Source organism: Epinephelus moara, chromosome 11 (genome assembly GCF_006386435.1).
Source record: "Epinephelus moara isolate mb chromosome 11, YSFRI_EMoa_1.0, whole genome shotgun sequence".
Lineage (NCBI taxonomy): Eukaryota > Metazoa > Chordata > Actinopteri > Perciformes > Serranidae > Epinephelus > Epinephelus moara.
In genome coordinates, this window is record NC_065516.1 from 29,432,395 (window position 1) to 29,496,342 (window position 63,948).

At 43.3% G+C, this 63,948-nt stretch overlaps 1 protein-coding gene across 4 annotated transcripts; it reads left to right on the plus strand.

Moving 5' to 3' along the window:
- Positions 1 to 4,781: 4,781 nt before the first annotated feature.
- pfkpa (phosphofructokinase, platelet a) lies at positions 4,782 to 29,865 on the plus strand. 4 transcript variants are annotated; one of them, XM_050056592.1, is made up of 22 exons: positions 4,782 to 5,035; positions 8,410 to 8,483; positions 9,164 to 9,241; positions 9,523 to 9,712; positions 11,414 to 11,579; positions 11,990 to 12,034; positions 12,148 to 12,256; positions 12,490 to 12,585; positions 13,856 to 13,948; positions 16,327 to 16,452; positions 17,202 to 17,266; positions 17,555 to 17,624; positions 18,533 to 18,679; positions 20,048 to 20,118; positions 21,221 to 21,308; positions 22,093 to 22,245; positions 25,216 to 25,380; positions 25,501 to 25,562; positions 25,930 to 26,041; positions 27,713 to 27,812; positions 28,753 to 28,858; positions 29,006 to 29,865. In XM_050056592.1, the coding sequence occupies exons 1-22, from the start codon at positions 4,942 to 4,944 to the stop codon at positions 29,160 to 29,162; spliced, it is 2,367 nt and encodes a 788-aa protein (XP_049912549.1). In that variant the 5' UTR covers positions 4,782 to 4,941; the 3' UTR covers positions 29,163 to 29,865. The 4 variants fall into 4 exon arrangements, with proteins under 4 accessions (XP_049912549.1, XP_049912548.1, XP_049912547.1 ...); XM_050056591.1 differs by lacking the exon at positions 12,490 to 12,585 and adding an exon at positions 12,990 to 13,085; XM_050056590.1 differs by lacking the exon at positions 22,093 to 22,245 and adding an exon at positions 23,354 to 23,506 and having other exon boundaries at positions 4,783 to 5,035.
- Positions 29,866 to 63,948: the final 34,083 nt, after the last annotated feature.

Below are 63,948 nucleotides of genomic sequence, written 5' to 3' on the forward strand. Positions count from 1 at the left end.
TGTTGTTGCTTCAGAGATGGTCTTCTGCAGACCTTGGTTGCAACCAGTGGTTATTTGACTTCCTGTTGCCTTTCTATCATCTTGAACCAGTCTGGCCATTCTCCTCTGACCTCTGGAATCAACAAGGCATTTTGGCTCATTGGATATTACATCCTCTGTAAACCCTAGAGATGGTTGTGGTGAAAGTCCCAGTAAATACTCAGACGAGCCTGTGTGGCACCAACAACCATGCCACGTTCAAAGTCACTTAAATCACCTTTCTTCTTCTGATGCTCAGTTTGAACTTCAGCAGGTCGCCTTGACCATGTCTACCATGTCTGAGTGTATATTCCATGGCTTTTTGGTTGAAAGGTGGGTATACTTTAAACAGCCAGATTGCCACCAGAAAAAGAGCTTGGTATACCCTGTATACCTGTGTATACCCTCCACTACACCACTATCGCCTGTGTGTCCATAAGAGTAAGACTTCCTCTAGACTTTCAAAATGAATGATAAAGTCAGATATATTTCACTGTCTCTGGCCCTCTGTCTAACAGAGTCATGCTGGACAGACTGTTCCCAGTTCATCAGATAAAGAACAGGAGCCAAAATTATATAGATGAAAGAGTTTGAAACTACGTGACTTTCAAATTATGATTATACCCCAGCTCTACTGAATTTCCCTTTTCAGAGTTTCCATCTGAGGACAAAGTGAATGATTTTACGTCTAAAGTAAGTGATAACAGTAATCTACTTATGAATTTGTGTGTCCGTATGAATTTCAAACACCTTGACAGTTACTGAAACTTTTTTGGGCGTGTCATCTGAGTTAATGTACATTGACTATTGTGTATGTAGTGAGTGTTACTGATACAAATCAAACCTGAAGTGAAACCTGTTTGAAACAGGTATGATGATGATGACTCACTTTTAAAAGGGAAATACAGAATGAGCTCTCACATCCGTTTATACATAATTATATGTTGCTTGAATAAAAATATCTTGGGTGAGGTAAAAGTTCTAGAACATATTTTTTCTGTTCATATTTTATGAAAATTCACAATTGGTTTGTTCTTGTAATTTGTTCTTCACGCCACTGGATGGCGACAGTGAGACAAAATCTAAATTTAATAGTGGTGTCCAAGTTTAGTGCATGTTTCATGTTGGTCAGGAGGGATTTGGGGCAAATTGTATATAATAAGGCAATAGGGCCAAATCTGAGACCAAAGCAGATCATGTCATGCACAAGAGGAATCAGCGGTTGGCTCTCTGTACAACTTGGGTTCTGGGAAAAATGAGGACATAATCAGTGGATGGGTTTCAGGCCGACATGTAATGAGACCACTTTCTCATCAGTGACAGTAAAGGCTGAGTTGTTTCAGTGATGCAGTTCCACGATGTTGAATCATGACACAAAAAGTTGATTTTAATTTCAGAAGAGTGTCAGGCTGTGTTTTTAAACATCAAATATGGGGCAGACTGGGATAAGGTGAGTGAAGAGGATAACTTTTCTGATGTTCTTGAGTAAACTGTGCAAGAATACAACAAAGGAAGACAGAAAACATCACACTGCCATGCTTTTGTTTATACGGGATTGTGAGGAAAGTTACCCCTCTACCTCACTTCTCTTTTGGAATGCAAATCCATCTCTCATCACACATTCATTTTCTGTACACCCTGGACAGGTCACCAGACTATCACAGGGCTGACACATAGAGACAGACAACCATTCACACTCACATTCACACCTATGGACCATTTAGAGTCACCAGTTAACCTGCATGTCTTTGGACTGTGGGAGGAAGCTGGAGTACCTGGAGGAAACCCACGCTGACACGGGGAGAACATGCAAACTCTGCACAGAAGGGCTCCCCTACCCTGGGGTTGGAACCCACTCATCCAGATTCAAAGCAGGAACCCTCTCACTCTGAGGCAACAATTCTAACCACTGCACCATTGTCTCACCCCATCATACATGCTTACAAGGATTTTTATCTCTTGAAACTCCCCAGATCAGGACTGAGTTCAATAAATTAGCTTTTAGTCTTTTGCACCAAAATAATGGAACAAGTTACACAAGGTATTTAAATTAGACAGGTGTGTGTGTCATTGTTTTGCAGTGTTCCTGCTTTGGTTAATTGACAGACATGATAATTTTTATTGTTTTTATTATTGTTGTTATGTATCTGTCATTTACGGCAGACTTTGCTCGTTATATACATTTTTTGTCTGTTTTATTTTATTGATGTTAAGAACTTTTGATAGACAACACTGCTAGTTACTTGTTTTCATGGACTTTTTTTGTCATTTTATTGCAATGCTACTCTCATATATTTTTATCCTTGTGACCTAGGGGTAGGCAAGCTGCAGCCACATGTGGCTCTTGGGACACTCTCCAGTGTCTTAAAATATAATGGAAATAAAAAACTAAACAGCAAAAAAATAACAAAAATTTAACAAAAAAAATTAACAAAAATCAAAAGTAGGTCTGTGTCACTGTTATGTGTGATGAATAACTGTTTTTGTATTATTTCAGTTTCATCATTCAGTTTTCATCATTGTTACAAACTGTAAACATTTGTACCTTACACACCAAATAAAAAAATGTTTTAAAAATTTTGTCAACTAAAATGTGTTTCATATGTCTACAGCCTGCCACTGTGAAGGAGGAGGAGGTTCAGGAGGTGGTCTACTATCATGGACATCGATCAGAACGCATTAGCCACTGAAACTTTCCTTTTGCACACAAAGATTTATTTCTGAACTCAAACTGCAATTAAACATACAAGGGGAGCAAACACATGGGTTGTGAATCAGCGCTGCTGCACCATGTGAGGATGAAAACAGAATGAGTGCAGTGGTGGTCAGGGTTTAAATAGAGGTGAGCAGGTGAACTCAGTCAGGTTAATGAGTGAACAAAGAGTAAAAGGAACCAATCAGTGCCGAGGAAAGGGGAGGACAGGAAGTGAATTAAGTGAGGGAAAGTGTCAAAATGCCGAAATAAAGAACATGGCAGTCTTTACTACAGCCACCTTTTATTCTAAATTAATGAATAAAGGTGAAGTCAGAGTGTTGCTGTAAAAAAGAGCTTATAGTGCTCAGTCAGTTTTCCCTGAATAAACAATGGTTTGATGATGATGACACAGTTGAAACAGGTGAATGCAGATATGCAAAATAATTTAGAATTCAGAATTTATTTCGGTCTTCAAATAGAAATAAGAACATCATGTATTAATCTACAAATTCATGTAAATTAAGTCACAACCTCTCACAGAAAATGGCAGATACTTAAAAAGTACAGTGCAAAACATTACAGTAAAGTCATTTAACATAACTTAGACACTTGCAGTCTGAAAAAGAAGGCTGATGCTCCAGCTTGTAACACCTACACTTTTAACAACATATCATTTGAAGCAATCAACACCAAAACAGGCAAACAGAGACAAAATACAACACACCTTACACACTTTAAGCTCCTGTACCCTGGTCTTCTACGTCAGTATTACAGTCTGATCATCCAGTTTCATATTTGGCCAATACATTAATAATGTTCTACATGTTTTCAGTTCCTCACTACAACTATTCCATAAACTCTCTCCTTTAAATGAAACACAATGTAGTTTGGTGTTGGTCATCACTAGTGGTTTATTGAACATAAAAACACCTCTCAAAATATGTTGACTCTGTCTCATTTGAAACAACTTTTGGATACTGTCAGGTAATAATTGTTATTTCTTCTCTGTACATAATTTGAGCTGTTTTAAAGTCGACCAAATCTTCAAATTTAAGAGTTTTTAGTTTAATAAATAATGAGTTTGTTGGTTGTCTGTGTGAGGTTGTGTTCACAATTCTTATGGCTCGCTTTTGAAATATGAAAATTGTATTTGTTTCATATGTATTTCTCTACAGTCTCTCATGATACGCAATGTACAGCAGAATAAATGAACAGTATGAGGTGTATAATGAGGCTTAATTTGGAGGATCTTTTCAGTTGACTCTGAAAGTTTTCAACAACACTATATGAAGTTCAGTAAAACAGCAGTAAATAGTAAATAAATAGTATAAAAATATGTTTTTTATTTATTTATATAACATTTATCTAACCAGGAGGCAGCAGATCACACATTTAAATGCAACAAATACAACATATAATACAAAAATCCACAATAAAACAACAACTATTCAAACACAGTGGCCTCTCATGAAAAACAAGCACATGTCTCTGTCACCACATTCTTTATGATGCCCTTAAATTCATTGATAGATACGTGTTTTTAATTTTAGATCTTTGTGGAGGTTGTTCCATGTCCAAGGTGCAGAGTAGGAAGATGCAGTTTGCAGGAGGTTTATTAATATGCCCGGTGTCACTGGTGTAATTATAACAGCCATAATAATGATACTAATGTGGATATTTTATTTAATTTGATGCCACTTGTCTGCCACATTGCAGCACTGTCAGTGAAAGATGTCACACATAGGCCACCACATTGTGACAGTGTTCCTGTGTCAAACTGTTCCGTGCTGTGTTCTGCTTCCAGTAGACTAATTTCTGTCTAATTAACAATGATTTTGCAAAAAATAAAATAATAAAATAGCTAGTTATGTGGGTTTAACCTCAGTAACATCTCTGAGAACTGTGATCCACAAGGCATCCTCATACTGTCTGCCCCGCCCACATACCATTCACGCTTCACCTCATTGGTTCAAAATCCAAGGAAGACCTCTTAAATCGAGATCTGATTGGCTCATTCGAACGTCAATCACTCTAACCCGGTCGGTCTATGCAAATCAGCGAATAGATGCGGAACAGGAGGAAGGAGAAAGAGAGCATAGCGGACATAAATAGGTAGAGGAGGCGGACGAGAGTTGCCCTTCATCGTTTTAGCTCAATTTTAAAACTGTTGCGAGCCCGCTGTGTCATTTTATCGACTTGGACCGGGATATACACGGACGGAGGGGAAAATGGCGCAGCCGGACAGCAAGAAGATCTTCTTTGAGAACCTGTCGGGAGCGGGGAAAGCCATCGCGGTGCTGACAAGCGGAGGAGATGCTCAAGGTAAAGTGTGGAGTGACACTTTAAATGTGTCAGTGTGAGCGGGCCCATAGAGGGCGGAAATACACCTCTTCTACCGTGAGATGCACGTGAAGTGTCGTGTAATTGTGACAGCGTCCAGAGCATTGCGCAGCAGCTAATTGCATAACAGTTGATTAGTGAAGTAATGTCAACGACCATTCATTCAGGAAGCCCGCCGGTTAGCATGCTAACATGTCTCATCTTGCTAGCCGGCTAACAGCAGCATCCTCTGGCACCGGTTTCTTGGCATGTCCGTCGCTACACACGGTGACAGCACTTTAAAGAGCTGCCAAGCTCGAGATGTGTCGTCTTTAAATATTCACATTCAGTTTATTAGCGCTGTGTAACACACAGGCTCATGTTACCATTTAATTAACCCGGTTTAATTAACTTGGACGCAGCAGTGACCGCTATAGAGGAGCAGGCCACTGCACTGCGGCTTGAAGAAGGGCCTAACTTAACGTTAGTGGTCGACGTGACAAGCAGGAACACGCATAGAGACTGTAAAGGCATCCCTAACATGTGTCCTGTAAGAGAGGACATGATGCTGTGGTTAAGCAGCAGTCACGCTGAGGGCCAGCGGTGGATGCCTGTATCCTGCGTACGTGATGAGCTGCGCATACGTCTCTCCCACTCAGGCTTACATCATAGAGGAAACACCAGCTCAGCCTCTCTTCATCCAACAGAAACATCGTGTGCATTCACACAGTAATGAAATGAGTTATGTAATGAGTAATACAGTGCTATAAGTTAAGCATAAAGCAGTAAGTTATTGTATTCAGAATGACTGCTGCAACACAATGATGATGAACAATTACATCAGAATTTACAACACTGTCACATGTGACACTTCGATTATGGCACATGCTTTTGGTTAAGGACTTCCTCTATACATCTGATCAGTCATACCATGATTATGCAATTAAATGAACTAAATTTAACACTGACTTTTACATATCTGATGCAGCAAAACACAATTTAATAGTGTTGTGAGGATACTGGACTTTCTAACTTTGATAAAACACCTTGAGAAATATCTATTTGACAGCATTTTTGATACCGCAGAGAAAACTGACATTGAAAGCATATAATTTTATTTTATTTTATTTTAATCAAAAGATAAATGTAAACCACATGTAGCCCAGTCTATAGGGACCTGGGTTGGGAACCAGAGGGTTGCCGGCTCAAGTTCCCATCCGCACTAAATTTGGAGTGTCGATTGGTAACTGGAGAGGTGCCCCTTCACCTCCTGAGCAAGGCACCGAACCCCTGTCCATGGGCAGCCCCGCTCACTCTGACATCTCCACATTTAATTCATGTATAAGTACCGTTTGTGCATGTGTGTGTATTTCGGGCCTGTGTGTGTATGACAACAGAGTGAAAAATTGATTGATTGATTTGATTTTTTTTTTATGGTTGGTAGCAGATAACAGCAGAATGATTATAGTTTATATTAGTAAGAGCGAGCGCAGGTAACTTACTGGTGTACTGATACTGCAGAAAACAAGTACGTTTCTAATATTCACAATTTCTGCAGTGATAAATTGATATTTTAAACACTACAGTTTAACCAAAGACATCAAAATATGTATATTAGATGCAGATGGTGAGGTGGAAGCCTGATTGTAGACATTTTTGAATATTTTTTGGTGCACATTTTTGTCTTTTGTACATTTTTAGTATGGATCCCACGCATGCACACAAGTATATGTGTCTGAAAAACTATGTAAAGTCTGCCTGTGATGCCTTCTAATGGTCCATTTTTACAGCAGACATTTTGACTTGTAATAACAGGAATATCCATTGAAGTGTCTAGGTGAGCCATGACGGTTAGCCTGCATGCACAATAGACAAACCAAAGCACCTAAATGGAATTCAGCCATAAATAAGTTTATTATTTACACCTGTGCTTTCCCTGCTGTGACATGTCCAAAGGTCTTCTTTAAAAAGGGTGTCTCAGAGGTCACTCTGTTTTGTTTAGCTTGCACTCTTCACTTTCTGCCCTTCCCTTCCCTTCTAACAGGAAGCACCACTGCAGTTCTCTAAATGCGACTGAAATCGCCAGCCAAGTTATCTACATTATAGCTCTCCTCGGCTCAGGGGAAATGAAGCCTCTTTGGCTTTAGAATTAGAGTTCGCTGTTGGCACACACATGAACGTATACACAACGGAAAAAAAACACACGGAGCTGGCCCCAGAGCACAGCAAAGAGGCAGCGGCATGCATGACAGGAACTGAATGTCAGTGTCAGAGAGCATTGTGTTGCCTTGGCTTGGTCTTTTCACTCAGTTTGCACAAGAAAGCTTCAGTTATGCAGAATGAGGGAGACACACGTGATGACTTTCAGCTCTGATAAACACCTCACAGCATGATAAGAAATATGAATGATATGTTTCTTCAATAATATTTACATTTTATATTTGTCTGGTCTCACTTTCTTTGTCTGTTTCTTCCGTCCTCTTTCACTGTGATTAAACCAGGCTGTACATTTGAAATAGTTATGAAATGAGACAGGAAGTTAAGGGCAGTTACAGTGGACAGTACAATGACTAGTTGGTCCCCTGCTTCTAATGGTTATGAGTGCTTTTTTGGGTCTGTGAGTGTAGGAATGTGAGAAAAAAACACACATCTCTGAAGGGTTTTTACTTCTCACTATAATTCACCAAATACTTTCCACTGCTCCTCACTTCCACTGCTGTCGTCTCCACTGCCCCACCAGCCTAACCCTTTGTGTTGCTTGGTAACAGCACTGCCATTAGATCTGCAGTGTTCACCAGTTTGTGCACAGAAAGGAAACCCAGTCCTTTCTTCTGTTGTTTATATCTCCCCCAGTCAGCCAAGTCTCTGACTGCCCACTGTGGGTAAAGTGTTACCCATTATTCCCACTGTATGTGTTGAAGCTAACTTGGCTTTGGCAGTCGAGTCACACAGCAGTACCTTAATGGTTACTGAGTACACTTGGACTAACCACAAAATAACTGCGAGGCTGTAGGAGGGGCTGGGAAACCTTCTGACCAAAAATGGCAGTGTGCTGGAGTGAAGGGGAAAAAGAGCCAAGCAACAGATAGGAGTATAAACATAGAAACCCTGCAATTACACACACACTTACACACATTGTCTCACACTTAAAGAAAGGGGATTTAAGTTTTACTGCTGCAGTTGTGGCAGAGATAAAATTAATATCCACACAGCAACTGTGGAACAGCCATGCAAATCAGGATTTTACAGTGGTTTGATCCAGCTGTATCACATGTTTCCCCTCTTTAAAGTTCATTTATCTACCCTGTTCATCACTGCAGTGTTGCACAAACTTTGTTTTATTGTTAAAATCACTTTTTTGTGTTGTTTTTCCTCAGGGATGAATGCTGCTGTGCGTGCCGTGGTTCGAATGGGGTTATATGTGGGAGCAAAAGTTTATTTCATACACGAGGTGAGCTCCTGGTTTGTGATTTTTGCCACTGTTCGTAGCTTATTTTATGCTTTATTAGAAACGGACCCAAAGTAGGAAAACATAATTTATTTTCTGCATAAAGCAGAAGGTTAATGTGTAATTATTAAACAATTTTTTGCTATCTAGCACATGCACTCTAGATATCGGAAGCAATAGCGAGTATTCAAAATCAATTTCATGAAGGGATGGCTGCACTATACCGCTGCATATCGACAGCAGTAGGATCTCAGTCTACATCAAGGAACACAGGGATGTTTATTATCACATAGCAGATGTTAGAGGAGCTTTGGCGAGGGCCCGTGCTCTGCTTGCTCAGCCTGTGATCCCTGTACATCTGTGCATGTCATGGACCTCTCCGCTCAGTGTGTCGTTACGTAACTGACTTGAGGCTTTAACAAATGCCTGGTATGAAACTCCCCTCCCACTCAGGTACCACTGTACTCTGTGTGTTCTCCCATATGCTCCTAGAGAACACTGTGTGTGGTCAGACAAACTTTAAACCAACCAAATTAAATTAAATTTATACTCCTCTCTGTTATGGCATTATTTAATTCTGAGTGATAATGATCTACAGATGGTCCACATCACTCCAACTGTCAGCAAAATGTTTGGAAATCTCTGGTATGTATGTATCAAGAAACGTCTTCTCTTTTTCTCAGGGATATCAGGGCATGGTGGACGGTGGAGAGAACATAGAGGAAGCCACATGGGAAAGTGTCTCCAGCATGCTACAAGTGGTGAGTAATTATTGAAGGCAGCATTCCACATATCTAACGCATTAGGGCACTCAAGACGGACATGCAGGTCATGTGGCTACAAGATAAGGTTGTTCTGTGGTTAGAGAGGTTGTCTCCGAACATCCCAGCAGCCACGGTGTGTGTGTTTATCAGCAGTGTTTACTCTTGTCACGTCCTCAAACAAGACGCTGAACACAATGCTGTACTAAGTACACAGAACCGAGATGTAAAAAAAGGAAGCTGAGTGACTGAGGTGACTGGTTCACACCTATCGTCATCAGGGTGGGACTGTTATCGGCAGTGCCCGCTGTAAAGAGTTTCGCACCCATGAGGGACGCCTGAAGGCAGCTCACAACCTGGTGCAGCAAGGCATCACCAACCTGTGCGTGATCGGTGGAGATGGCAGTCTGACGGGAGCTAACCTGTTCAGGGAGGAGTGGAGCGGGCTGCTGACGGAGCTGGTGGAGCAAGGTACTGAGAAAAGACTCAGTAAAAACTTCCTCTTTTACCCTCATGCTGTTTTTTAATGTAGGATGTGTTCCCTGTTCTGAAAGGCCTGCAGTAACTGCATGTGGTTTTGTTCCAAACCACATTGTTCCCTTACAGATTTATTTTCCATACAGACTCACTGTAACCCTTCACAGTATTGGCAGATATTTCTGTTTGCAGGCTGGATATTTTGCACACCCCACATCCTCCCTTACTCTCCACTAGAACATTCTGTATTAGCTCTCCACTACTGTTTTTCTTCATTCTCATTCTGTCTGCTTTTTATATGAACTCCTGCCTCTTCTGTCAGTAAATTTAGGATGGCTTAAGTCGAGATGAGCCCAGATGTGACGTCTTTTTCACACTCTTTCAGATGAGCCGATGTTCCCCATTAACTTTTATTATTGAGTTGATGAATACAACCTTTTGTAAAGTCAGGATATGTATCTGATATTGCCAGATTAAATATATACAAATTTAGTCACCTTAAAATCTTGACAGGACACAAAAACATGCTTACCACGAAACTTCAATTAAAAGCCTGGTCCCTTTACTAGCCTGGTGCGGCTACACATTTTAACAAATTAACGCCGGTCTCAATTAGACAGTCACACAAAATCACAAACTTGCGATCACAACGTCATCGGTCGCTAATGGCATTGCAGTATGGAGAAACGCTCTGTATTGACATAAGAATTTGCATTGTTTAAATGCATACAATATGTGTTGAATGTATTAAAATGTTATGTTTAGGGACGTCAGTCACGTAGTTGATAGTGCCGGCACCCCATGTACAGAGGCATTGCCTCGCTGCAGCGGCTGCGGATTCAAATCCGGGTCACAGCCCTTTGCTGCATGTCAGTCCCCACTCTCTCTCTCTGTCTCCTCATTTCACTCTCTGTCCTGTCATAAAAGGCAAAAAGCCCACAAAAATAATCTTAAATTTTTTTTTTAAAAATGTTATGTTACAGAAGATGTAGCTTACATTTTTTTTTACAGTCACATTGTCTGGTTTGAGAGCTACAATATTCACTCAGGATTTTTTGCAACATTATTGGAGTCCATGTTTTGAAACTAATTAAATAAAACTAAAGAAGAGAACTATAAAAAACATGTTCTTCGGATGTATAAAACAGGTTGTTGGCTACCTCAAATTATGTGTCCATTCCTCAATTACCCTGTAGATTATTCATATTCCTGTAGTCCATAAGGGTCCTCAGATCAAAAAGGGTTTTTCATAAAGATATTTGAAGTTGTGATAACTGTTTTAACAGGACAAAGTGGTGTGCCAGGTATCTTAGCCCTCTGTGATGCGCTGTCTGTCGGAGCTAGATCAAATGAATTTAATATATTATGAGCAACAGTTTTGTGTGAAAGGAATTAAAGGCCTGTCCCAAATAAAGGCCTGTTGATTTCAGTGATTTTAAGTAAATAATAGCCGGGGCTATTAATTGAAGTTTTACAGTAAGTCAAATAGTCACTTTATTGTGAAGGGGTTGGTATTGTAAATCAGTGATGAAGAACTGTTCAGGATTTTCTCTTACCTCAGCAGTTTCCAATGCTGCTCACGCTGTCATATTTTGACAACAAGCTGTGGGAGGACCCTGCCCGAAATTACTGTAGGGATACATTTGAAAACACAGAGCAGGCACTGGTTCAACCTTAACTTCCTGATCCTTTCAGGTTCGATCGAAGCCAATGCCGTTCAGAAGTATTCAGCCCTTCACATCGTGGGGATGGTCGGCTCCATTGATAACGACTTCTGCGGCACCGACATGACAATCGGCACCGACTCTGCTCTGCACAGAATCATCGAGGTGGTGGACGCAATTATGACAACCGCACAGAGGTGAGGGGGAGATAGAGCAGCTGTATTTGTTTATGTATTTATTGCTGTTATAGTTTCTGAGGACAAGAGCAGAAGCACATCCTAAACTGGCAAATAAAAGTCATGCAAAGTTCATTTGAAGTCCTAACTAGGATATTTTGTAAATACTGCTTGAAAATGCCGTGGTTGTTTAACAAATTTACACTCAATGGAGCGCTCTAAGCAGAATATCAGTGTATATAAAGTAGAAATAAAACATAGGCTCCACTGCTTGCATATCAGGCAATTGCATATCAAACATATCACCATGTTTAGGCTCCATTCAGCTCCATTCAGCATCATCTTTCAAATGTCTGTCCTTGAATATGTCAGTGTTGTGCTGTATTAATCAAACGCACTGCTAAGCCGAATTTTCTGTTCTGATCTTTCAGTCACCAGAGAACGTTTGTGTTAGAAGTCATGGGCAGACACTGTGGGTAAGAATGCTTATGGTGAACGTAATATCAAAACTAAAATCATCATTCCTAAGATAGAGACCATATCAACTCTGTTTATATACACAGTGTTCTGTCTGTGTGTTTTATCCCAGCTACCTGGCCTTGGTGAGCGCCCTGGCTTGTGGAGCAGACTGGGTGTTGATCCCTGAGATGCCCCCAGAGGACGGCTGGGAGGAGAAAATGTGTCAAAAACTGTCTGCGGTAACACAATCCTTTTTGTTCCCCACAGTAAACCCAGTGAACCGCAGAGTACCAGTGTTGATGCAGTGTAATGCCTCTGAGTCGTCTTGTTTTACATGATTCTGCACAACCTTTCAGTTTTCTGCCAAGGAGAGAATCCTGATTCTTTTTTTAATCAGAGAAGGAAAGTGTTTTGTCTGTCTTTGCCTGTGTTTTTCTCTGCTGTGGACACATGACATTGTTCTATGATTCAGACCCGTTCCAGGGGCACAAGGCTGAACATAATCATAGTTGCAGAGGGAGCCATTGACAGGCATGGGAAGCCTATAACCTCTGGTTTAGTCAAGGATGTGAGTACCTGAGTGTAAAGAAGGGGAAGCCAGAAGCAAGGAGACCCGACTGATGGAACACAAAAAGCCTAAACGTTCTGCAGTACGATTCTTTCACAGTTTGTTTGCCATGATAGTTAACATCAGATCTAACAGGATGCTAATGTAAGTGAGGAGAAAAAGCTCCATCTTGCTCCTGATTTGAAACCACAATGCTGCATGGTGAGACCACAATGATGCAGTGATGACAGGCAATAAGGTTGGCAGGATATTGCTGAGTGCAAACACAAGCTCCAGTGACGTCTGTCGTCTTCTCGGCTCCCCGGCTGCTCGCATCGTCTGGTCCCCGTGCTTCTGAAAGCCCATGTCACAGCCGCAGTCTCAGTTTTTCTGTCATGTTGTTTCTCCACCAACCCTCCTTGTAGAACCGGGCAGTGATGAAAAGGCTGAATATCATAATTGTAGCCGAAGGGGCGATTGATCATAACAACAAGCCCATTACCACTGAGTATGTCAAGAATGTAAGTACAGAGCTCTGTGTTGAAGTGTGGCAAGTGCCCGCTTGGACTGCCTCCTGTATGACCTCTACTCCTGTACTGCTGCCCTGGTGTGGCTTTGATTCTGTTGCTGTGTTTCTGGAGCACTCTATCAGACACATTCTCTAGTTTGGTAAGATGGCTTTCACGATACTACTATGGCTGTAAAACACTGAGTAGATACCCTCACTAAACCTCACACCCAAACATTCGTGAAGTCCAACTTTCTAACTACCTCAAACATAGTTGTCTTGGGTATTTTTTTTAATTTACTATGGGTATGATTTGACACTGTAAATACGTCATAGAGATTATCACTGTATGCTGCGACCTTGCACTAACTGTTCTTCATCTGAAGGGAAACATTTTGTTTTTCTTCACTCCAAGTTTCTCCATTTGATGTGTGACTTCCCGCTTGGGATCTTCTGTGATGTTCAGTATCAGCTAAGAGCTCCCCGCTAACATGACTGAAAAATTAGAATGGCTTGCTTGTGCTTTGCCGTTTCCCCTTCTCTTCAGCTTTTCTACTGTTTGTGTTTCGGTGTGTGATGTGCCTGTTTATGTCATGTATGTACGTTTGGATCCATTTGGACAGAGTTTTGCACTTAGATGTTGTACTAATATGCATGAGATAAATTGGCACCATTTCACATTGAGGATACATCAGATACATTTTCAATAACATTTCCTATTAGAGTAATACCAGAGTATAATGCTTCGGTACTTGCTAAGACCTGTGCATTGTATCCTCCTAGCTTGTTGTCAAGTGCTTGGGTTTCGACACACGAGTGACAATCCTGGGGCACGTGCAGCGAGGAGGGACGCCTTCTGCTTTTGACCGCATCCTGGTAGGTTCACTACTTTTTGATGATTCAGTTATTCATGTTAGTCCTTTGTCAAGCAAAATACCAAATATGTGCTGGTTCTAGCTGGTCAGATATCAGGATTTGGTGCTTTTCTTTATCACATATGACAGCGAAGTGAATTTTTTTGTGATTTGGACTTATGATGGACTAAAACATGCTATTTAAATAGATCATCGCAGGCTGTGGAAATTGTAGTCGGGCATGTATGACTATTTTGTGATATGTTTTAGACAAGTCAGTTAATTAAGAAAATAATTAGATGCAGCCCTAATAGAAAATTGATTTAATTGATTTTAGAATAGCAAATACATGTGCCCGCATAGCGTTTTTCTCTGGCAGAAAAGCACTGGCAGGGTGCAGAGGAACACTGCATCCTAATGCTGGGGGCGTTTTTGTTTCTTTCAAAGGACTTTTTATTACTTATCAATAATGGACAAAAGAGTTATTGTACGAAGGGTTTTCAAAAAATTCCAAGCAGGGGCGACGCACTTTGTATTTTCTTTAGATCCGTACAAGACATGATGTCCCTAAGCACGGCTTTTTTAAAGAAGCGCTGTCACGTGGGTTTTGTTTCTTTGACAATATCTTGACAGCAACATTAGCTAGGTGCTTACGTAACGCTACGTTAACAGAAGGTTGACGACACTGCTAACAAGCTTACAACCAGGGTGTCCATGGGGTCTTAAAAAGTATTAAAAGTTGATAAATCAAATGTCGGAAAATTAAGGCCCTTAAAAAGCATTAAAAAGCGATTTTATGAAGTATTAAATTTTCTTGGCATTCAAGCTTTGACAAAAAGTATCCATGAATATATAATTTGTTTTCCTCCTCGCGACTATTACAAACAACGATGTGTAGGTAGGCACACTTGGACTGCCACTCGGGGCCGTGCACGTACCTGTGCGACATCACGCGACGGCGCACGGTCTTAAAAAAGTCTTAAAAAGGTATTGAAATTAACGTTAGGATTCCTGCATATACCCTGACAACACACACAGTGATAAAAGCACAACTGTCACCAGAAATATTCAGTGTCCAGCCGATCTTCACAAATAAGCTTTTCTGTATTTGTTGGGATAGTTTCTGACTGACATAACCTATTAAAGGAACATTTAATTGAAGCTGTTTTTCAACCACACTCATGCCATAGGACCAAAAAAAACACACCTCAAAGATTTTCAGATGGGTTTAATAGCGAAAATGAGCTGTATCACTTCTGGAAATAAGGACCTCCGGACGGCACTCTGTCAGAAGACTCCACTCGCAAATATCATGGGACTGAGCTCGAAATGCGAAGCGCTGTCAATCACAAAAGGGGTTCAGCCTTTCAGACAATTCCTCCAATCATCATGCATACACCGAGCGTCCTCTCCCGCCTACCGCTCCATTAGGTCCCAGGGATTTTGTCGCATTTATCCAATGACCGTCTCGCTTTGCTGCATGAAAAAAACCTGCTCAGCGCTGTCTCATAGGAATGCTTGGAGGCTCCGCGTCCACCGTGCTGACACGAGAATGTATGACAGGGAGGTCGCATTTGAAAACTGGTGATAAAAAGCTGATGTTTGAACATCATAGACATGATGTGAAATGTATCCTAGCACACGTTTAATGCAATTTTGACCATTTCTTCTGTGAAATTTTAGGGGAAGTTCAGCCTCCCTTGTTGTCTCAGAGCAATCGCCCCCGCATACAGTTAGGAATGACAGTAAAGAAGTGTCAGTGACGACACCAGCGCCCTTCTGTAAAGTTCAGAGATTTCCAAGTAGAAGTGCTCGCAGCTGCTGCACAGTGAAATCAAAGCACTCTGATAAAAAGATGATGGGGAACCCTCTTTTCTCCATACAGCTGCATCTTTTCATTGAGAACAACTGAAAAAGGTGGCGCTCAAATGTGATTTATCTGACTACAGTTCACATGCTTGACCTTTTACAAGCTGCAGCATTTATAGAAGAAATTCTCCAAGTGTTCACACTTTAAACCTGTTGTACACCGTGTGCTCTGTTTGAGGTATTTTGGTCAGAATAGTCCAGTTGTCCAGAGCACTTCCTGTTTAATCCTGTGTGTGTCTGAGGAGAAATGGCCTTAGGTTTTAGGTTAAGCACATTAACAGATTTATGGCTGAGCACATGAAGCACAGCATCACAAACAGTGAGTGACAAATCTCTTCATGTTTACCAAAAACCAATTAAAGAATGAAGCAGAGTAAAGAAATGATGAGAATTTTTCTCCAGTTTTGTGTCACAATCCTTAGATTTGGGGAAGAATGTGTTGGTGAAGAGAAACATGTGTACAGGAGAAACAAAGAATGTTTTGATATTGAGGATGATGCAGTTTTAATCTGTGTGTGTTTGCTCACACAGGCCAGTCGTATGGGCGTGGAGGCTGTTCTTGCCCTTCTGGAAACCACAGCGAACACGCCAGCCTGTGTTGTCTCTCTGTGCGGTAACCAGTCAGTGCGCCTGCCTCTGATGGAGTGCGTACAGATGGTAAGAACTGGACTGGGCTGGAAACAGGCCAAGACTGCCGCACATTTAACACACACACGAAAACACGTCTTTACAAACGTATGGAAGGTGCAGAGAAAGAAACTGCAAACTCTGGAAAATGACTCTGCTGGACTCGGAGCGGCAGAGTCAAGGGGGACGAGTTGGAGGAGTATTAAACAAGGATGACAAACAGCACAGCCCATTGGGCCTGAAGTGGCGCTAATGTTCACAAGAGAGTCGTATTGTTTGAGAGGCAGTTGTGTGTGGTTAATGATTATCTGAGGCATTTGGCCGGGTTGGCGACGACTGCCTGCTGGATGATGATGTAATGGCAACCCATCTCCATAGAAACACACAAAGAGGCTTTATTGTTGTACTCGCATGCCGTGTTTGAGTTTTGACAGAACTCAAGGGAAAATCTTGCCGCAGTTTTCTTCTATTTTCAGATTTTATGAAGTGGTTCAAGGAATACAATTGTGTTACAGGTCGAAACAAGGTCACACATTACAACACTTTGTTCTCTGTTGGAACAGATGATGACATCTCTGTATTGTTCTGTCTCTTTAAACTAGAAAGGCAGTCCTACAGTACATGCAGCACTTGTTACGCTCATAATAGAAACTTCAAAGACCTTACTTTAAATGCCTACAGATATTTAATCTCAGCTGGTATGAATTCAACTAAGTGCCTCTGCTTTTACACAAACAGGAAGTGTTTGAACAGTGAAAATACTCCTCTCTCTTCCTCAGACTCAAGAGGTGCAGAGGGCCATGGACGGGAAACGGTTTGAGGAGGCTGTGAGGCTTCGTGGCAGGTATGACTGACGGCCTGCCGGGATTTTTTTGGGGGATTTACAGTTTGATGTTGCTTACTGTAGACAGGTGTAGTAGAGAAAGTTGATGATGTTGCTATTAAGAACACCACCTGTCTATTGTTTGTACACAAGATACAGTCTGTGAGCAGTTAGAAATAATAATGATGCAGACAATTCAAATTACAACCCTCAGTTTTGACCCCATATTGTTCATTTTCATTGATGTGGTGCTGAAAATGTCTCACGCTGTTGTTCTAACAATATTGCATGTGCCATGTTTTACTGCAGGAGTTTTGAAAACAACCTGAGGACATACAAACTGTTGGCTCATCGTAAACCAGAATCCGAACTGCCAATTGTGAGTCACCTCACGACATCTTGACATTTCCCCTGGGACATTTGACGGTGACAGTGTTGTCAGCTCTGTTTGCTCACACACCCAGAGACACACACACGAAGCAGGGGTTGTTTTCACACATACAGTAGCAGTCCACAACCTGCCTGGAGTGCAGGAGGTTTTTAGAGAGCTCAGTTGGCCTCACCAAGCCACTGAGATGTTTAATTTTTTATCACACTGTCCCAAGGATGTGCCTACAAATAATGACTCAGCTACTGCAGTCGTGGTGCACTGTGCTGCTATTTTTAGAGGTAATTCCTGGCAAAACAAGGCTCATATATTGAGTCTGTAAATGTGTGGTTTTGCCCAGCAGAGCAGTGTGAGCATTCTCTGAAAGCAGGTGCATTAAAATATGCGAGTCACGCTGGCATCCATGAGACATAGTGTCAGTTGTGTCCAACTGTTAAGTGCAAAATAAGGTGACCTGTGATTATGGCTTCCACAGAATAATAAACTGTTTTTACCTGCCTGCTGTGTAGCCTATAGTTGTAGCGATGTGCTTCAAACGGAGCCCAGGTGGTTCAGTGAGATCAGATGACACCTGGCTCCCCGCTAAGGGATGACTTGTTCAACCCTGCCAGGAGCTGTGGCAGCCTGCTGCTGTGGCTCCAAAGGAGGCAGCTCAGACTGAAGATCAGTGAAGTGTAGTGGCAGCATGGTGGACTCCATGCTGTGGAGCTCGCCTCGGGGTTTGGCTCCCCGCACATCCGTGATAATGACCACTGTAGGCGCAGCGTGTCGCTGAGAGCAGAGCAGCAAGCATTTATTGATTCACTCTGCAGAGCTCGATCAACTGTCCTTCAACAGCTGCAACACGGACCCTTTATTAAACGTGATGATTAAATAAGTCGTGTGTTTTCTGCCCTCAGAGCAACTTCAATGTGGCGGTGTTGAATGTCGGCGCCCCCGCTGCGGGCATGAATGCTGCCGTCCGTTCTGCTGTAAGAGTGGGTATCTCTGAGGGGCACAAGATGTTTGCTGTTAGTGATGGGTTTGAGGGATTCTACAAAGGACAGGTGGGTACTATGTCACTCTACTGTTGCATGTATTCACCACTTTACAGTGTCACTCCTTTAAATTGAAAATCTTGCGGGAACGTTGTCACATTAAGGAGACTTAATGTTATAAATGTAATCATCAAATAATCTACACTAATAGTTCAGTGAAATACAGTGTGCACTACTTTCATTTTTTAACCAATAACCCAGAGAATTGTTCGCAATCACTGTTAGGTCCATGTCTGAAGTATAATCGGGGAGACCCAGGGGATTATCTGCTCAGATTAATGTAAACCAATTTCCCACGCTGTCTCTCCCTCCTCGGCCCTGCTCAACCAACGTTGATGCAGTAGCACAATAAACTGATGGAGGGCAACACAATGTACAGAGCTTCAGAGTTACCAGTCTGACAGTAGATATCTGAGTCTCCAAGTGGAACCTGTTCAGTGTGAGAATGGGCTGTAATTTGAGACACTGCACTGGTAGAACTGGTTTCACACTCCTCTCCTCTCTCCTCCCATGACCTTTTGTCCAAGTGAAAGTCTCGAGTTCTCTCAGTCCATTGTTTGCTCTTTTAAAGAACAGCACTTAACAAATGATGTGATCATTTATCCTCATCAAAAAGTCTCCAAAATCACTGGTTAGTTAAACATCAAGTGTGTGCGCCCTGGTCTGTTAAACTCACACTGTGCCAGCTGACCCTAAGAAGATTAGACCAGCGGGAGTAATGGATTTCTGTACTTCAGTGCTCTGGGACTCTCTGCTACACACCTCCGCATTTTCACTGCTCCAGTTCCTCTGTTATATCTAAGATTTTGTGAGTGTACAGAAAATTATCTCTCTTTTTAATGATCTTGGCACTGTGACCCAGTGGCGCTCCCAAATGGTGGTCAGGGGTGGCCATGGCCACCCTGATGCATAACCATTTTTAAATGGGATACCTTGAAAATTGGACAAATATTGACTGTTCGGTTATTGGTCTGTGCACATCAGATAATTAGTTGCATTAACTGTAAAGTAAGAAAACAAAGTAAAACAGTATGTGATTCCTTTACTCTCCATAGTGACAGTTTTCTTCTGGCCTATATACTTAAATAGAATTCCTGAAATTCACTTACGCCTTATGGTTTTGGTGTGCCGCGCCAAGATTTCCAGTGGCCTCCTGTGAAAGATTTCTGGTGGCACCTCTGCTGAGACTTTACGAGCATGTGTCTGATAATACAGAATTGTTGTGAACACAGGAAGTTCTGGGTGTGGTTAGGTTTTTGGTAAATAGACCAACAAGAATATAGAGCAGAGGATTCATACATTTGAATGCTGAAAGGAGGATGTACTATAATCGTGATGGAGTAAAATTGCATGTGTTGCTGTTGTTTTTCCCTTCAGATTAAGGAGATTAAATGGGCTGATGTTGGAGGATGGACAGGACAGGGTGGCTCTCTGTTGGGAACCAAAAGGTAAAGTCTTGATCTGTTATCTTTAACTGAGCAGCAACTGTTTGACATTAAAACTGTCCAGTCCATAACATTTAAATTATTAGTTAAAAGTCATAGTACTAAGTGGAGAAATATTGTAGACTCTGGATTATGAAAACAGCTGGGAAGTTACAGATTTCAGCTTTAAAGGTAAACTATGCAGGCGTTTCCAAAAAACAATGTAAAGAGTCATTCAGAAGTAATCCCTCTGAATCATCACTTATGACCCACTCTCAGTGTGTGGCAGTGTGTTTATCCACACACTCTGCTCTCTGCCTGTATTTTCATAATATTTTGCTGTGGTCAGGACGTTCCTGGCCTGCTGCGCCTTTTTATTGTTGCCAAGCAACCACCCCACCTTCTAACATTCCTGTGTAGTCATTGTACTGTTTATTTATTTTAGTTGTTTGACAGTAATCAGTATCTAGTTCCTAAAATGAGCAGGCAGAGGGTAATGTCTGTAGCTCTGGTTGAGGGTGGAAGGCTGTCAGCAGATGGACGTTTCCAGGCATATTTTAGGATGACTCAGGGGCAGTTTGACAACCTGCTGTCTATTGTCGGGCCGTATAGCTCTGGGTATCCAGCAACCGCTACCACCAGTTTCTCCTCCAATGACTGCCAGCTGTTTCTTCAACTTGAGGCATTCAGAGTGCTTCAGCAAAAACGCCAGGCACCTTAAGCACAGAAACGCGAGGCACGTCATAAAAGCTTCATTCTCATTAAAGTCAATTACAAAAACGCGCCCCCAGCTGCTAAAACACATCCTGTGTAATCAGGGCCTCAAAAGGGATCAACGCGGTGCCTGACCATAAGCAGTACGCAGCCAAGAGGAAGCTTCAAAAATTGCAGTCACACTGATGAAAGAAAAGAAATATAAGGAGGTGAAATGCCTGCATCTCTTATCTGTTTCCTTGGTGATACTGTTTACACACAGCAGCTGACAATTCCTGCATTGTGTACCCTTAAAGACCAAATTCACAGCTCAGTACTTTGAATCTGTATAAATGTTTTTCCACCAACTGAAACTGTTCATATTTCATGGATAGATAAATTTAACAACAGTTTTGTTTTCCCTTTTCTCCAGAACGCTTCCTGCAAAGCATGTTGAGAAAATTGCTGAGCAGATGAGAAAGCACAACATTAACGCGCTGCTAATTGTCGGTGGATTCGAGGTATGTTTCAAACTATTTTCTTGTCTAATTTATGCTTTTCATAAGCTTTTTAAAACTCATGACAGTAGTGCTATGTTTCATATTTGGCACCATTTTATGAATGATCATTGACTTTAAAAAGACAAAGTAACTATTGAAGCATTATAATGATATTGTCAGATGTCCATATATACAGTATATGATAGTGAACACTGTGATGTTGATCCTTCCCATTAGTCTTATCCCATTACATGTCAGCACACCACCATATGGTTCCTTACATAATCATGCACATAATCATGCTTCAAAGTCATTTCTCTGTCAAAACCCAGAACAGCAGGAACTGTAGCGTTAAGTTGATTTTCTGTACTTTGAATATATCATTATAGAGAGAGTAGGATTCTTAATTTGCTGCCTTATTGAGATGAAAAGTGAAGCAGCACTGTAACCTGAATATAAATAACATGATGATTTGGTTTTGATTAGAAACAGAGAGCACCTGCTTCTTTCCAGCCATTTCACGCACTCCCGTTTAGACGCTCAGCAGCTTTATATTCCTGTGATAAATGCAAGTAAATGAGTCTTATGTGTGTGTATGAATGTGTGAGAGAGAGATGATGTGTTGTATGTGGAGTGGTACCTGTCTGTTTCGCTGCTGTCCGTTGTGATAGACCTGGCTCCTCCCCTTGGCACCCCTTCACTTTTGTCTTACCCTTCCTTTGTGGCAAGTAGCACCTCCCAACCAAACCAACCTACCAAAGCTCCACCCCTGCCAACACTAAAGCCCCTTGGCTCTGCCCTGCAGGCCTTCCTGTCACTGCTGGAATTGTTAACGGCGCGCGGGAAATATGACGAGTTCTGTGTGCCCATGGTCATGGTCCCAGCCACTGTCTCCAACAATGTGCCGGGCTCAGACCTCAGCATTGGCGCTGACACGGCTCTGAACGCCATCACTACTGTAAGTGATGGAGGCTGGCAACCAGAATAGTTGATGTCAGCAACACACGGACAGATATAAAGCACACACGTAAGCAGACACACTCAGACTTGCTTATGCTCACGCAGCCAGCAAATCAAGAAGGGAGAAACCGCTCACTCGCTCATTTTACCAGTCACACCACATATTTTCCAGCCTGTCATTTGGGGGAAATTTGGTGAACGTGGCATCTGTTAGCCACATCTGGAATCAAACTTTCAGCCAGACAGACGAATTGAGTCCCGTCTGTACTGTGAAGCATGACTGGTAAATGTAACGGCACATTACAGAGTAGCGTCCCTCCCTTCCGCATCAGGTGAGTATGTGGTCGACAACATGGAGGCATGCTGCGAGGTGCACGAGTGTCGTGACCGCCATGTTTGCTCTGCCTGCCTTTCTCTCTGTCTGTGTGTTTGTGTCCTCCCACATCATTAACAACAAGATGAGTGGTTAACAGCGTGCAGGTTTGATGTTGATGCTCACACATGCAGCTATAAACTAACACTGTAGCACAGCTAACATGCACTGCATCGTGTGTATCTGCTCGAATCGATGACAAAGCTTCCACACTAACTTGATTCAGTGAGTGAACATAAAGAAGCAGCGCAAATGTAAACAAATTAACATCTCTGAGCCTGAATCTTTGCCACCATCTTCATCCTTCATCCTCCTCTGTGTACGCAGACTCGATTGGTGCTTGTCTTGCCTGCATATAACCTTCCGCAGCAGAAATGGCCGCCCTGAGCTGCTGAGGCTCACAAACGCACAGATCTGTCCCATCTTTTCCTTTCACATCTTTCCTGTTTCTTCCCTCTGTTCCATCATCTTCCTTCTCCATCTCGTGGCTCTCCGCTGCCACTCCTTCAGTGTCTTCTCCTCCTTCCATACTCCTTATTTCCCCTCCTTCACTCTCCTCTCCATGTCTCCACTCACACTTCGGTCCTCTCGTCCTTTCTGCCAAAGGGAAGCCATTGCCGCTATCACACGGAATGAGCCGGAATGGCAGGATACGCTCTTGCACACTGAGAGAGACTCACCCCTCTCTCTCAGCGGCTGTCCTCTAACGTGTTGTCATATACTGCCGCTTCAGGCCTTTGAGAGTCTGCTGCAGCTGTATGAGGCGCGTGCTGCCTATGAAGAGTTTTGCATCCCGATGTGTATGCTGCCTGCAACCATAAGTAACAATGTGCCGGGCACAGATCTAAGTATCGGGGCAGACACGGCCCTCAATGCCATCGTGGAGGTAAGACTGTCGGACTGCCGCTAGCACAGCTTTAACCGCATTGTTTGAGATGCTTAATGCACAGAGGATGAAATTGACACATGATATCAAGTATCAGTGGAGTTAACGGTCCAGTGCTCATACTCAACAAACTGGCTGCAGGAGCAGATGTGCGGTAAAGTGTTGCATGAGTAGATGCTGCAGCTCTAAAGACTTCCCAACTCAAATCTTACCCTAACTGTAGCTCTAACATTAACCTGTAGGATTAACTTGAACCTTAACACTGAATATCTGTTAAATTTTAAAGGGGCAATCCACCAATTGTTAACATTGACTGCAGATATGAGGTTTTAGAGGCAGGGGTTTTTCGGGTGTTTTCATACTTGGTCCTTTTCAGCCCTCCAAACAGACTCAAAGTGGTGACTCAGCATTTTTGTGCATATGTGAACACTCCAAGAGGACTCAGACCCCTCTGAAGCAAACCGAACTCAGACCACCTTGTAGGGTTTGCTTCAAATCCATGGTGCAGTTCACTTTGCTCTTTGCCGTTGTATTGAGCCCTCTAGATCACATTCTGTTGCACTGGGACGCTTGAAAAACATAGACGAAACCACGTCTATCTGTAATGCTTGCAAGGACGCAGGACGAAGAGTAGTTTGGTCCATGGACGACACTGCACGTCTCCAGATGTGGAATGTAGAGTACATCAAACAGCAACAGGTTTTCTTTCCTCCAACTTGAAGTTCATCTGAAAGCGAGGGGCTTCAAAACCAAAACTATGTCAATATATATTATATGTGGTGTGAACAGGAAGAGAACTGAGGCCCCACCAGAGCTGACGTTGACCAGAAAGAGAACTGAGTCCTTCCTTAAATGAGCACACAATGAGAACACTAAAAGAACTGAGTCTCTTTTCTGTTGGTCCACTTTTTGGTTCACTTTTTGGACTGAGTTCGGTTTGTTTAAAAAGGACTAGATGTGAAAACACTCTTAGAAGGCAAGTTGCAAGTTACATGATTGGAAACGTAGGATTCAGGGTTTTGGAACGTGACCCAAACTAGGGACTACAAGTCAGAATATCCCGGCCTGTGTGGCTTTGATTCTGACCAATCTTTCTTGAATCTGTCTATCGTGAGTCCCCCAGTTTAATGCTAAATCACTGGAATGCCCCTTTAACACAGCTGTAGCATCTGAGACTCTGTGCACTCTCTACTCACATCACAGTCACCTGATATCAAACTGACTATCAGCACTGGACTTTCAGAACAAAGATCAAGCAGAGGAGACTTTCCCCTCTCTAAATAATTCTAACCAAGTGTGTAACATTTGAATTGTAAAAGATATCTGAAGTTTACCATACGATGTGCTCTCTCATCTTCTCACCCTGATGCAGGCCTCCAGTCTAACTGTTGAAAGCAGCATTTTAGCCTGAATCTGCCTGAATTGTTTAAATGTAAATAAGCTGGCTCTTGTGCAAAATGAGAAATAAGCATGCTGGCCTTGAAGTGTGTGATGCTGTTGTTTTCTATGTGGAATGTATTTACTGTTACTTTAACAGCACATGTCTTCTAATCGACACACTTCTAACCTTGCTGGTTTGGTTCTCAGACATTTTGATATATTAAACACGACATTTAACTGGAGGTATCTCACATACATGTTTAATAATGCTTAGCTTGTAATCATCGCCTAATGTATACTGACATTGTGAGCTTCTATGCATGTGTCAGACTTGTGACCGCATTAAGCAGTCGGCAAGTGGAACCAAGAGGCGCGTGTTCATCATTGAGACCATGGGAGGCTACTGCGGCTACCTGGCCAGTGTAGGAGGCCTGGCTGCTGGAGCTGATGCTGCGTACATCTACGAGGAGCCGTTTGACATCAGAGACCTGCAGGTAACATATATTAGAATGTGTCTCCTCTCTGATTCCTCAACTCTATGTCTCAGTATTCACTCTCACTTTGGTGCATTCAGCGCCATCTGCTGGTCACTAACTTTCAATTTGTTCCTGCAGGCCAATGTCGAGCATTTGACAGAGAAAATGAAGACCAGCATTCAAAGAGGACTGGTCCTCAGGTAATGCTGCTTTAATTACACCAGTCACACAGCACTATTTTAAGGCTACATCCTTTGGTGATTATGTAATGGGGAAAACAAGCACACATTCAGACACATAGCTGGTGTGCTGCTGCAGTGTTTGTGAAGGAGCGTATATGATCCAGTATTTCCAGCCCTCACTGTTTGATTTTAAGCTGCTTGTGTAGTCAACAGGTCAATGCTGATGTCATGAGTTTGACAGCTGACATTTTGCAGTGTTCTCATGTTGATGTGACTATAACATGGACTCATCTGAGTTTACATGTACCTACTGGTCCTAAAGTGCACGTCTGTTGCAGTAACAGTTCCCTTCCTCACTCAGTTTTCTTTTACTGTGTGTGTATAGGAATGAGAACTGTAATGAAAACTACACCACAGACTTCATCTACCAGCTGTACTCTGAAGAAGGGAAGGGCGTGTTTGACTCCAGGAAGAATGTGCTGGGACACATGCAGCAGGTAGGCACAGCCACACTGCTTCCCACTTCACACTGACTAAATGGGAGTGATCCAGTCTGAAGCAGTGTCAGGGGTAACAGTTAATCCAGGCTAAGGAAGATTTATAAACAATTTTCTATATTTGTATCATGAATATGCATATCCCCATTTTACACGGACGGGCTTTGTTGTATTTCGGCTTTGTGTGTCTTGAGATTAGTGCAGATAAAACGGGATCAAACAAAACTTTGATGAACCCCAAGGGATAATTGGGTTGTGCCAGCAGCAAGTGAAGGGATACAGAAGAAATGAAAGTAGAATTGGATTAAACAGCACAAATAACAACTTGAACAAATACATGCATTTAAATGTTATTAAAAAAAGTTTGGTGGGTGTGCTGGTGCTCGGGGTTTGAATCTGGTCTGAGCCTTTTGATGCAGATTCATCTTTCTGTCACCATTTATTTATCATGATATATACTTTGACAATGCTGCGAGTTTGGAAAGCGTCCTGATAATATCTGACACCTGAAGAAACCAAATGATTTTCTAGCTTCCCATGGCGCTTGTCATAAAGCTGGGGCAGAGCAGTTTGAGAAAAATATTTCCTGTCTGGGAGCTTGTACCTGCAGTCTAGCACTTCAGTTAATTTCTTGAACCTGTCTTTGGCTAGAAAGTATAACACTGTATCAGTTATATCTCTGCTTGCTTCTCATACGAGGTTACGGTGGCAAAAGAGGACACTGTTGATTGCAGTTCGGGTGCAGCCCCGCGAGCACTGCCCACAGCAGCATAAGTGCTCGGCTTTTGATCCCGTGTTGGTGGAGCAGTTTTGGCCCAGATTTTCATGCTCTCAGTATAGTCGCTGGGATGTCACCTTGTTAGGTGATGGAAAAGGTTTGTTGTGTGTCCCTTCCTGGTTGGCACCAACCGATGACATATTTTGCAGCTCGTCTTTGTCCGTGCGTCGTCACCTTTCAAGCAGCCAAACTACTTCCAAATTGTTGACGTTGTGTGACCTTTTTTATCCACAATTTCGTCAGTTTCGTTCTTCAGCTTCACGGCTGCTTTGCTCCTCACTTCCACTCATTTCCCCCTCTTTTTGTTACATCCACGCTACTTTAAATTCCTCCTCACCTCGGCTCACTCGCCTCAGCACAAACTTTGCAGTGAAAAAAGGTGTCGTCAAAAGTGTAGCTGTTAGCTCTGTCAGCACTGTTGGAGTTGTTTAGTGTTAGCATCATTAGCTGCTAGCTGCTGGCTCCTCCACCTTGTTGAGGAACGTGTCTAGACAACATGTCCCCTCTGAATTGTGCATAGAGTCCCTTGAAGACATAAAGTCTTAAAGAAATGAGTCAGGCCACAGCAAAACTAAATACACAGCACACAGGGGAGACATGCCAAACATGTGGGGCAGCTGTGGCTCATCCACTAATCACAAGATACGTGGTCTGTTACCGGCTCCTCCCATCTGCATGTTGACGTCTTCTTGGGCAAGACCCTGAACCCCAAAATGCTTCCAGTGGCCATCAGTGTGTGAGTGCGTGTGAGTGCAGCATGTAGTGTAAAAGCGCTTTGAGTGGTCGGAAGATTAGAAAGGCACTATACAAATTCAGGTCCATTCACCACCCTCATAATTTTTGTGTTTGAAACAAAATGCTATAAAATGCACCATTCTGATTCCTTTGAAAAGGGTGGCGCACCGTCTCCGTTCGACCGTAACTTTGGGACCAAGATCTCTGCCAAGGCGATGCAGTGGGTCACCAAAAAGCTGGTGGAGACGTTCAGACACGGTAAGGTTAATGTTCCACTTCTGTACGAGTGAAATGACCTGTGGTAGTCGATCCTCCCTCCCTACAGAAGCGTGAGCGTTGTGAAGCAGACCCTTACCCGGATCTGTCATGGAGTCACTGTCACTTGATGTATTTTTATCCTCTCAGAGGAAATTATTTATTGATCATTTACATCCGTCAGCGTAACTATTTAATGAGAAATTGACTTGAATGTACTGAGGGACGGATAACACTAACAGCTGTGAGTGATATGTTGAAACACAGTACATGTATATAACGGTTACAGTTAAAGTTAAAACTCTTTGTTTTTTATCTCTATTTTCTTTACACATGGATGACATAAGATGAAGGTAAATCTCTTTTTGTTGCTGGCTCCATGACCATCTCCATCTTTATATTTAGCTCCATGTCCCTGTCTTGTCTTTTCCATTATTCTGCCATATTTGAGACCCATCCATACAGTCTAGGCACCTGTAGAGCACAGCTAGGACTGGTTAGCGCTGCTACCAGTCTGTGTGTGTGCCGTAGTCTCCCCTCTGTTATATAGCAGTAGTCACCATGCTGCACAATTGCCAGTTCTGTAGTCATTGTGAAATTGTAAGAATGGAATCTATGACCATGGGCTGTATGAATAATGGGCACATTTTCCTGCTTGCCCCACATTTTCTTGTCTGTCTACGATGCTTTATGTGGCCTCAGTTGCTTTTTGTGTTTAGATTTTAAGTTCCACCGCACCGTAGTCCTCCTGTCGATCCACACAGGACTGTTCTAGTTAGTGTTTTCTTGAGGTTAGCCACGAGCTAGATGAAATGTCATCATCACTGTATACACCCTCTCACACCCACTGTCAAATGTCAAAGCCATGCCGCCTTTTTGTTTGCAACCAGCTAAAGTACGTTCCTGTGTTTCCACCTCTGACTGCTGTGGTGCTTCCCTGCAGGCCGAGTGTTCGCTAACACCGAGGACTCCTGCTGTCTGCTGGGGATGCGTCGCAGGGCTCTGGTCTTCCAGCCCGTCGTACAGCTCAAGGACGAGACTGACTTTGTGTACGTATCACACTACTCACAATTTAAAGCCACTCTTGTGTCACATATGGTCCAGATGGGAAATGATCTTTTCACTGCTCCCCGTTCATCAGAAGGTATTTTATAAACATTCACAGAACCACAGTGCTGATATTTGTCTGTCTGCAGTCACAGGATTCCTAAGGAGCAGTGGTGGCTGAAGCTGCGTCCTCTGATGAAGATCCTGGCCAAGTACAAGACAAGCTACGACGTGTCAGACTCCGGACAGCTGGAACATGTAGTACGCAACCGGCCTAAAGAGTCGGACGCTTCAGTAGCCATGTGAGGACCAGTGCATACGCTGGCCTGCGAAGTCCAGTCTGTGTGCGAGACTGAAGGTCTGCGAGACGTCAGTGCCGTGTGTCGTAAAAGAGCTCCAGTAACAACGTCAACAACCGTCTCTGTTTGGCCTCACTGTGTTCATTTCCTGTCTGTGTCACTTCCTTCGATGTCACTCCTCTCTCTGTTTAGTCTTGACGAACCCATGAACTGTAACCCAGCCTCTGCAGTGCTCCTGATATCAAACACACACATGCTCTCGCACATCCACGCAGCTGTCCTGCCATGCATCTGTGTGTCCGTGTTGCCCTGGATGTTTAGTGTCACCGCTTTTTTAAAAATTGCACTTTCTCTGATCCCAGAGCTGCACGAGGACAGAATAGACACTGTATCTGCTGTACAAAAAAAAAAAAACAGAAGTTAGTGTGTGTATCAGCGTAGAGCCAGTGTAAGATGAAGCATATTTATGTGAGACTGTTGCAATACAGTTCTACTGCTGCAAGTCAAGGGAACTGCGAGCTGTGCTTTACACTGAAACTAATATTTATCTTTTTAACATTTTATTATTTTTGCTCGTAAACGTAAATTAAATATTAACTGTAGGCACTGCTGTACTGAGTAGATGTCTGTCATATTGCACCAACAAGTTAGACGTGTACGAGACTACTGTTTCCCACAGAATAAAGATCCGACTTGAGAAGTGTAACCCATCGATTAGTGTCCCTTGATTTATTTATTCAACCTGTTTAACCACTTGGTTTATATTTAGTCTTTATCACATTGTTCCATCTCTTTACTAAAGCTTTATCTCTGAGTAAAATGTGTTTTTAAGGCTGCACCACTGCATCTAATGGAAATATTTCAGAGTTCCTGTGCATCTAATGATTTAAATTTCCCCCAAATTCAGCCTGTGATATTTGGTATCTGTGGAAACTTTTGGATTTTTTCTAGACTTTGAATACATTTCCAAAGGGTTTGGGTGTCATCAAAGCTTGGACAACAAAAATAGGTTTGCAATAATAAACCAGAAGAGTGACTAAACCAGCCTATGAAGCACAGGCCCAGAGGCGTCAAGGCGAGCCACTGGACCAGAGCCTTTGTTTAAAATGATTGTTAACATTTCTAGTTTGAAAGTCAGACAACTAAAGAGACACAAGAGGAAGACACTGGTGATTTAATGACTCTTAACGTCTTTGGGAGTCTGACTGTTAATTTAGGAGTTGTGGGAGGCCTTGAGAAGTGTCCAGCAGGTGTCCAGCAGGGCTGTGTATTGGTACTTCACACCTTTTAAAAAGTACCAAGTACTATCAAGCCCAGCAAGCAATAGTTGTGATTTAAATGTATTGGCTATATTTAGCTCCGATTTAGTCTAGTCTAGCTACATGTAACCCAAATCTAGCCGATTTAATTTTGAAATTGATTAAATGTAATTTTCGCCATTGCAGATGGCATGCGGTATGATATTCAATCACGTATGGAGAGTCAACAGTAATTACAATATGTTTATCTCCATTTTTTGGACATGGTCTCTACATAGCCGTATAATTGATGACGTCTACACTTTGGCTATGGTTAGACGTCTACCACATTTTCACTGACAGCCCAAATTCAGCCATGATTTAGCCTAGACGTCAGGTCTTCATGTAGACGGCTATTAGACGTTTTTTAAACCAAAAAATGCTTGCTGGGAGACTTCTTTATGTGCCAGGGATCTGATCCCAGACCATCCCACCTCCTCGCTGGATCAGCCAACTTTCTGTTGCTGCCGTCTCGGGAGCTGCTCACCTTCAGTTAATAATCAGTTCCATTGTCTGCCCGATTAGCACGAGCTAACACAACAGCATTGGCTAACACTCAACACCGAGCTTTTAAACACTCCTAACAAACTCACACCAACACTGAAATGGCTCAACTGGCATTAAACCTATTAATAACCTTAAGGTAATGCCAGGTGTGTGATGCTAATAAGTAGCTGTCACTGTGTGTTTGCGGGCGGACTCTCACCGACTGTCCCCTGCGTGGAGCTCACACTCCCTCAGCAGCAACCACAACCCATACAGTCTGTGGTGTGGTAAAGTTAATCATGGTGTATCGAGAGGGCTGGCAGTTCAGCGTGCTGAGATGCCACCAAAATGTCAAAAAAGATTGCCATACTACACGCCACTCCATTCACGTGATGGGTGCCGAATGAAGTACTCTGTTGATATTGGTCTAACTTTAAGGGTACTGGTATTGTTCCTGGTATTATAATTATATATAAACAATACCCAGCCCCAGTGCCCAGGGGGCAATCGTCTCATACCCTGCCCTTGTTTGTGGGTTTTTGAGAAAAGAGCTCCTTGATGATGGTCTGCTGGCATTCAGTTTAGTAACACTATAAACCGGGTAAAGAAATATATAAATACATGATTTTATTTCAGTCAGGGGTCACAACGGCTGGAGCCTATCCCAGCTGACAGTGGGCGAGAGGCAGGGTTCACCCTGGACAGGTCACCAGACTATCACAGGGCTGACACATAGAGACAGACAACCATTCACACTCACATTCACACCTACGGGCAATTTAGAGTCACCAGTTAACCTGCATGTCTTTGGACTGTGGGAGGAAGCTGGAGCACCTGGAGGAAACCCACACTGACACGGGGAGAACATGCAGACCACACAGAAGGGCTCCCCCACCCTGGGTTCAAACCCTCTTGCTGTGAGGAGACAAAGCTAACCACTGCACCACTATGCTGTTTAACATAAGATCTCAGATCCTGGAGGGACTAAAACACAGAAGAAAAAATAATTTCCAATATGTTTATCCTCTTTAATAAATCCAAAGATGTCAGGGCTGAAGCGCAGAATCTTTTAATCTTTTGATTATGAAAAGTCTCAGCAGCATCTCCACCTTAAGACAGACCTGATCAATATTTAAAGACATAGTTCTAGCAGACTCCCACTCTCTGCACTGGTGTTCTCATGTTCCACCTAACAGCCACCAGGTGGCGGCAGAGCACCACCACATCCATGAGTGCCCGGGTTCAGCGGGTGCATTATGACACGGATTCCCTCCATCAGTTGCTGTCCACTTCTGCTCTTCACAATTCCACTATATGGTGGCTTATTACTAAAGCAGATTAAGTGTGTGAGGCCTTGTGTGAATGTGCATGTGTCTGTAGCCATAATTAGGAATTAATCTTATCATTTGAAAGAAAATTTCAATTTCCCATGGGTGTATTAATTGTGTATACATGTAATTGGGCGGCTTTTTCCTGCCTAAATGGACCCTTTTTTTCTGTTTTAACTGCGAGTAATTACATGCATATATGGCCGGGCTGAGGCCATCGCTTAGCGACAGCGCAGCGATGTGAAATGTAATTTGAAGAAAAAGCTACCTGAATCACCTTTACTCCCCACAGACCCTCCCAGAATAATTATCATCCTTAAGTTAAAGCAGTGCGGTTAATTCAGCCTCACACCCACGCCTCTGCACAAAAAGATGCCTCCCATCACTATAATTTCCTCGGACCTCGACGGGCACATGGTTCACCGTGGAGGCATTTTCATGTTGCTGGCTACTTCTCTCTGAGCATGAAATTAGTAAATCCAATAATTTGGGTTGATTTAAGAATGCAAGGGGGGACTGCGGGGTCATATGCCCATAGGTAATCAATACTAATTACCATTTCATTTCTTCCCCCACTTATTTTTCCTCTAGAATCGCATGCGAATCTGATCTCATTGGACTGATTAAAGGTTGCAAATGAAGGGTCCTCACTCCCTGATTCTCATCAAAGGCCAAACACACGCTCAGTAACTTTGTCTTCATTTAATTCCACATTGTCTTCAGACAAGGCCCCAATTATAAGCTCGCAGTGAATCTCCAAAATAGCCGGCGCACATTGACCTTTTTAGATTAAAAGCACATTCTCTTTCTCTCATGGAGTCCATACAGTCCAATTTCCTCTCTAATGAACCACAGTGGTTGGGATTCCTAGCGCTGTAATAACTAGTGAAGAGCAGTGACGCTAAAATGAGATTACTATAAAAAGGTATTGTGATAACAATAGCAAAGAGAGCCAGTAAATCCCGGCCCGACTGAGACTGCAAAAGCAATATATTTTATTTTCTTTCAAATGAATCACATATATGACACTCAGAATGAATATTTATGAATAAATAAATCCATGCAAAAATAAACGAGCACATAATACATTCCAGGAGAGAGTGCGCGGGATGAAAAAGCACAGAACAGCAGAAGTTATAGATTTTAGATATGAATCTGCTGCAGTCCCTCCTGGCTGCACTGGAAACATATACTGTGCAGGAGCTGCTTCCCAAATAAACAAGAGCGAATCACATGACTTGTTTCCAGACTTTGGATAAGGGATTTGATCCACCTCGCACGCACGAGAGAAGCTCGGGCTTAAAACAAGCCCACTGAGTCGCACTCCAATTTAGACTTCCCACAATCCAGCAGGCGAGTGGCAAAATGCTCGTACGAGAATCTCCCTTTGACAATTAAGACACCCATGGAGGCATGGAAAGCTCTCGATTCCATTAGCCTCTGTGCTGTTGCACTCTATCTGTCCACTGAGCCTTAACTTACTTATTAGTACAAGTTTGCCGTATTTTGTTAGGGAAGCGATTAGTGAAATCTACATGAAAAGGCAATTTCCCCTCTTCTTCTCTCTGCCTTCACTCTCACACTTCATTGAGATCAGACAGATCTAAAGAATGGCATTTGCGCACTAATGAAATTCGCTTTGCATCATCTCGGATGTTATTCTTCGACTTGCGTCTTTATTTACTCGTTTTCTGCGTGACGGAGTGGTCAGCGTTGGCTAAAAATGACATCGGCGCTGGTGTGCCCCCCCTCCCCTATTTAAGCAAAGGCTGGGAGCATGGGCTGGCAGTCAGCTCAGAGACTGCAGCTCCACTTTGATGTATTGGAGTTAATATCTGCCTGACATTTCTCAGGACAGATTTTCATCACTGGATTCATCTGTACTTTTGGGGCTATGTGATAAATGAGTCAGGACATTCATTTTCCTCCTCTCGTCTCTCGCCTCTGTGCAGAAAAGATGTGTGTGTGCATGTGTAAATATGTATCCACTGTTGAGATGCAGGGGTGTGAATCTTTTCATGAGGTGTGTGTGTTCTTTTGTGTTTCCATGCTCAGCCCCAGTGTGCCCGAGCAAGCGGGAGTCTGCAGCGAGCGTACTTGTGACACGAAATAGACGGCGGCATTAATGGAACTGACATTAATTTGACAGAGCGCTCACTAACATGCGAAGTCACTCGCAGTTCATAATAATAATATTAACTCTGCATTAACATGCAAGGCTGTCTGTTGCACCAGATGCCGAGCGTTCTCTGCGAGCGGGTGCTGCAGCCTGTCTTTCTGGGCCACGAGTGTGCATCGTGGCGAGAGTATGCACAACAAGAAAAGCCTCATTCTTGCTGTCTGTACATCACGGCGGTGCTGAAACCCCTCCGGAGACGCGGCAGCATTCTCGACATAGCTAAAGGCGAGCAGACGGTGTAGAGGTTATAGTTTCCGGAGCAGGTTGAGACATAAAAACCTGTACGTCACTGCACGGTGGGTATAGCTTTTTCAACTTGATGAATTGCTTGCATGCCCTTGAGCAGAGCAGCACACAAACACACACACACACACATAACAGGTGTAGCCAGTGGAAAAGCTGAAGGCTATTTAGTCCCAGCCATTAACACTAATCAAAAACCACTTTACCTGATAAGAACTGCAGTGGCTGTCTACCAACCACAGTCACCCACATCCCTCTTTGCTAATATTGACCGGGCTTAAACAAGGTGCCACTAGTAGGGACCATGAAGGTGATGAAGAGATTCGGGTGAAAGTGCTAATTCGTAGCAAAGCAAAAGAGGGACCGCTCAATCGCTGACCTGGATGATTAGTCTATGACAGATGCCGCAGATTGTGCCCCGAACAGGTGAGAACGCAATTACAGAACACATATAGAGAACATGCTCCGACATGGACGGACACACAAATGTTACTGCGAGACACAGTGAGACCAAACATGTAGTGTTAGGACAGAAAATAACATGCAGGGTCACACACATACACACACACAGGCCTATATACAGTATGGATTGGGCATTGACCAAACCTCATGAAAGATGCAGTTATGCAGATTGAGTCAGCGTGAGTGAATGCAGGCCATAGGGGGCTGGTGTGGAGCAGCCCAAAGCTTCCCCCTCAGCTCGACGGTCAGCTCTTCCAGGCGACAGAAACCTTCTGGTGTCACATCGAATCACCAAAATACAATAGTGCATAGTGTTCAGTTCGTAAGCGAGAATTTTGAGGACTTTTTTTTTTTGAAACAGACTTTTTTTTTTCTCCACGATGAGAAGGAGACAAAAGTGAAAAGAAGAATGACTAAAGGAGAGGAGCTGAAGTAGAAAATAAAAAGTTGAAAGCTGCCATAATTATCATATGATGACTTGCGTGTGAAAGGACACTCGTAATGATGAACTCAGAGAATTATCACCTGACTGGAGACAAAAGACTGAGCTAAAAGAAGAGTGAAAATTGGACTTACATCTGCCTTGATGCCAAGAAACCTTCTAACCATGGCTCACCATAACAAATTAATTCTGATTAATTAATCACATAAGAAAATGGAATTTATCGTACCATTGGAGTACTTCAAGCATGAAACATCACCTCAACGCAAAGCACTTAGCAGCCTGAAGCCTACCTTTGACCGACTAACTCCCTTAAAGAATGGATTACAATGGACCAGTCATTTTGTACTCAATTTCAAATGCCTGTTATTTTAGCTTAACATCAGCTGGAGTTTGACGAAGATGCTTCTTCTAGACTAAAATGTTCGTTGTTTTCTTCAACCTGCGCAAGATTAAAGCCGACTAAAAATAAGAGGGGTGAGGTTTACTGGATATGGGCTTGATTTCAGGACTGAATCTCGACAAAATAAAAACTAATAGCACGAGATGGTGATTTAGAAATTACCCCTCCATGCGTTTCGTCCAGCGCACTCACATAGGATAAGTGAGGTCTCAAGTTTACTTAGATTTACTGGCATCATCACCCATCATTCAAAACCCCACTCTACAAGCTCAACTCTCAAACATACATGGACTTTTACCCAGGAGACTGCTGTTTGTGTCCCACATGAAACCAAAAGTCAGTGCTATTAACATTCCCTAAACCTGACTGGGACTGCTTGACAACTTGACAACTTTAACCACGTGTTAAGGGGTTAAGGGTGCGTCTTATAGAGACCCAAAGGATGCCTTTGACATTGGTATCATTCACCAAAGGCATGAGAAAGCATCGGTAATGGGATGAGAACGTGTTGGATGTTGGTTTAACAGACAGAGCTGATTCGGCCACACACTGGCTCTGTTTAGACCTGCTATTAAAATGTGTTTGGGTGATCTGATCTCAAGTAGACAGAGCTAAATACAAGGGTAAACCACCACAAAGATGCACTATGATCCGATCTCTCAAACCACTTGCCGAGGTGGTCTGGGACGCATTTGACCACGTCTTTTGTAGCATAAACACGAAAGCCTCCTGATGCATCCCCAACAAGGACCACGTCATTGGTGCAGAACATAGTGGTTGTTTTGGTGACCCATTTCATGTTGAGTTGGGTGAAGTGTTGTGTGACCATCCAAGACGTGTTTAATTCTGCTAGCGTTGATACCTGACGAGCAAGCATGCTACAGAGCAGCTAGCAAAAGTGCGGACGTAAAAATCATGCGCGAGGCAGTAACGAAATCTGAACACAAGTGATCAGCTGGAGACACATGATAGGAACAGGTGTGAACAGGGATGTGTCTTAGCCGTCCATTCGTGATCGGATTGCCCAAAGCGCCTGTTAATTCCAGGTCTAAACAGGGCCATTGTCACATTTCATCCATCTTGAGATTTCACTCTCACTCTGATGGATATGAGCTCGCTCTTTCTGCGAACAGGTCTTTCATTTGTAATTGTAATTCATAATTCTCGACCAGGAAAGAGGCAAAAAGGAGGTGCAGAGAAAACCAAAAACTAAACATGGCCCCACATGGGACTAATATTTTCTCATGACCTCTGTTTTTGGTGAAAAATGAAAGGTAATTTGTGTTGGAATTTTTACTAATTAAAAATTACAGACACAGCAAATTCGCATGGGATCAAGGTCACAGACGCCCTCCACAATTACTGCAAATTACTAGAGGCCCCCAGGTAATACTAGTCTCGTCGGACAGGGCTATATGCAGTATATCTCACAGTCAGCAACATCTTGGAGAGGCAACTCAGAGACCATCTTTCTACTGCTGTGTTTTATTTCTTAAAGCGGTTCTTGTTTTATCCTTCGACTTGTGTTGGCTTCACCTCCTACACAACCTGCTCAACCAGCCCGTTTGTGTCTGCCATGTGTTTGATGTTTCCACTCTTCTACACAGTCTTTACCGGCGAATACTGTAATATTCCATGCAGCGGGATGGACAGCAGTGTAACAGCACCCACATGAGCTCAAGTCTGGAGTCTGAGGGTCACTGGAGCACGGATCTCGAGCAGAAACCAGGGAAGAAGATCATGTTGCAGAAAAAGACAGAAGAAACACTGCAGTGTCCTACTGCAGATTTCCATCGCTTCATACATGCATAATTCAATTTAATATTTTCCCATTTTATGGCCCTAAATATTCATGAATGATAAGAGCTCAGGGCGAACTTGTTCAGAACTTGGTGAATCTGTGAAAAACTTGCTTCCTGCGACGTGTGTTTTGGCCGGAGTTGTTTTCGTCGCCCCTTTGCTTCAACAAGATCTATATCGCAACATCGCCGTACCCCCGCATATTGTGCCATTACACCATCACCGGTAAATGAAATAATGAATTCACGGCTTGACACAAAGGCAGATGAAGGCATATTTGAACATTCAAAGGGAGAGCGAGGGGAGAAAGAGGGAGAGAACATTCCCAAAATTAATTTTCATCTCCAGGGTTCATGCATATTTAATAGAGAGCGCTTGAATATCATAGGGTAATACTAGCCCGGCGTGCATACAGAGGCCGGGCTGTGGAGAGAAAATAAACGACCGTGATCGTTGTCATGAGCAATAACTCTCTGTAGAGCTGGGAAACAAAATAGCCAGAAATGCTTTGATGAAGGAGAGCAGGAGAGGAGCAGGAGGGAGGGAGAGATGTAGCACGGTGAGGGGAAGCGAGTGAGACAGAAAGAAGCTGTAGCAGAGGTTAAATACTGGTGGAGCGATGGTCCCTCTGGATGCAGCTGCTGTGGCTGCCTCTGTCTTTGTTTTGCAGAGGGGGGATCGGAGCATGGGACATGGGGATGGTGAGGGGGTGGGTGATGACTGAGTGACAGTAGTTGACAAGCCCTGTGGACGGCATCCCAGGAGGCTCTGTGTTGCCCCCCCTCTCCAACCCCTCTTTCAATGAGTAAACACATCACAAAATCAGCACATGCAAGCAAGCTGTGCAACTACACACTCGAATCCAAGTTTTCAGTTGTCAGTGAGGGACGGAGCGAACACAAAGCTCCAGCCCTGTTTTAAACGCACATTAAACATTAAAGCCTCTGCTATTACCGAACATAACATATGCACTGGTGTTGCTGATAAGCTTTGCAGTGTGTGCGTGTTTTACACCTGTGTGCTCGAGGTAGCGCGGCGTGTGCACTTAAAGCGCGCACCAGCAGTGTCTGCTTACCTATTAAAGTCTCCGCGCTTATCCCGTATTCATCCCACGTGTGACAAAAAATGAGGCATGAAACAGCGTTGTCATGCTGAACAGAATTTTAATTACCGACCCTCTCCTCCCTTCCACGCGTGTGCGCTCCCAATTGGTCTGAACTAACAGCAAAAAAAAAAAGAGAAAGGCAATGAAAGAAGAGGAAGCCTTTCTGGAGGGGTAGACGGTGCCATGAAAACGGCACTATCAGAGCGTGCTGGAGAAAGCCAATATCAGGGCGCGATATTTACAGCATGTGAAGCAATTTACCCACCTGAATGCAATAAGAAAGGCAGAAAAAAATGTGTCAATCATTTTTCTTAAAGGACTAAGGCCTGTCTTTTTCCTCATTGGTGCCCCCCTGAAGCATTTCCTGGCCCTCCTACTAACCCAACACCCGGCGAAAATAATTGAACTGTCTTTAAGAGGCAGTGGGGTGCTCATTTTTTTAAGCTAGCGCAAAGGTAGGACAACCTAAGGCATCCGTTGATACCAAGCATGGAAGGTGGCTAGATAATGCTCCAAAGTTAGACTTAATTTTGGTGAAGGAACAACTGATATTGCCACGATTAAAAGGGTCCCTTGAATTCTCACCTCAACGTAATGGAAATGAGTCTATGGGTTCCCACAAGTCTCCCCTAAATTGAGAAGGCTTGTTCCCAGTAAATGTTTTGTTCCTTACGATCAATGTGCTCCTTCAAATTACAGGTGTATATTTGTTTGTTTAACAAAAGGGACAATCAGCCACTTCGGAGAACAATGAATTGCCCAACATGTATGGCGGGAAACAATAGTGGGGGAAAAGTGGGACTGATTACTCAGGGCCCCAATGGGTGGGTGGGGGGGGCAATAAAAAGAAGTGAAAGGTTTGGTTTTGGTTGCAGTTTCTTATTTCTAAGTAATCAGCACCTTAATTTAAGTAAAATTGGTGAAATAAAATCGGTTGAAAGACTGAACTTTGTATTAAAAAAAATGGAAGTACTCTGAGGTCCCTCTAACTGCTGAAAGGCGTTTTGCTGGACAGACATTTTCCCCACAACTACAACATGCTAACGTTTTTAGCTCAAGCCTATGGTATTTTACACTGTATAAATTAGCCTAGCAGCTAGTGGACTTTTCTTCTACTCGTATGAAACCAGGGACAACAGCAACATTTAACAAAGGTAACGTTACAAAATTCGGCTCCATTACGACTCACAAGGTTCACTGACAAAACAACTGTCTTATACTAAACATGTTTTCCAGACAAATACAACATGCTAACGTTATTAGCACAAGCCTATGGATACAGTGTCGATTCAGGAGCACCAACATACACTGTCATGCCTTTCCTAGAGAAAGGGAAATTGAGGTTCCAAATAAGGTGACTGACAGAGACATGAATCAAGAGAGGAAGGGCAGGGGCCCCACAGAGACTGCTTATGCACAGGGCCCAGAATTTGGTGCTACGTCCCTGTGTACAGATACACAACACAAAATGTAAACTGTACTGCTAATGACATAAATTCCTGAAATTCAGTTATGGCTTTCGGTTTTAGAGTGCTACTCTGAGATTTTCAGTTAAAAAATTAGTAGGTGCACCACTGCTTCTTCTACTGGAGAATTAAAAGCATCTAGAATTTGATGGAAAATTTTATTTGTTAGCTTTACATGCAGAACCCACGCTAGATAACACTGAAGTCCCTGTATTCCTCATCTCACTGCTCAGACTTGAAGTTGCTGTGATGTGAAGCGAAGTTAAAGACTGACTGACGTTGAACTGAATAAACTTGCTTGATTAGGGCGGCTCTGCCCCCCTCCTTCATCCCTCCCTTTCCTCCCTCTGATCCCAACCCCCATGCCGCCACGCCGCGCTCTCTGACAGCTCTGGGAGCCCCACTAACTCATCTCAGCCCCCGGAGCTCCGACACCCTGCTTGTTTTATTTCCCATCCGCTAAATTGAGTCGTAAAGACTTGTAAAAATAACGACGAGCGCGGATGGGCCGTGTTCCGTTTTTTTACTTCCTCCTCCCACCCTCCCCCTCTACCACCCACTCCCTTTCCCTTTGCCACGAGTCCCAGGTGGGCTGTTTGTCGATCCATTTAAAAGCCGTGACACGTTAACAAGAGCGAGAGGGTATTTACGGAACGCTGACCTCCGGCGCGGCCGAATTCGTCTGTTTGATGCAGGTGTACTAAACTTAAATTTATTCCCCTCAATCAGTCACGGGGAGGAGGTCGAGGCAGATCTGAGACTCGCAGACAGATGTGTGGGATCTGTTTATACGCCTCCTGGGCCGCAGACTGCGCATATGGATACAGTAACATGAACCTGGACCTCCACAAACATGTCGCACAGAGCACTGGTGTAATCTTTACACCCAGCATGAGAACACACACTATAAATCCCACTTAGGACAAGAGCAAATCAATCGTTCATATTCTCTGTTTCACACAGTTTACTCATTAACCATTTCAGCATTGATTGGTATTCCTGTGGCAGTTAACCCATGTTTAACAAAGGCACTAAAAAGAAGGGGGTGTTAAATTCAGTCGGTAGCAATACAATTCATTAGGTGCAATTTGGTGAGTGTGTACCTCATAAATCTTACTCTATTGGGTGGTAGCACTGCACCACTGTACAGTACGGGGTGGCACAGGCAGAATAATGTAACCCAATCTGCAAAAATCCTTTCTCCCTGAAGCATGCTATTGCTCTCAGGAACCAGGGTACAATGGAGCCACAAAGAAGGAGGACATAAGTTATACAACCCTGTTAACATGCATAAAAAATGTATGCATTAAAAAATGTATAAGTCCTGCAGCATTTAATCCAGCCCTTATTGAAGATTTTTCACACTGCGAGGATTTCTTCGCGTGGCGGAGATACAGTCCGAAGAAAAAAAATAACTGAGCATCCATTAAACTTATTGTTCAGGGAAGAAAAATTCCGCGGGAGCAGTGTGACAAGTTTGACGGAGAGTAAGGTAGACTGCTCCTGCTCAAATGGTCCCCTTGTGGACCGATGGAGCGTGCTTTCTGTTGTAAAGACTGATGTCCAGACTCCAACTTCTCTCCTGGGATTAAGCCACTACTTTCTGTGTGTGTGTGTGTGATTGTGTGTGTGTGTGTGCAGACGTGTGACCTTGTACATGCATACATGCCTGCCCCCAGTCAGGTATAACTCGCACTTTCATCTCCTTCAGGACTCGGCCATGTGTGAAGGAGGGACACACTCTGTCTGCTGCTGGTAAAAGCTTTACGTGCGACCAGTGTCACTATGGATCTCTTGTCACTCATCTGCACTGAGCAAAAGGGACAACTGACAGCCGTTTCCATGGAGAGGGTTTGAGGTGATGTATGACAGCACGCTCTTGCAGCCATGTTGGAGGTCAGCTCCTGGTAACAACAGCTGATTGTGTGTCTAAATGTAGAGCTCGGATGTCTCTACAGCATGCAGGGCTCCAAATCCCATTTTTCTGCGTACATACACCCAAAATCTTGTTTATTAAATGTAGGACTTTGGTGAAAACTACGAACTGGCACGAGTTTTCCGCAGAACCGGAAACAAAACAAGTCTTGCATTCTTCTTCTTCTACGTTTTCTGGCGGTTGGCAACCAGCTTGTAAATGCATTACCGCCTTCCCGACCTGGAGTGTGGATATCACCATGGAGATGGTGCGCTACATCAAACTTAATTCGAACATAACTGTTTCCATCCCCCGTTTTGCGAATCAGCATTTTTTGGAATCAACCAAAACCCGGCTAAAGCGAGCGTATTTTAGTTTGTGCGTATCAGGGGATTTTAATTGGAATTTTGGCGTTTCCATCATAATTGCATAATGCAATACTTCTAGATGCGCATCTAAACAGGCTAATGGAAACATGACTAGTGATAAACAACATACGTGTTATTCAGGACACAATTTAAACAGAATCAAAAAGTTATTTGTCTTCCACTTATGACTAGTGTAGTAAGATAGTGGTCCGCTGGGAGGGGGGGGGGACTTTGCCTCTATATCTTCACAATACAAAATATTGAAGACAAACAGTTTCGGAATCCTCCACCATTTTATTTTGAGCACCAGACATTTAATTACCTGCATATATGCACATGTTCTATGTACTGAGGGGGACGTGTCCCCTGCGCCCCCCCCTGAAATCTACACCTATGCAACCTTAGACTGTTGACTGCAGCGTCCTACAGCAACATCACAAAAATTCCTTTTCAGGTTTTGTTCTTTTTGTAGCCTGGATATTCAATTATGCAAAAAATTCTCCTCTGGACCTCCACGATGGCGGCTGACAGATTGGTTAAGCAGATTTGTCGGACACCTACAAAGCCCTGAAATACAGAGGAAAAAAAAAAACACGGGAAGAAAGACAAACTGTCAACTCACGAGCCATTCATTGGTCCCATAGAGACAGACGGGTCTTATAGTTTGCTTCAGTGAGTGAATAAGCTGTGTTGCTCTGTCTTTTTTCTTACAGTGAAGAAAGGTGCACACATGCGCTATCTGGAAGAAGAAAATAGAGTATCATCCTGAACTCGAGGAACACGATTCAAAAGAGCTTGTAATATTTTCGGCACTTCAAAATCTTTGATTTAATCTAGAAGTAACTCTTTTTATCCTGCGTTTCCATGGAAACAAGTGAAGTTGGGGCAGGGGAGAATAGGCAGGGGGCCTGATAAGGGGAGGAAGAGAGAGGAGTGGAAGGGGAGGAGTGATGAGGGAGGGGTAGTTTCATTTAGGAATTGAGGGAGAGGGATGAAGGGATGAGGATTAGCTGTCACGATGAAGAAAAGGTGTCTGTCCTGTAGCTTTCTCCCCCGTCTCCCTCTCTGGCGCTCTGGCTCTCAAACTCCCTCCCATCACCTCCATGTCCTTGACGAGCCTGCTCACAAAGGTATTTATCGGCCTCCATTCCATTAATTACCATCCAATTAGCTGCTCCCGCAGTGGAACTGCTGCAATACTGCACAGTGTCAAGTCGGTTCACTTAGCGAGTCCTGACACCTTCATGTTTGCTGCTTTCTTCAAACTCACAGTGATAGTGCGAAGAAAGTTTTCACAAAGAATCCCTTAGCGTGCTAATGCATCCATTAAAAGAGTATTCATCTCCTCACTTGTACATTAGACGTGGTTTCATTTGCGGGTTAGAAGATTTGTCACTAAATAGCTATTTTAGCTAATTGGCAAGGCAGCTTAGCCTTGTGTATTTGATGTTTCTTGCCGGACGTCTTTCATGTCAGTGATACAGGCTTATTAATGCGGAGCCTCTTTACTCTCCTCGTGGACCTCCTTCATTCAAAAGCCTCCGAGGGAAGAGAGGGAAAAAAAAGTTTAGGATGACTTTTCGGGGGGGTTGACAGACCCAGAGCGAGCCTGGCTAATTGGTTTGCTTTGAGACTGGCCCACTGGGCTGTGGGCAAGGACAAGCATGTGGCATCGCTGACTTGTTAGCATTGGAATTAGCCTCTGCGAGTGAATTAGACCAACCGCCTCCAGCCGCTAGCCATCACGAGTGTATTACACTTCCAGAGAGCTCCCCGTCTTTGACAAGTGCAAAACAAACACCCATGCACTCGCACAAATGCTGACACACATGCATGCAGCACACACGTTAGTGCAGCACATACAGCACACAAACTCATTAAGCCTATAGCCAGAGACTAAATACCCCAAGAGCTTTTTAGCTGTGTGCTTTGCATTCATAACAAATCAAATCGTAGTTTCTCGTAACGAGCTCCCGCGCTCCCAAATCTTAACCCCCGTCCTCATGGGTAACAAGAATATATGCTGGATGAATTCAGACAGTAAGCATGTTAATGTGTGTACAGTCGGGGTCCGTGATGATGATGATGTTGTGTGTGTGTTTGTGTATGTGCGGGAGGTGTATTCTGGGCTGAGAGGCTGAGTCTGCAGCACATCATCCCACACACCAAGCGCAGCGCCTGGGGTTGTTGATGAGTTCTTTAGCCATGCTGTGTGGACCCCCCTCATCCCCCCCCCCTCAGACTGAGAGTATGCTGACAGAGCAGCTGCTGAGATGGACTCACACACACACACACACACACACAAACGCACACGCACAAAGTCTGCTGTTTTCCTCTTTGATCAGGCAGGCGTTCGGTATGTGAGTTCAGGAAAGATAAGACGTTGATGTTTAAGGTGATTACGAGTGTGTACCCATGTGGGTGTGTGAGAGGGAGCAGTCTGTCTGCTTTCATTCAGATATAGGTCATTGTTGGTGAGTGTGTCAGATGCATTACACTTCAGATAAGTGTATTAGGCTGATTAGCCTCAGCTCTAATAAAAAACTTTACCTCAGGTTCTGTCTTTAATGGCTGATGTGTGAAAAAGTCTCAGAGTCAAATGCATCATATAAATAGCTAATTAGAAATATATTTGCCATCTACTTTCTAAAGCTCGTAGAACCAGGCTTATGAGCTTAATTGGTTGCCAGACATGGCCGTCCGTACCAAATGTTATGGAAATTCATCTAATAGCTGTGACATGACATTTCACTCAAAACCACAGGGGATCACCAAATTAGGATGCATCAGGGAACCATGAATTCCTGTACAAAGTTTTGTGCCAGCGCATCGTGTAGATGTGGAGATACTTTACTGGATAAGTAAAAAGTATGAATCGCTGGCAGCACAAGATGAAAAGCCGGAGAATCACCAAAGGAGTTAGGATTCATCCTCCAGGCATCATGGGTATCTGTACTAACTTTCATGGCAAATTCATGCAATAGTTGTCAAGATATTCCACTAAAAACCAAAAATGTCAACCTGGAGGAAAAGTCAGGCCTCTGCAAAGTCTTCAGGCTTCATCAGTTTCTAAACCAAATGTTAAGGGCAATCTAGTCTGGACTGAGCAATGTTGCTAGTATGGCTAAAATGTGAAGGCTACAATAAAATCAAATTCGTTAGAAAATGAATTCATGTCAACCAAAATTTATGTGGGACAGACAAAATATGGCAATAGTTCTGTAGTCTGCACTTGGCTCGTTCAATTTTAGGTACATGCATGTATTTTGAGTTTCCACTAGGAAAATATTTACATGCTTAATTGGTCAAAACACTTTATTTTCCTCATGTTGTCTGTGCTAGAACACCTGTATTCATACTCTTTAAGCCCAGTCTGCTCTAACTGGTCGGCACCTCTGGGTCTTTCACATCTTGGCATCTCTACAGCTTCATTGCAGCCGGGGAATGGCTGTAACGGAGAAAAGCCGCACTTTGGAAAATCACCAGTAAAAGCTTCTTAACACTACCAGACATGTTCAAGCAGGAATATGATAAAATATCTGGGAGAAATTTACAACAATAGCAACCAAGATCACTAGTTTCCCTGATGTTAGCATGTAGCTACATGTAGCAGTGTAGGCTAGGTAATGTGAATGTGTGATTAACTTAACTTTTAATTTATATAGAAATATAACGCTCCGTTTCTTCGACCAACAGGGCTCTCATTTTAGTGTAGAGCGTCAGACTGGATTTACCAACGCACCATGTCAGGTCACTCACTCTAAGGGACCGCCAGTGTTACTTGAAAAAGTAAACACTGACCAACGGGACCAGACTGGCCGACCCGTATGCTCTCACTCAGTGGATGGATGATGTCACAGGAAGCCAATCTTACAAAGGAGGACGACACTTGTTTGTTTTGCTATGGAAGCTAACGTTAGCTAATGCGCTAAAAAGTTAGCGTTCCAGAGAAATCCAATATTCCTCTTAATCCCTCCCCAGTTTCTGATGAGGTGGACATGATAACCCTTAATACACATCACGTTATTCATCCCTACAACAGGAAATACTTTTTCCCTAACCTGATATGAAGTGTGCGCTGCACATGGGAGCATTTTTGATGATGGCCTCCGTCCAGTCCTTTGGTCTTATCACATTTAACCATAGTTGTCTTCGTTTTTGTTGACGGGCAGTGGCGGCTGATATGTGATCAAGTTTTGAGCCATGACTCCTTCTATTCTGGCTCCCAATAACACAACAAGACTCCTGTGTAGCCTACAGCCCTGTGGGGGAGAGGCAGGTTTTGCCTCCAGTTAATAAAATGACATCACTGTGACTCTGGCCCTAAAAGGATCCATAACACAGAAAATAAGAAAAAGCATAATAATTGGTGCACTTCAGGCTGCAGTGCAGCATGTAACTTGGAAGTAAAGTGTGTGCCCAGGATTAGATTACTGATGGTTTAAAAGTGATCTGAGCACACAGCAGATATTGAACCACAGTGCAGTTCAGCAGATATAACAGCTATCACTGAGCACATTAGCATGTACACCTGAACTGACTGCAGCCTGCAGTCCTGACATGAGCTTGAATATTGCACAAAATTCTCAGCAACCTTGAGTCAGTTCAATCCATCTGTAAGGCTGAGGTGCAAATTTGAAGCGTCATCAGAAGAGTGTGTAAATGACGCCGTGCCAATCTCTGCATTTCCACTGATTCTGTATGAGCTGCCCGTCGCTCGCAGGCCTCGCAGCCAAGCACATTTGTTGCTGTGGATACTGCGTTAGTTCAAAAGTGCAAGGTCATTAGCCAGCCTTAGATGTAACGCCAGGCACAGTGGAAAGGTGCAAAGAAAGAGAAAGAGGGAGGAGAGAGAAAACGGGTTCTCAAAGGACTGATTACAGCCGTGACCTTTTATCTGATGGCTCACTAATTGAATCATGTAGTAAATAGATGATGATGGTGGTGGTGGCGACGACGATGATAATGAAGAAAATGCCTTTTTTTTTTTTTTTTACCTGGGGTTTTTTTTTTTTTTTACCTGGGGAGTGTAGAGGTGGTAATAGTAGTAATTGCGGTTTAAATGGAGGGCGCTGTAGGAAAAGCCAAAGACACGAGGATGACATGAATAATACAAGAAGTAGCAAGATAAAACCAGAAGCCCTGAGCTTGCACTAAAATAGAACTAACCTCGCAATTATTACTGACAGAGAGCGAAAATGATCATTATGGGGACCATATACAGGCCGTTAGTAATTTAGAATGAGCTACCAAGCTCAAAGGTAATAGCGCTAGAGGCGAACAGAGCATGAATTTTTAAAAAGTTTTTCTACTGTAAAAAGAGAGAATATACCTCAAACAGCCATCAGACACATGAGGGGAAATAAAAAGCAGGCGGCTCCAGCTACTGCTATTTGATGCCACATGGAGCAGAGAGCGAAATGATTGACATAATCAGAATCATAATAATTGCCACGGAAATAACACTGCCAATCAGGCAATCATGTTGGTGTGCAGGCTATGGTAATTGGAAAACATGGTGACTGACAGTATCAGTGTGAGCCGTCCCCACCAACACCTGCTAAATTGCAATTGGCACAACACAGACGTAGTATGAGTTGAGTCACGCAAGACACAGAGACCAGCCTTTCCAGAGTCACACGGATGAGGAAGTACTGCTTGTGTCTTAGGATGGTAGATTGGACTGTGTACAGAGTCAGTACAGACACATGCTGACTTCCTGTCTTTCTAAATTAACCTTCTCTTCCCTGCAAATCTAAATTGTCTGACGGACATGGGTGCAGATTGTGAGCACCCACAGGGAAATCATTTAGTGGGGTGACTCATGAACCCAACTGTGAGTTAAACCTGTGTCCAGTCCTAAATTAAACTTTAAGTTTTGACCACTGAGGTTTCACACAGTGGTGTAAAATCATTTTGCAACACCTTGTGAGCCGCTGCTGTCTGACCAAATTGGCTTTGACAAGTGCACAGTAATTTTCTAACCAATGTCGTTGCAACCTGACACACTGCTCCATTAGACCTTTTGCAAAACTGTTTTAAATACAAGGTTCTGATACCAAAACTTGGGGAAGTTATAACTTTAATAAATCAGTTCAGGATGGACCCACATGCAGAGCAGGAGGTAACTGAAAGTCCGAATGAAAGAAGCGCCAAAACTAAATTGGAAACCAACACAGGGCAAAGTGACCGAGAACAAAGGGAAACACACAGGTATATATATACACTGAGAACTAATCACAAGGACGAGACACAGCTGGAGGAGGAGGACACAGGCAAAAGGACAGAAATGCAGATTGGCCTACAACAAGGGTGTGGAGGGGAACACCAAGGTGGAGCAAATGAGACTGATACAGAATGTCTACTGCTGCTTGGTGCGTCTTTGGCATAATATCTAAACATGTGAATTATGCTGTGGTCAGTTTCACACAGTAGTACTGTGAGCATCGTGTACTTCTAATCTGTGCATATCACAAGGAGTGCAAGGCAGCATGTGTGTACCTGTCCAGGTGTTTCTGACCCGCAGCTTTTGGGATTTGAAAACTGCACACATTGCAATGTCGGATTGAATGCAATCTATGATTCAGCCCTAATACAAATTAAAATTCACTGCAAAAGCACAAATAGATGCACATGCACAAACTCGGAACAACCGCATCAACCCCGACTTACGAATTCAAGATGGCTGCCGGTCACATACATAGTGAGTAAACACTGCTAAAGTACTGTTTATAGCAATTTTATCTTATTTGTTTTACATTAGGTCAGCCTCATCTGCGGCTTTCATCAGTTGGAGTGCATGATGGTTTTGAAGCTGATACTCCGAAAGTGCAAGGGCAACAAAGGCTTTCTTGCGGGTGTCCATGTTTTTTCCAGACTTTTCCACCGTCGTCAACTAGAATGCAAAAACTGTTGTCAACTTGGAGGTGATGTCATTCTCACTTCCGACTTCCGACGTCCGAGTACAAAACGAACGCAGCATTATGGTCTTGGCAGGAACATCATGATGTCACAGTGAAGCTGACCTTTGACCTTTTGGATATGAAATGTCATCACCTCATCATTTTATCCTAGCAGACATTTGTGTGAATTTTTTTCATAATTAATGCATGAATTCTGATGGCCAAAATCATGTTTTGTAAAGTCCTAGTGACCTTTGGCCTTTGACCAGCAAAATCATATTAATTCATCCTTTAGAGAAAGTGGACGTTTGTGCCAAATTTCAAGAAATTCCCTTTAAGCGTTCACAAGAATGGGGCGAATGGACAAGCTAATAAAACACATTCTCACTCCGACTTCATCACATATCGATGCTTTGTCATGGACTTTCCACGTTGACATACAACGTGCAAGGTACCCTGGGTGTGTTGGTTGTTGACATTCTGGGACGCTGTGTCAACTTCAGACTGTTACATGCATTGTCTGTTTTCAAAATACACTTCCGTTTTCCCAGGAAATATACAGTTTGCATACAGTCTCTTTAGAAATAAAAGCACCGGTACAACACCGCAAATTGACATTTTTTTTCTTCAACAACAAATGCACATGGTTACGTTTTGCCAACACACGACCATTGTTGGGTTCAGGCAACAAAAGAACATACAGGAAGCGAACACCCGCCTCCCGGGTGAAAGTCGGTGGTTGACAATATGCTGTTGTCTTGCCATGTTTCCCTTTGACGCGGCCAGGCGCTGTTAGGAAATAACGGCAACTGGCTGCAAATCATGATGACATGAAAGGATGACCTTTTCGTTAGTGTCTGATGCCTGAGGTCACTGACCAAGTGCCGGTAGTTGACTACTTTGGAGCAACAAAAGGTTGTGAAAGCACAATGCCTTCGGCTACGGCTGTCACTGCATGGAGAAACAACAACAACAACAAAGAAGTCGTCTTCCTAGTATTTCTTACAACAGTAAGAGACTGAGGTTTCACATACACACACAGACACACTCCACACACAGTGGGTCAGTGCGTAACCTGCTAGCTAGCTGCAGCTGACATCTGTTTCCATTAGTGCCAAATTTAGTGCCAGACACAAACAGCAGAAGCTCGGTTACATTCGAAAAAGAAAATGAAAGAAACGACTCTGTATCCAGGCTGAATAAACGTTTACACTCCTTCAGTTATTGTCCTCTCTTGTTAGAAAGTGACAATATTACTGTGGCACTATTAAAAAAAACGTGCTGTGTTTGCACTTTTTGATTGTGTCCTTAATGTGTATATGTTCTGTGACAAGACTGCAAATAAGACACTGCACTGTGCTGTCCTCTGGGGTAAATAATATGATTTTTTAAAATAATGTATCTCTCTATTTTCTGAATTAAATTACACAAAATGTCTTTCCACCATACCCCCCTCCTCTCTGTCCCCTGCCCCGCACACTAAAAGCCTTGCTGAAAATCGTCTCTCCACAACAGCCCATTGTGGCCTCAGGTTGACTCAACCTTAAGTTCACCCCTCTTACACACCCCGATTTCCTCGCCACGCTAATCTCCCGGGTGCATTTTACTGCACACGGCTCGCTGTTTGTCTCAGGCTTCAACTTCCAACCCCAGGGCAGGTAGCAGTAATGGGCTATACAGGAAACAACATTGAAGCGGGGCCCTGTAGTGTAGATCCTAATGAGAACAGGAACGAACAGACACACGGGCACACACAGGCACACACATATTTCTTACTGGAGCCACGGGGGAATTTGATTATTAAAAATGGTTCTTGTGCTGCAACATGCCAGTCACTGGATTCTCAGGGCTTTTATGTAAAGTGGTGCTCTCAGCCCACCCATCACAGAGGAATATGCAGTTTAGACAGCCCAGGGTGTCTAAATATAAACACAAGACTGTACTTTTATTTTCAGGGGGGAGTCTAAATTAAAGTATTAGCTACAAAAGGTGCTAATGAATGTGCCTTAATACGTGTAAATAACTGAATAATTAAAGACAGAAATATATTCCTGTAGTTCTTAAAGTCAGTTAAACTAACACATCCCTGGACATTCTGTACAACTATTTAACAATATGTGCCAAAAATCAAAATCCAATCACATTGTCTTCCTGTGAAACAAAATAGGATGTGTGCTCATGAAAGCAGGCACCAGCCATTTTCAAAAAATAATATCCTGACATCCACCCACAAATCAATCTGCAACTTTTTGCTGCACAGAGCAAAGATTAATGCTGCCTTCAAATGAGGTTGTGTTTACCATGTTAATGAGAAGAGTCAATATGAATGCCCCCCTCTTATTGTATGCGCAACCTTGTTAGGTTTTAGTTAGTTTTTCTTTGTAATTTTACACTATTGCAGGATTTATACTTCTGCGTTGAATCGACACTGTACTTACTGCAGAGCCTACGCCGTAGCCTGAGGTGCACCTCCCCAGAAATGTAACTACACGTCATGGCGACACAGACCTCCTGTCTGTTTCTGTAAGCTGAAACCATTTCCCTCAGTGGAAACAAAGCTTTTATTTACTTTAATTTCACAGATAAGAAACAATAAATTGTGAAGACAGGTCTTGTGTGTGATTTATCCTGGCTTCATATGAGCAGAGGCTAATTTATACACTGTAAAATGCCATAGGCTTGTGCTAATAACGTTAGCATGTTGTATTTGTTTGGAAAACGTGTTTTGTATGAGACAGTTGTTTTGTCGGTGAACCTTGTGAGTTGTAATGAAGCTGAATTTTGTAACGTTATGTTTGTTAAATGTTGCTGTTGTCCCTGGTTTTATGTGGGTAGAGGAAAAGTCCGCTGGCGGCTAGGCTAATTTATACAATGTAAAATGCCATAGGCTTGTGCTAATAATGTTAGCATGTTGTATTTGTGGGGAAAATGTGTCCAGATAAAGACAAGTGTTTGTCTGTGAATGCTGCGAGTTATAGTGAAGCTGATTTGTGTACTTAATGTGTGTTTAATGTGTGTTTTGAATCAACTAAACTTAACGCCACTTCATAGAAACTCCGCCGCCGACTAGTGTTTTGGAGGTGGCCTCAACAGTAGCATCCATGTCACTGTTGTTCAGCAGTGGTGCTGTCACAACTTAGCAAGCATATTGTGTACACAACTTTCCATGTCGTTACCATAGGAGGAGACAATGGGCACAGATATGCAAAGGACCCCACCACCATTTCCAACATAGCAGCAAGACACACAGGCTTTGTGATGGCTTTGTGTGTCTTTGTAGTCGTTATGCATCTTTTTTGGGGTTTGTGTCTTTCTGATAACTTTGTATCTCCGGGTTTTTTTGTGTTTATTTGAGGTAAATTTGTGTCTTGTTTTTGTTGTTTTGTGTCTTTTTTGTGGTCATTTTGAGTCTCTTACTAGTTGGTAAGTGTTCATTTGACTTTGGCATTTTGCAAATGAAGGCCATGGGCCCCCCCTGAAACTCTGGGCCCCTGGACCTGTGCTCAGTAGGCACCTTCAGTAATCCATTCAATCCAATGTAACTACGAGTTCACAAGTTCCATTTAAAGGCAGCATGAGTTAGCTAGCAACAGCATGGTGTTCAGCATGTCTTTGTTTCCCCAAAATACCGTGGTATCTGTCACAGCTCCAGATAATGTGTAAGGCATTTTACAGTGGACTGCTTTAGCAACTAATGTTATATGACACGCCCACTTTTTAATGACCAAACCTCTCTTTTCATTTACAAAACAATGTGTCTAAGATTTAATTTGTTCATTCATTCATTTCTCCCTCATCCTCCTCTCGAGCTTATGGTGAGGGTGACGTGTGTGGAGCCAGCTGTCTGCTGTAGCTCCGTCTTGCACTTAACTCTAGGCCCACCTACGTCTAGCAGTCCAATCAAATGCAAAGGATTTGATTTAGATCCTTGTTGTAGCTGTTCACCGATCAAATGTTCTGTTTCACTGGGAAATACGTCAAAGTACAGAAGCTAAATGTGCTCCAACATCTGTTTCACTGGGACTATAAAGACTGATTATAGCTTTTGTATTCATGTAAGAAGAAATACCTCATGTCTTATGATAACTGCAACATAATCTGAGAGTACAGTTACACTACAAAACACCTACACTAGCTACAAGATTGTATCACAGATTTCAAACAGTTCTCATATTCCAGGCAGGTACTTGTAACAAAATTTAAGTGGCTCCATCTGCTGTGACAGCCTCCAGTGAGTGTGCATTTGTAAATGTGTCTCAGTGTGTGTGTGTGTGTGTGTGTGTGTGTGCGTGTGTGTGGGCATGTGCGCCCACATGAGTGATTGAGTGTGTTCACCAGACTCTGTCATCACATGCTTTCATGGCTTTGTGAGCTCTTGAAGAAACCCACATTTTTCCAGTCAGCAGTTTCAAGCACACACACACACACACACACACACACACACACATGCACGCGCACACTCACACTTTGTTTCGGTTTTGTCTCCTCCACCGGCGGCTGGCAGGCTGCTCCACTACCTCACCAAGTCCACAAAAAGATCTGGCACATTTTTCTTTTTTCGAACATGTTGCCTTTTTCTTTTCCCATGTTGCCATGACGATCTGACACACTGCATGAAAATGCCCCATCTCCTGTTTCCAAATGAGCAGAAATGACTCGAAAGAGATGTGTAGGTCTGTTTGTGTTGTAAAAGCACTCATTATTCTACATATCTTTATTCCCCTTGTTACTGCCACTATCTTCACCGTCATTATCATGTACAAGTATGCTTGTTGTTGAATTATGTCACCATTAATGCTACTTACACCCTCGTTTAAACATCGCATGAGAATTTATAATAATAACAATAACATTTGGTATTTAAGCTGTCAAGTCCTAACAGCTTTGTGCTCGCACGTCTTCATCTTAGCCTCAGCGCCACATTTCCTGCACCAACATATTAATGTATGACACTGTCAATAGAGGAAAGACAAAGTAAAGTTTGAGAGGAGTTCAGTAAACTCTTCAACAGATGGGATTTGTGGGAATAGAATATTAATGCTCGTTTTGTTTGGGGGATGTATTTCTAAACGGGACAGTTGATTTAGAAGCAGGAAAAATACACCACAGACACTTCCTTGTGTTCGCGTCCTCGGTGATCACTGGCCTAAATGTAATTTATGGGAATAATTACAGATAATCGTATTCAATTATGCACTTAATGCTAATATGACAAATAATGCAATTTAATGAAGACAGCCTTGACAATTTGGAATTTGCCAAAGAGGACATATTTGCATTGTAATTGAAAATCTGCTTTTGTACTAAAATACGTAAAAAACTGTTATTTGAATCCCTGATGCTAAATCCAAATTCCCACTTTGCTTTCACTGCAGTTGTTGACAGCATATTGAAAATACAGGTGGTCCCTTTCAGATGGAGAGGGTAATAACACACTTAGATGTTATTATCATAAATATTGATGTTGTAATATAACCTAGACCCAGCGCTCATACATTTCAGGGTCTATAAAGGTCATGTCATGCCACCCTATCAAATTCCCCATGAAACTGATTATCACCATCACTGACCACATTATTATTTGTGGAATGGCCCAAACACTACATTCTGGATTTTGATCCTCCTTGGTTTGTTTCATTCAGGCACCAGCACGCAGACGGTTAATGCTGCGAGCAGTGATTGGTTGAATTGTAGAATGTGACCTTTGCTAAGGAGTGCCAGCGCCATTAGCTAAAGGTCAAACCAGACGACACATTCAACATTAGCCACAGCTCCACCGGCAGTGACATGTAACCACACAGGACCACAAACCCTCCGCTGGTCATGGTTCAAGTGGATTGATTTGCTTGTGTAGTCCGTGTGGTTCACTTCAGTGAGGGACAGTGACAATGATGAACTGTTTCCCCTGTGCCTGTATTAACGGAGAGGCATATAGTCAAAGAACTATACGAAAAGGAAGCTGTTATGGGAGACTGTTGTGGCCATGAATGTATGAGAACTGGATAAAGCATTGGAGGCAGGGCCCTGTTTGTTCCTAAAGTTAAAGACTACCCAGGTATATAGTTACTTTACCTTTAAAGCAGGAGCCGGCCCGTAGCTAGTTGAGCCCCCGCTAACTTAAATGGGGATAAAATAATTGAATCATGTGGTTCTTCCAGCCTTTTGAAATGATATCGGACCAAATGGATCAAATCCCAATAGTGAAATGCATTCTGTCATGGGGGTTGGGACGCTCAAAAAAATGTGTCTACTGATTCACAATGTAAGTCTATGGGAAAGTCTTTTGAGACCCAAGCATCACTTGACAAGGACCCGGAAGTTGTAATTCCACAGTTTGGCCACTATATCAAATCGGCTCTAAAGCTGAGATATGTATAGCTGCAGGCACGTTCTGTTTGAAGCCTACGCAACACACCCTTACAAACTACACCCACCTCCAGTACAGGACAAACCCACGAACCCTGAACCTGCTACAACGTGACGCTGTAACGAGTACATATGAGGCCAAAGTAGCAATAATCGACTTTATTCATTCATTCATCAGACGTGATTCACTTTCTAAGTAGCAAGATGTACCCTTACCCTTACCTTTAATGCCTTGTTTCTATATGTGTACAGAGTTGAGGCAACGGGAAGTCCATTCATTCCTATGGGAATCTCAGTGATATTCGATGTGCCTGCAAAATTCCTCCCCTCTGTCATAATTCGATCCAGAATTTGACGTAAGTACGTTAAAAAAAATTATACTTTTGCGGTGGATTTTGGAGAGAGAGAGAGAGCGTATGACTGTGTGCTAGCTTAGCTAACAGGCTGCTAACAGGCTATTTCCGTCAATTCAGTTGCCTGTTGATTGTCAAGTGAGTTTGTATGAATAAAACGAACTTGTTTATCTAGTTTTAGCACATTGTGAATCTGAGTAATGTTACTCTGTTAAAATATGGTTATACATTATACAATCAGATCGTCATCATGACTCGTTCAGCCGCTCATACGTCTTCTTAATAAAATATTTCACAAAACATGCTGCATACCTGGCAGGTACTGTTTTTGTTCCGGTCATGTTCCAAGCACATATTCCAAACTACTGGATGGTGAAAAAAGGACAAAAGGATACGTACTTGTCAAAGCCTGGCACTGTTCCTTGGGGCTTGGTTGTGGCTGTTAAACAAACGACTGTACTCCCTTGGTGTGATCTTATGCAACATTTATATCTTTCAGATGGTTATAACAAGTTACCGAGCAGGAGAAATTTCACGTTAGCTTAGTTGTAATTCTGTTTTGTACAACATTAGCTATTTAATGACACAAACTACAGAAGAGTCAACAAACCTGCGCCAAAATGGCTGCAAATAAACCATCACTACAGGCTACATTTATATGAAATCCACTATTAAAGAATTAAGATACACAGTTTGTTTGTATCTGGTTTTACTTAGAAAATATATAACACACAAAAGCAGCTAGCAGTGGGGCTAACCGACAAGGCTAGCAGTAGGCTAGCCACTGCTACAAGGCTAACAGTGGGGCTAACTATCTTGGAAGTTGGAAGTCAGAATAACAGGAGGTTTTTGGTTTTTACCATTCTGCCAACCTTACATGACTGCAGCATCATGTCACAAACATCCCAGCCAGCGAAAACAGCTAACGTATGTAGCTAACCTATAAATAGATTAAGATTTCAGCAACATGTTTGATCTTATCTAACATTTCTTGGCCCTATGATTGCTAGCAAATTTGGTTTCGTTCTAAATCTAAAGAGTGCGATGAGGTTTCAAAATGGCCGTAAAAATAAGGTTAATGAAATGCTAATTTTTACCACTTATAACTACCCCATTCTGAAATATTAAAATTTCACAGCCCTCATTAATTATACACATAAATATGATGCCTTACTGTTTCTGACAGTAAGATGGGCCTGCTGAGTCCTCTGCAGTGTGCACAGTGTTCGTCTGTGTCTGGGTGGTTTTTGACCCACAGGCCCTGTTAACACTCATGACATTGGCATGCTCAGACTGGTGTGGATAATGGAGCAAAGGGACGACCTTTATGATGAATTAATAATTGATAGAGTAATTGGGTTGGCCTCTTACTGGGCCGAAGGAGCCCAAGGTTTTGCCTCGCGCCGCTCAAAGAGAGCCATTATTCTGCACTGTGTGGCCGGCAAAGGGCAAACAGCGGATCAAATATTCACCATGGAGAACACACACACAATTATCCCTGACTTAATGGGGCTGACTTCACAAAAAGTCTTTGCTAAATGCAGCGGGCTGGAGCTGACCAGAGTTATTGGCGGTCACCTTGGAGGAGTTGGTCAATATTGCTGCTAATATGGCCGGTAGAACTTCATCTAGCTTTGTCAACAGAGTAGCAGGGCTATGATTAAATATAAAAGGTTTGGAGGAGGGGATGGGTCAGTGGGGGGGGTGGGGTGGGGGGGTATTCGATGCAATTAGACTAGATAGCACTTGCCACTGAATTGCTTGATGGGAGATGATCTTACAGAGGGTGGTGCCATCCCAGCATGTCACTCCTCCATCAGTCCTCTCTATGTGTCTCTCTTTGACGTGGAGATAAATGTGCTCTGCCATCTCCCCTTAAACGCTGCCGAGGCCTGCATATCAATTTTTGACAACGTGGCTTCGCCGTCCATTAAGGCGTAATTATGTTAAAGATCTTCTATCTATTATTTGGTGCTTAGCTGTGCACGCAAATCGCAGTGAGGTCAAGCTCTAATCGAAGTCTGGCGTTTAGTGGCTCCAAGTGCCTTGTAGGTTTTTGTAATTGGCCCTTTGAACACTAATGGTATGTCATGACTGATGAGCTCTTCAGTTTGAGGCCCAACGTATGCTTTTTGCCCGTCAAGGCCAGACATTAAAGAAAGCAGACAGGGGGGGGGTTCAGCCTGCACATACCTCATACAATACATTATATCATGGGTCTCATACTAAAACATTGTTTCTGTTTATTTATTGTGGGAGTGAAATGGAAAAAAGACAGGAGGGGAAAGCTAAAGAGAGGTGGGTTCAGATGATTTTCTCAGGCACCAAAGGTGAGGTGCCCTGCCTTGACTCAAGGAAAACACTGCATATTAACCGGCTTGAGCTCGCGCACACATACTCGGTGAATAGAGCATGTATAATGAATAATTCCTATTTGTGTTGGCTGCGGTGTGCTCCCCCTCTGCTGGCCCCTCATACATTATTTGTTGTGGTATTGTTTTCCAGCTGTGAGAGTACTCAACACTTTGCCTTCCCACTCACATCAGGACAGAGAGGAGTTTTTGCAGCTTCGCAAGAGGCGACTTAACTCCCTGCTTTTGTTTTATTTATTTATATATTTCCATCATTGCCTTGGTAAAATAAACCCCCCTCCCTGCTTTTGCATGAACAAAACCTGGCATAATAGCTAAAAATGGATTGCTTTTAACAAAAGTGTAACCAAAGAGCCTCGCAGCTGAGACACATTCTTTGAAGTGTACTTCCTGCAGCTCAAAGCTGTGTAGCTGCTCAGCCGATCACCTCCTGAATATTCTCTCAACAACATGACAACAGATGAGCGGCGATGAGCGCAGACGAGTCCACCGTTTACAAAAAAACATTTTGATGTCCCAGTTGCCCCCCCCCCTCCTCCCTGAGCGGGACTGCAGTTGAAAAGCATGCGGTGCGATGTGCACAGCAGGTGCCTGCAAACTCCAGTTAAAATTCTGTTAAACAAACCAAAACTGTTCCTCTCTCTCCTCTGTCTGCACTGACGAGGGATCAAAAGCGGGAATGCTGACACATAAAAAAAACAGTGAGGCTTGATGACAAGATCAAGTGGAATTGTTACTGTATTGGTTTGGCGTGAGGGTCCCATGCTGGATGTGCTGCAGCGGCGCTGCCTAATTAGCTATTCCAGACCATCTCTGAAACAGTGCTCAGGGCAGGTGGGCTACAAGGAGCCGTCTGGTTCCCTGCTGTGATGAAAGGCGTCTGGTTGTCACACAAATTTGATTGGATAGTGTTTAATTGCTGCACTCTGGTTGGATGGAGCATTGGTTAATTGTAACCAAAGCTGGTCTGCGAGCCGGGTACATATATCATATATCAGAGTAAAAGCATGTGGACGTGTAACATATGGCATGGGAGCCATAAACAAGATTTGTGCGGAACGCCGTGTGCATGACCGCTTGGCTCCAGCATCAGAATGAGCATCCCTTGTTTACCCGGACTTGACAAGCCAGAACTGCAGCCACCATGAGGCACATGCCTCAGAGCACCATTTCACAGCCTGCTTTTATTATTTCTAAAGTTCTGTTTCACTACCTTCACTCCAAAGAAGAGAATGCAGCTTCAAACTGAGCTGAGGAGCAGAGAGGCGTGGGCAATCAGAAAACAAAATCATAAAAGGGGGCCCAGAGACAATTGACTAATCCGGTGCAAACCCAGGATCTGGGTCTTATTGACTTACTGTCAGTGTAATCCATATCATAACCATCTGCTCCAGTGCTGTGAAACACCAAGGGCATATTAGCTGTATGTCTCCAGTGAGGGTTTCAGCTGACAGTAGCCTGGAGGGCTCCATGGAGTCATTTGGAAGAGTACCTGTAAAGCCACGCTACATGAATCCTAATTCTGCTATTGTGTCTTTCTGCTGAAAGCTCAATACTTGTCTCCCCTCTGTTAACACAGGAGCCCTCCACAGGAGCGTGCTGCCTGCAGAGTGACGTGAAGTAAAGTCTTTGGAGGCTGATAATCTTTTAGCAGGCGTTTTTATGTGATGGAATGAATTAGGCACTAAAACAAACAGATTTTGCAAATCCAGAAGCAAAGCACGCACTTGATCCCAAGTGTTGTTTCCAGTGACGATCACCTGAGCATTATTTTGGCTGGCAGTTTGTCCACTGGTTTCCTGAGCCTCTGGATGGCTCTGTTTACATCAGCCCAGTTCATAATAATCGGATAGAGCGAGCTGCAGTCTGGGCTGGCCCTTTGTGAGCCCTCAGTGCAACAACATATAATAACCTCTGTGGGCCAAAACACACAGAGGTCATTTTCTGTCAACCACCTCCAATAACCCTCTATTCAGCTCTTCCCACAGTCCACACACCAACCAGTGGACTGAACTGCGCAGCCGAGCGGCCGACTGTGGGGGTTTTAATGAAACCTGCTGAGTTCTCTCATTCCACTGTGACATGAGCTGGAATAATGACCAATGTAACGAGTCTGTCTGTCTGCGGGCCCCATCGGCTCCCCTCCACCTCCTCCTCCTGGCCTTGACTTTGACCTCGTCTCGACTTTGAAACCTCCAGCGATGCAAATTTCACCTGATGCGGCTCACTTTCATCAGCTCGTAGCGGAAGACGGAAGATTTCTGTGTGACTGCTTGTGCATTGCAGGGCTGGGGGGGGGACAGCAGCGATAGGGAGGCAGGCCTAATCTAGTCTTTGTCACTAAATATCAAGTAGACTGCCGGGATAACAGAGCGTGACAATGCAGGATAAAGCACTCTGGAGGGGTGTTCATTCCATGTCTATTCCTGTTCCCCTGTCTTAGCCCCTCTCTTTCTCTCCATGTCTCAGTTCCCCCTCCTCATGTTCGCTCCCCCTTTCCTGTTACATTGTGTTATCCAAGGTCTGATCCCTGTTCTTAGTTTTAATATCTTTCTCTCCACCAGGTGAATGTCAGAAAATGAAACACTGTGAGCAAACCAAGGACTCTGTGTGTGTGTGTGTGTGTGTGTGGATGTGCCTCCCTGGGCTGTAGTCTGAACTGCCCAACTGATGAGTCAATACATGCAGCACAATCCGTAGCTTTTAGCAGAAAACCAATATGCTGCCTTATCGACTCGTCTAAAGATAAAACAACACTATATTTTGGTGGCTTAAGCATCTGAGACGCTGTAAATAGTGTTAGGTCCGGGGAGAGGGGGGGACGGAGGAGGAGAATTAGGGTGTAAAGAGAGAAGGAAGATGTTACAGTGCTTCAGCTGGCACATTTAGGCCAGGGTTTCCTGATGATTTATAGACCCGCACGAGGCCTGGTTTTATTGAGCGCTGTGGCAACATAAGGATGTCGTGGACGCTGCCCTTATAATTGGGCTCATTCTGTTTGTTTGTTTACTGCAGCAGGTAGCTGACAGCTAATCTTATGCAAAGCCAGATAACAGAAGGCTTTCTGGGCAACAGAGCTGTCAGCTGCCCCCTGAATCAAAAGCAGATACTTCACCTTTAAGTCGACAGTGAAAACACACACACACACACACACACACACACACATATTGGTCGGTTCGGGGCTTAAGCCTCAGAGGGGAATTAATTTGTTTCTTTTAAGGGTCTGGGAAAAAACGAAGAGCCCGTGGAGTTAAAGAGAGATGATCATCGAGCTGTCCAAAAACATATGGAGACGGACCCTGAGAGACACGGAGAATGAAGATAAAGCTGTTTTCCCGCCGCCGTGAGGACTAATGTTATCGGGTTAGCTAGACAGATGAACAACACCTCTGGCGAGTGGCGAGCAGGGCCCCCCTTATAAATAAAAGTTAAGAGGGCTCCTCCTTGTTGTGAGTCATTAAAGATTGGCTCCCTAAACAGTCAACACTGGCTCCGAACCCTTCCCCCCATCCCCCCATCCCTCGCTATCAATCTCCCCACCTCTCCATAAATGCCAGGAGCCGATAATTAATGATAGATTGGTGGTTAATGAAAGATTTACGCGGCATAAAGGATGCTTGGCAATCAGGTGGTGCGTCGGAGGCTTTTGAGCTTTGACAGCCAACGGCACATCAATTGCGCCCTGGAGACGAGCGCATGTAATGGCCCGGCAGTCAAAGCAATGACAGTTGTAGGTGAGGTTGAGGAAAGAAAATGTAAGGCGTCCCTTGGTCACCAGTTGTGACACGCAGCAGAAGGCGGCCCAGTCGGCCCCGGAGCATCCTTGTGACAATGCAGACAGCCATTTAACCTCTAGCCCCCGGCAGGCACGTCAGAGTAGGGGGGTGGGGGCAGCACGGAGCCTCACACTCCTGACAAAATATTTAATTCCGCCTTAAAAGGTTATTTCACAATAACACACGGTCCCCCTTGCCTCTTTTTTCTCTCTGTCTTCTTCCCCTCCAAAGCATTCAATTTATTGCCTTCAGATGCACGCTTCACTGGGTACTGTAGTTGACTCCCTCTCTCACTACAACTGCTGGCTTATTAAGTTTCCATGGCAACTTGCCGCATCCACTTGTGTTTTATTCCAGCCTGTTGGGACCCCACAGGGTAAAGCTTTAAGCCGGAACACCAGGAAGCGATGGGTTTAGAGGGGGAAGAACAACCTGCAGCGCTGAGGAGGGGGATTGTTGGAGAATTGCTCATTGCCCTTCGCTCCATTTAACCTGCTATGAGGCAGTGGAGCTGAAGCGCCGCTTTTTTATGTCACTGTGTCTCCTTGCATCAGGACAAATATTAAAATATATCGACAAAACCGCCAGGACTGAAGCTACCTGCGGGGAGCAACACATCTTTGTTTTACAATAAAAACAAATGCAAATAAATAATCTTTGCATTTCAGATTTTTCATTTTTGATGGCGCTGTGCCTCAAACACACTGACACAGGCCGTGCCACCAGCTCTATGGATGACAGTGTCATTCTGAAAGGTACACCAGACTGAAATATCTCAACAAACATTGGATGGATTGCTGTGATATTTGCAGGGACATTCATGGTTCTCAGAGGATGAATCCTACTGACGTTGGTGAGCCCCTGACTTTTGTTGTCATGCCACCATTAGGTCAAAATTTCACCATAAGGTACGGCCGTCGCGATAACCGCACATTGCAATGCGCGCTATTACCATTTCATTATTAGATTTAATTACTGAGAATGAAATTGACAAGACAGACATACAGAACATTCAAATACAAATGCGCCTATCTCTGCATCTCTAGAGTGTTGGCTAGCAATCGTTAGCTTGAACAAGCTCAGGCTGAATCCTAATGTGCAGACTTCACCGCACTTGCAGACTCGTGGACTTTGCGGGTGCCTTCCCAAGAAGTCAACAAGTCCTCAAGAGGCCTAAAGCGGACTTTCTGCAGACTTCCAGAGAGTCTCTTGGGGTGCAGACTTCAGCAGACTTTACTGATTTAATAACCCATAATTCATTGCAATATGGACATGACGTTGTGGGTTTATTTTTGATATTTAGGTCTATTAAAATGTTACTTTAATTATGCAATAGGCTAAAAAAATGGCTGAAAAACAACAACAGAAGGTCTTCAAATGTAATGTCCTTATTTACAAACATCCACCACCCTGCCCACCTTCACCCAGTATGTTTCCTGCCACACCAGAGACAATAAAACACTGGATTTATTTTATGCCAACACCAAGGAGGCATACCACTCATCCCCCCTGCCCCCCCTGGGAAGAGC

Bases quoted from the DNA above. Each gene is read 5' to 3' on its own strand.
- pfkpa (XM_050056592.1), top strand. From the start codon at position 4,942: ATGGCGCAGCCGGACAGCAAGAAGATCTTCTTTGAGAACCTGTCGGGA. The intron at 17,267-17,554 runs GTATGACTGACG...GTTTTACTGCAG, and splicing joins GCTGTGAGGCTTCGTGGCAG to GAGTTTTGAAAACAACCTGA. The intron at 22,246-25,215 runs GTAAGTGATGGA...TGCATGTGTCAG, and splicing joins CTCTGAACGCCATCACTACT to ACTTGTGACCGCATTAAGCA.